We start from the raw sequence: 71,767 nt of genomic DNA, 5'->3' as shown, positions 1-71,767 counted from the left end.
CACTTCTAGAAAGGGGTCCAACCAAATCAGACAACCTCTGGGGGAGGTGCTGATAGTATGGTATCTCCCTCTAGTTATATAAATCCTAATGTAGGGATCTAGGGCCATCTAGTGGGTTGCCAGGGGTCCCCACATAAGATTTAGTACTACTGTTTCAATGACCTTGGAAAGAAACGGCAAAGAGGAAATTGGCGGGTAATTCCCAAGACTTGAGGAGTCTGCAGACGCTCTTCTCAACAAAGGGCGGACAGACATTTGCTTTAACATGGCCAGAAAGATGTTGTGACAGGAGGACATACTGATGTATTTGCAGGGGAGATGTTGTCACTGCCGCAGTCACAGAGAGATGCTGTCACCGGGAGACTCCATCTCTGTCATAGGAAGAGAATGGGGCAAACCACTTGCTACTGCACCCATGTGGTGGCTGCAGTCATAGGCTCCAGCATGCTCAAGGGCAGGCTACATCATAGATCTGTTTGGCATTTTGAGTTAGCAGTTATAGAAGAAGGAGCTAGTTTGTTTGAGTTGGGTTCAGGGATGATGCAAGGGTATTAGGCGCCCTGGGCAGCCTTCAGCCTTACACCCCCCCCTTCCTACACTTACCTACTGGGATAGCTCCTGCACTATCCAGCTGTTGGAGAGAAAGGATCCACTGGCATCCCTAGACCTCGTCCTATGGGCTCCACCAGTGGCCCTGGATCTGTTCCCTCAAATTTGCCAACCCTGTCCCCGCCAATGTGTGGCAACTCTAGGCAATTGCCTAGCTTTCCTAATGGAAAAACTGGCCCTCGTTTAGTTTTCCCCTGTTCTGGATGTGCTGGGCCTCATCGCTCAGGTTTTGCACCAAATCGGAAGGGGACAGTTATCTCGCTGGTACACAACCTGTCTAGGGAGGGTGTCTAAGGTTTTGAAATGGAGATTTTTGGCTTTCCTTTATGGAAGTTTTTCCTGGCAGGGGACATTGGGGAAATCCCTTGCCATGAGAGGCCCAGGAGTAGAGAAGACTCTGCTGACTCTATCTCCCAACCCATGGCTGGACAGCGGTGACTCGATTCAGGAGAACGCCAGTTTTCTATTTTGTGATGATTTAACCTTTTTTGGTTTGGGAGGAGGTTTTTGCCACCACTCAACTTGCCAAGTAGTGAAGAAGAAAGGAGTCTTCCTCACTGGAATGGAGGATGAATTTACCATCTGCAAAGGAGACCCCCACTGGAGTCTTCATCCTGGAAAAACAAAAGTTGGGAGATTTGGATTGTCATGAGAATTGTATTTCTAGGCGAGGGAATTCTGCCACACCTAGTAGACCCCTGACCACTTGGGATTCCCACTTTTCCATTCCCTGGAGGGTGAGAGATTCCTGGGTTCCCCACTACTGAGGGAGACGTCGGGTGAAGAACCCAAGAACACGTGTGTATAATGCCAAATATCTATTGCTGAAGATCTGCAGCAGTAAACATTTGTTGTGGAACACCCAGACTGTCCTGCCTATTTATTTGGTGCTCGCATCCACCATAAACACACAGGCATAGATCACCCAGAGAGAGAGCGAGAAAGGTACCACCTGCACCTTGGAGGTGTATCCTCCACCACCCCATTTCAGAAGAATTCAATCCCTGGGACTGTGGGACATTGAGTAGACAGTGCCCTGGGACCCTGTGTGACCCCTGCCTTCCTGGCTACTCTTATCACAAGCAAGTCTTCATCACTGTCACAGGGTGACGCTGCTGTCATTGTTGCAGGGAAGTGTGCAGTACACTGGACAGTGAGGGGTCTGCAGGAAAGATTTCTTACCTGTGGAATCTCAGGATCAGGAAAGTGAGCCCATTCCCAGGAATTTCCCTCCCTGTCTTTCAGGAATAACATAGTCATCCCCAATGCACCAGAACCTGGCACAACCAGACCAGCAAGTTCTGAACAGATTTCCGGGCTGTGTCCCAAATCTGAGATTTATTTCCTCATGTTTCTACTGCATCTATAATCTGTTTGTCCCAATTAATCAAGCAATCAAGGCCTAGTGACAACCTAAGAGTCCTTGGGTAACTCTCCTGTCCTCCGTCATCCTACGTGGGCAGTTGGTCCTCCTATCTGTCCCACTGGGCGTCTCAGAGAGAGAGAGGAGTCACTCTGCGGTCACACCAGATACACTGAGCTGAGAACTCCTGGCACTGACGGTTGTCGGAATGATGCACAGAATTCTCCTCTCCATCCTTGTGGTTGGGTTCTGCTCTGCCCTCGGTATGTTTTTACATTTCTCCTATTGCTTTCCTTTACTAAACAGCTCCACTTCTTTCTCTGTCCTCAGGTGAATTGTTTGATCTACCTGTGCCTCAGTTCTAATCCCCGGCTCTGTTACAGATTCTGTGTGTGACCTCAGGGTGAATCCCTTTATCCCTCAGTGACTCAGTTCTAAGCCCTGGCTCTGTCACTGACTCTGTGTGTGATTTCAGGGTGTGCCTCTTTATCTCTTTGTGTGACCTTGGATTGAGCCCTTTTATTTCTTGTGCCTGAGTTCTAAACCCCAGTTCTGTCACTGACTGTGGTCGACCTCAGGGTGAGTTCCTTTATCCCCCTCTTCCACACATCTAATCTTCTGCTTGGGTGAAGCGAGCACTGCAGGCCAAAGTCCTTTGCTTTCTCCCTGGACTGGGGCATGCAGAGGACAGGAAGTGGCAGGAAGCAGGATTAAGAAGTGACTGGCACAGTCTTCCTCCAGATAACCCCCTGAATCCTGACAACTCCCTGGACTGGGACACTGACAACTCAACTTGGGAGCTTTATAATGCGGCCTAGCCCACCCTGCTCCTTCTATAACCATTCCCTGGGAAGGGAACCTAGGAAACATTGCATCTCTCATCTTAAAACTGACCTTAATATTAGATTGTATTAGATATTCTATATGATAATAAGGCTATTTAGTATTCCTCTATCTTTTGGGGACTGGGATGGTGTCCTCGGTCTGGCTCCTCACCTTAACGTACATCCTGCCTTTTCACTGTCCTCTCAATTTTGATATTTTTTCTTCTTCTTCTTTTCTGGCCTTGTTTCTCTTAGTTGGCCCCTGGCTGCTTTGCTCTTGCCCCCTGCTATTAGTTTCTGATTTCTTGATGTCACTGCTCACAGAATCACCCGCTGTGTTCATTTCTTATGAAACATCCTAAAAAATGAAAGTACATGACATTGTACATGACATATTTTACTGCACTGCACTGAATTGGGGTTTGAATCACAATCCTCCAGTAAAGGCTCAGGTGGCTAGTGCTGTGCCCTGCTATTTCGAAGGTGACCGGTTCAGTCGCCGAGTCAGCTCCCTGGGCTGTTGGGGGCTGGGGATGCTGCAGAAGCAGCGTTCATAGCCCTCATGGGGGGGGGGGGGGGAGGAGAATGTCATGGTCATTGCTCAAAGGTGACACCTGTTGGCCATGTTCTGGGGGTCCATTACTGTGGAGGGAGTGCTGCTGCATGGCCTCCTGGCCCTGGACTGCCACTGCAATGACCAGACTAGGTAAGCAGGGGGTAGGAATGGGATATAGCATAGGGAAGAAGTCCTTGGGGAGTTGTGAATGGAAGCGGGTGGTGTCAGTTCACAGCTCTGGTTCCGAATGAGCAGGGATGGCCTTTGGGTAGGGTGAGCTGGGCAGTATGGATGCCATATGATGATGGGCGCCCCATTGCCCATTGGGCTGGTCAGTCAATGGGCTGGGCAGCTGTGGTAATCACAGTAACAGCCTCCCCAAAGCCTGGTGGATCGGGTATGCCTCCATGAGGCTGGCAGGAGGAGCAGCGTTTGATAGCAAATGCTGGACCAGTTATACAGTATGAGCTATGAAATTCTGGGATCTCATGGCTTAAACCATGAGACTGGCCCTGTGTGGCAGAGGAGGCTGATGTGGTATTGAGTGCCACTCCTGCTGGTTGTGAGGGGGGGGGGGGCCAAAAAAGAGCTGGGGATAGAGCTGTTGGGGGTGGGAGAGAGGGAGACTGTACTTGGGAAGGTGAGGACAAGGAGAGAGAGAAATTGTACCTGAGGTAATGGGGGCAGAGGGAGGGAGGGAGGGAGGCAAAGAGAGAGAGAAGATCGCAAATAGAGAGGACTGGACCTGGTGGAACAGAGAGGGAGAGAGGACCATATTTGAGTGGAGGGAAGACTGAGAGTGTACATGATGTCAGGGATGAGCATAGAAAGAGAGAGAAGACATGGAGAGTGGAGAGAGCTGGAGAGGAGATTAGGAATGAGATGATGAAGAGGGAGAGAAGACCCTAGAAGGCAGAAGAAAAGGACTGGATCTTTGGAGAAAATAAGTAGCAGAGAGGGAGTTTGAACTGGGAAGGGAAAGAGAGAAGCAGAAGAAAGTAGATGAGGGCTGGGGATGGGGTGAGTACACAGGGAAAAAATGGAGGACTAGGTAAAAGCAGAGAGGGAAACTGGAGACTGGGGAAGGAGTGAGAAAAGTGGAAATGAGGAGAAGAGACAGAGTGGGGAAGAAGAGCTAGGAAGAGGGTGAAATTGGGAGATGGAAAGCTGGTAGGTAGGCAAGGGAGATTGTGAGGACTTGAAAGGACAATGGGCATAAGAGACTACTGAGGAAATTAGAAAGTCAAGGGATGGGAGGCAATGTCCTGTTGCAGATTGAGAACTGGTTAAAAGACAGAAAACAGAGAGTGGGGATAAATGGTCAATTTTCTCAATGGAGAAAGGTGAAAAGCGAAGCGCCCCAGGGAGCTGTACTGGGACCATTGCTTTTTAACATATTTATAAATGACCTAGAGAGGGGAACGACAAGTGAGGTGATCAAATATGTTGAGGATACAAAATTTTTCAAAGTTGTTAAATCCCAAGAGGATTGTGAGAAATTGCAAGCGGACCTTGCGAGACTGGGCATGCAAATGGCAAATGACATTTAATGTGGGCAAATGCAAAGTGAGTCACTTTGGGAAGAGCTATCCAAATTATTGGTACACAATGCAAGGCTCCACCTTAGGCGTCACGATCCAGGAAAAGGATCTTCTGCTCAGTGTGCAGCAGCCAAGAAAGTAAATAGAATGCTAAGGATTATTAAAGTTTGACAGAGGGATTCTTATTTCTACTTTCTTAACAATATTTATTTTATTTTTAATGAGTAGATTTTAGTTATTTTGTTTTTATTTTATTTTTATTGAAATTTTATTGTATTTATTCTGTTTCTAACCGTTGTATAATGATTTCTATTATGGAAACTGTAAAGATAGAATCTTGTGTTCTGTGTAACGGTATATAAGAATTGCATAAATAAATAAAATAAATAAATAAATATTAGGAAAGGAATGGAGAATAAAACAAAGAATATCATAATGCCTCTGTATCACTCAATTGTGGGATCACACCTTGAGTACTGTGTGCAATTCTGGTCACCGCATCTCAAAAAAGATACAGCAGAATTAGAAAAGGAACAGAGGAGGGTAACCAAAATGATAAAGGGAATTGAATGATTCCCCTATGAGGAAAGGCTAAAGAAGTTAGGACTCTTCAGTTTGGAGAAGAGACGGCTGAGGGGAAATATGATAGAGGTCTATAAAATGAGTGGTGTGGAATGGGTTAATGCAACTTGGTTGTTTACTCTTTCAAAAAGTACAAAGTCTAGGGGACATTCAATGAAGTTACTAGGTGATATATTTAAGATAAATAGGAGAAAATATTTTTTACTCATGCATAATTAAACTCTGGAATTTATTGCCAGAGGATATGGTGAAAGCTGTTAGTGTAGCTGGGTTTAAAAAAGGTTTAGACAAGTTCCTGGAAGAAAAGTCCATAAACCATCATTACGATGGACTTGGGAAAATCCATTGCTTATCCCTGGGGTAAGCAACTTGGAATCCTGCCAGGTACTTGTGACTTGGTTTGGCCACTTCTGGAAACAGGATCCTGGGCTTGATGGACTTTTGGTCTGACCGAGTATGGCAATGTTCTTGTAAGAGATGGAGAGGTGAGGAAGGGTGCAAAATATTAAACAAGGTAAAGAGATGAGTGTAGGAGAGCTGAAAGGAGAATGGTTGGAGAGAGAGTCAGCTTGAGAATGGTGGGGACCTGTGATTGAACTGGAAGGTGGATACTGCCGGGTCAAACAAAAAACTTAGGGAAATTCTCTGGTAATAGAAGACTCTCCTCCAGAAAGATCATCTAAAACTTCCCACAGTACAAGGCTCCTCTCCCAACAGATTACTTCAGGTTTCTTTTTTAATTTTTTTGTCTTCTGGGGCACAGGATTTAAAGTTACACATTGTCAGAGAACTGATACATTCTTTCCTTCTCCCACCCGGTCCATGCAGGGATCTCGCTTTCGGGCCTAGCGCTGACGTGTCATGACTGCAGCTACACCTGTACAGCTATGAAGACCTCCATCAGGGAGCAGAAGTGCGAGGCAGGACATCTCTGCGGTGTGTCTACGGTCATGGAAGGTATGGCCAGGAGATGGACCCTGTGCAATTCACAGACACAGCATCGTGGGCATAGGTGAAGGCAGCAAGCTGGTGATTGAGAAAGCTGGCCAGGGAGATAAAGTCACTTCCCCTCAGGTTGCACAGCCTGGGGCACGGGGAGATAAAGAGAGTTACCCTGAGGCCATAAACATAGTCAGTTAGGGAGACAGAGATTAGAACTGACACAAAAAGATTTAGCAAGTCACACACCCTATAAGAGTCAGTGACAGAGCTGGGGATTAGAACACAGGCACAGATAAAGGGATTCTCCCTAAGATTTTACCCACAGAGTCAATGATAGCACTGGGAATTAGAACTGAGGCCAGGGAGAGAAAGGGACTCGTCGCAGGGCGACACACAGAGCCAGCAACAGAGCCAGGGATTAGGACTAAGGCACCACTCACACCCTCCTCGGCTTCCCTGCTCTTTTCAAAACTTTGCCCTCAACCCAAAGTTACACTGAGATTCGAGGGGGAAAAAAAACAATTTCTTTTTTCCCTTCTGCCCGGGGGCTGTGCCTGCCAGGGGGGCCGTCGTGGTCTGACACTGCTCTGCTTTGGCTTTCCAGGTGACATTCACATGCAGAGGCAGGGCTGTCTGCAAGCTGAGAAGTGCAACAGCACAACCGAGGACAGAATCATGAGCGTCAAGTACAACGTCAGCCATGAGTGCTGCACCACACACTTCTGCAACACGCTCTAAGCGCGCGACGGCCTGTGCTGCTGAGACACAATGTAGAAGCCTTCCGCGACGACCCCCTCTGCTCCATAAAGGATCTGGGAGGCAGCAGCCGGGGACTGTTATCACACCCTGCAGAGAAGAAAGACCATCCCTGGGTTACTCTATCCCTAGTATTATACCGTATCACATGATGCAGGGAAGAAAAACCATCCCTGGATGTTTCTATCCCTTCTAGCTCAGTGTATCACATGAGGCAGGGAATAAAGACCATTCCTATTGTTGTATCTGTTTATTTGTTATATGAATTGGATTACATGCCTTACAGAACAAATCCTCAAGGCAAGGAACAAACAAATTGTATAAAATAAACAATAAAAACAACATGTTGCTTATATACATCATAAAATAAAATAAAAGTACATATTACTGTTATAGGATGAGGCGGTTTCTGGCTTCAGGAAGGCAGGCCTGAGCACAGAAAAGCAGCTTTCAACAGAAAAGCATTTTTATTCTTCACACAAACAGACAGACAACAAACGCCTGCTTACCTCAGCAGCGCTGCATCAAAAGTCAAACATTTCAAAGTGCAGGGCTCTGGCAGAGTTCCTGGAGCTTCCTCCCACCCTTCGGGGCCTGTTTGCACCTTCCTGAATGTGGCAAGCTGTAGTACAGGTGGTTTTAGCTTGGTAAACAGTCTTTCTTAACATCAAAATGGTGTGCAGAAAAGCATAAAAATACAACCAATCAAATACAAGAAAACAAATATTCACCTTTCTAAAGAAAGATATATATATCACTTTCTCATAGGGGAATTACGGACCTCGACAAGGAACCGGACAGAGTTCTGCAGGACCAGGGGCTACCCCCCCCCCAATATAAGACAGGGCAAGGTACAGGAAACAAGGGGTCCATATTAAAACGCTCCTTGGTCAGATAAGTTGGATTTGTCCAGCTAAGTGTGGCTGCTAAGTAATTAGCTGGATATTCAATGTGCAGGCAATGGGCATAACAAGGCGATGCTACTTATTCGGCTAACTTAACTGGATTCGTAGTGATATTCAGACTTATCTGCTTAAGTTAACCGGTTAAGCTAGACGTGCCCCATAGCAGGTCTAAAGTTAGCTGGATAATCTTATCCAGCTAACTTTAATATTTATCCGGGTATATTCGGCCGCTGACTATCCCCTGAAAGTTAGCCGGATAAGTATTACGTAGCTGGCTCTATTTAAATAGTGGCCCCAAGGTGTCTAAGGGAAACGCAGGACCGGGGACAAGAAAGGCAAGTTGCTCTAGGTGAAACAAATGTAGCCAGCTTGGCAGGATAGACCCCAGAGCAGCGAGAAAGGTTATCGAAATGTCATTTCGCAGGGAGACCAGCAAACCCAGGGACTTATGGGACTCTGAGGGTGGGGGTGCCTGAGAGAAGAGGGAGGGGGTGAGGACTCTGATCTCACTGGAGATAATAGAGACGATACCGTTTGGTTAGAAATAGAGGAAAGGGAAGGAGCCGTTCCCCAAGCAGGAGAGACAAGCTGCAGCCATGGATAGGAGAAGACAAAATGGAAGTAGAATGACCCGAGGAGCCAGAGCTGAGAGGAATGGGCACCAATTAAGGGCAGTGTATTTTTGGAACTGTGTATTTTTTTTTTAATCAATTCCCTAAGCATTTGTTGGCAGTTAGAACATAAGAACAGTCGGCTCTAGTCCATATACCCCTAAAATCACCACTAGACCCCGGCCTGCCTGTTCCATCCATTCTGCTTCACTGCAAATTTACTCCCAGCCTCACTCATGAGGAAATTAGCCACAATTTGACCTGCTTTCTGTGTCAGACCCAACCTGTGACCTTTCAGAGAAGGAACCTCTCACAACCCCTGCTGGGAAGATCAGAAACCCCATGCAGGCCTCTACCAACCAACAAAAATTCAGGAAGATTGTCCTGCACACATTTAACAAACAAGAACTCTATTCTTGCCTCAACTGGCTGCCAATGTAGATCTAGCAAAATTGGGGTGATGTGATCAGATTTTCACACACCAGTAAATGCTGCCGACTTGCCCCTCACAGCCCCTAATACAGGGAACTGCAATAATCAATCCTTCTAGAGACACAGGTATGCACCGCTTCTTTGGTGAGCACAAATAATGCAATTGCTTAAATTCTAACAGGACGTCTGCTTCTTTTTAAGACTTGAGGGGATCCGGGGGTAGGCATAGACCACCAGGAAGTTTTCTTTTAGAAGGGGAGTCCAGGGAGAAGGGGGGATTTATGTGGGCAACGGGGGTCCTACTACCTTGGGCAGGGTCTTTGGTTGGGGCAAGGGGGAATTGTAAGGCAAAGGGGAGGGGTTTGTGAAGGGTGCGGGGCATCACCACGGGTTTTACATTCAAACTTTTTAACAATTGTGGGGGCCCACGCTTCCTCTACAGGTGACAGGGAGTTAGGCAGGAGTCTACCAAGACCGCCGGGGGGGGGGGGGGGAAATATTGTAGGAACAACCCCTGCAATATTTTGCCTCTTTCACATAAAAGATTGTAGCCTATTAAATGGCCTCCCCATAGATAGAACTCTATCCCGATGACTAATCCATAAAGTCGCAGTCTTTTCTGGATTAAGCATATGCCCCAGCCAGTTTGTTACTTGAGTCAGGCCAACCACTCAGCTTTCCTATCTCATCTACAACAGGTGCAAGAATCTGTACATTGTCTGTGAAAGTCATGAGAGTTCAATCAGGTATATAAGACTGAATAAGAGCAGAGACAATATTGACCCCTGAGGAACTCCACAGGCAGCTGGAAGTGCTCCTGAGGGTTTCCTTCTCCATTTCACTCGATAATATCCATCCTCTAAAAATAAGACAAACCATTTGCATACACTTCCTCCAGGGCCTATCCTCCAAAGTTGCTACAGGAACTACTAGTGATTCAGCACATTACCCACTGCCATTAAATCAAGAAGGAGCAACAACATGTCACCCCCGGCATCTACTTGCCTCCTGATCTTAGTTTCTAAATTTAGCAAAATAGTCCTAGTTCCCCTACCACACCAGAACTCTGACTACTCAGGGCTGGATTTAGGCATAGGTAACACAGGCAGTTGCCTAGGGTGCCAAATTCTGAAGAGGCTCACAACCTGCAGCTCTTTGATTTCCAGGGGCAAAATCCCCCTCCGCTGATCCTCTGCCTACAGGTGTCATACTCTGAAATCCGGCCCTGTGACGGCTTCACGTGAAAATCATTATGACCATCCAAAATCAGCAGTATTTGAGAATAGCAAAGCTTCTCAATTATCTTGCTTAAGAAGGAAAGATTGCACACCACATGATAATGCTCAGACTTTAAAGGGTCCAAACGTCCCTTCTTGAGTACCAACCTAGCTAGTGCCTCCTTCCTTGATGAAATAGAGAGTATGCAATCATAAGCAGATGGTCAAAGCCCTCTCTTCCTAACCACTTAATTATCCTCAAGGGAGCTGCATGTAACTCACAGGTGTTTTCTCTACGTCTATGTGACCTATCTAAACCAACCAAATTTAACCAATACTACTTTCTCCACTTCCCAGCTAACAATCATTTGAATTTCATTTCCAAATTCTTCCTTCCCTAACATCTCCAAATTTACTAAACTTGGAAGATCTCCAAGTTTCCAATCCATCCTCCTCATCAATCCTCAATCTATCCATTCCACCATATCACACAGTGCAGGAAATAAAGGCCGACCCCAGTGTTTCTATCCAATCTGTGTCACCATATTACATGGTGCAGGGAATAAATACCATTCCCAGATGTTATATGATATATGAAGGATCTCCCACTCAAAGAAATGAGACTGATAAAATCCAGAAAGAGTTCCATTGGATCTCAATGGAACCGGCATCAATCTATCAGACCTTCTGTAAATGCCTAAATACCATGATTCAACAGGATAACAGCCAACATCTATCTGCCCAAGTTTCCCACTATGAGGATAAGGGTTATAGTCAAGACCATAGAGTCAATCACCCAATATTAGAGTTGCCAACAGGCTCCAGGTTTTCAGGTTGATCCCATCCTGGTTTTACCTCACTGCCTGCAGGGACTTGTAGTTCCATATGAAAAGTAAAACTACAAGTCCCTGCAGGCAATGGGGTAAAACCAAGACTGGATCAGCCTGTCCTAAAGGTCTACAGCTAGTTGGCAACCTTATTCATAATCACACAACATATTGCTGAGAACATTTCTAGGCTCCACTATTCCTTCACTCTTTGCAAAAACTTGAAATGAAGATCTCTTGAGTACAACTTAAGCGTCCTGATTCTGTCCCCCTAGATGTTACTAAAATCACTAAACTTAATCTGCTAAGTGGTTTCCCGGTTCAGGCACATTGTTTGAACTTATTTGCTGACCACAACTTGACTGTATCCTGTTCCTTGATTGTACCATGTTGAAAGGTTGTGTAACGCCTCTTACTGCCAGACACTTCAAGCATGGCCTCCCGTGCTGCATCGTAAGTTCTGGTGAAGCCCGCCTGCACTTCCTATTTATATATTTATTTAAACTTCTAATCCTCTGATCCGCAAATCTCAAGGGAGTACAAAAAACATAAAAAAAAAAAAAATTGGACCAACAATAACTTAATATTAAGCTGCACCAGCAATTAAGGAGTAAAAGCTACCGGAAACCTGAAAGGTAGGAGGTGTATGGGAATCACATCAGCCAGGGAAGGCCAGGGTAAACAAACAAGACTTTAGCAGCTTTCTAAAACGAAGCAGGTCCTTTTCTGCTCTGATTTCCAGCGGGAGACTATTCCACAGGACTGGGCCCGCAATAGGAAAAATGCGCTTGCGAACCTCCGATAGCCATGCTTGTTTGACAGAGGGGATTTCTAGTAAATGCTGGGAGGTAGAGCGGAGACTACGGGCCAACTGGTATATATGAATAGAGGAAGGTGAGCAAGGAGAAGCTAACCCATGAAGGGCCTTAAAGATCCAGGTGAGAGTTTTGAATTGTGCGCCATATGATGGGCAACCAATGCGACTCAGTGAGAAATGGAGAAATATGGCTATGTAGAGAGGCGCCACGGATTAAACGAGCCGCAGAATTTTGGATTAGTTGAAGCCCTTTTATAGGCCAGGCAGCCAGCACTTTTATAGGCCAGGCCAGACCAGGCAGCCAGCCCTTTTATAGGCCAGGCAGCCAGCACTGTGGCTGCTGACTGATGATGTCATCTCTGCTCAGCATATTTGGGAACTCTCCGGATTTGACTTGGAGACTCCGGAATTCTAATGGAATTGTCGGGTCTCTGGGACAACACCTATAATCCTGGTGCTCTGCTACTGCTGCGCTAGTAAAGCAGCCAGACTAAAAGGTGTCTGATTTTCCTACACAGGCCAATTGGATACCTCCTTCCTTTTCCCTGTCCTGTGACCAATCAGAAGCCTCCTTTCTTCTTCCTGCCCCCACAGACCAATGGTATGCCTCCTCTTTTCTTGACTGCACTGTCAGGAATAAGGGAGGAGGCTTTCGATTGGAAGCCGATGGCAGAAGCAACAGCAGCAGAAGATGATGATGATGATGTTAATGATGATGATGATGAAGACGATGCTATTAGCTGGAAAAAGGAGTCCTCCTATCAACCTCAGATGACCTTAGGAGGAGGTTGCTGCCACTGGTTGGTTTGGGGTGGAGAGAGATAGCGAGTGACTGTGAGGGGGCATGTGTATGTGTGTGTGTGTGTGTGTGTGAGAATGAGAGGAATGTGAGTGAGCATGTGTCTGAAATAAGCATGTATGTGTGAGTGTGAACATGCGAGTATATTAGAGTGTGTGTGTGTGTGTATGAAAGAAGAGAAAGTTTGTCCAAATACCAACCTACCTACCTCCTTGTGCCCTCCTCTCTGCCTCTACTAATAGATGAAAATCTCAGGGTGACTGTAAATTAAAAGTTTCCAGGTATGTTGCTTGGCACAACCACTCAGCGCCTCAGTGTAATGTATATGGGTGGGGGGGTGAGCCCTTAGTGCTGTGGCGTAGTTGACGCAGCCGCACTTCGAAGCCAGCAGCACACCTAACACCAAAGAAACATCGGCCCTTGACGCCATCGATGCAGTTGACACATCACTCATCGGTGCATTAACTCCAGGCACTAGCCACACAGATCAGCTCCTGGTGCCGCTAATGCATCTGCACCTGGCACTGTTGATGCTTCAGCTCCGGGCACCATTGAGGCATGCAGCATTGATAACCTTGCGGCTTCACTCATCAGTGTTGTCAGCTCATCCAGCTAAGGAGCACATGATGCACTGAGCCCTGTGGCACAGGAATTATCGAGCCTCAATGCAACTGATGCTCCCTCCTTCAGTGCTGCAATTCTCAATGCACCGGGCTGCGTTAATTCCGATGCAACTATTTACAACCATGGTCAGTAATTACAGTTACGGTATTTTCCCAACACAACCAGCCATTCCCAACTGTGGTCCATGACAACAGTGACAGAATTGTCACAGTCATGCAAAGCCATGGTTAATGGCTACGGTCACAATAAGGTCACATCATTGTTAGCTATTCCCAGCCATGGTCATCTGTGTTGTTTTCCCAAGAGAACTCAGCTCTCTGTTACCAGGGATGAACACACCACCCTGGAGTTGCAAGGAACAGTGAGTCACGCTGTGTTTTTCTTGCTGAGTTTCCAGTTTCTGTGGCTTTGAGATTTCACATAATGGGGAGGAAGAAGGTAAGAAATTTGTGAAAGGTATCTCACAGCCGGAAGCAAACTGTGGTGGTGAAACAAAGCCAAGAACTAAAGGTCAAAAGAAGTGACCCTGTGTTATGGAGACCAGCCTAGAAAGATCAAAAACAGAATGAGTCTCTTAACCTGCCTATTTTGTTGCTGTATGAAATAGTATGGATGCTCAACTATTCTATTCTACAGCACAGCAACCGTTATAAATGTGTCGATTGGTGCCTGTATAGAACGTGAAAAGCTGGGTCACCCCAAGTCCATCTCCCTGACAGTGGCAGTCTGGGTCACAAGTAACTGTCAGATCCCAAATAGTTGATGTGTTTCTTATATCTCACGCCCAGGGATAAGTGCAGCTTTCCCAGGGCTATCTGGCTAATAACTGATAACAGACTTTTACTTCAGGAACTTGACCAATCCTCTTTTGAACCCTACTATGTTAGTTGCCTTGACCAAGACAGCAGGTTCCATAGCTTGATAGTGCAGTGCGTGAAAAAATATTTCCTGCGATTGGTTTTAAATCTGCTGGTTGCTAGTTTCATGGCGCATCCCCTAGTCACAGTGTTATTTGCAAGGGTAAATAACCCTTCTTTTATGTACCCATTCCAGCCTACTCAGAATTTTATCTCTCTCAATCATATCCCTTCTCAAGTCATCTCATGTCCAAGCTTAAGAGCCCTAATCTGTTTAGCCTTTCTCCATCAGGGAGCTTTTCCATCACTTTTATCATTTTCATTGTTCTTCTCTGTACCTTCTCTATGTTCACTATGTCTTTGAGATGGTGCAATCAGAAATGCACACAATACTCAAAGTATGGTCACCCCATGAATCTATACAAAGGCGTTATGATAGCCTCAGTTTTTTTCTCTCTTCCTTTCCAGATAATTCTTAGCATTTTATTTGCCATTCTGACTGCCACTGCACACTGAGCTGAAACTTTCAAGGTATTGTCCACAAGGACTCTGAGGTCCTTTTCCTGGGTGGTGACTTGTAACACAGAGTTGGGATTGTTTTTCCCTACGTGCATCACTTTGCACTTGCCCACATTAAATTGCATCTGCCATTCAGATGTCCAGTCTCACAATCTCACAAGGGCCTTCTGTAGTTGCTCACAATCTGCTGCTGTTCCAACGACTCAAAACAATTTTGTTCCATCTGCGAATTTGGTCCCCTTACTCGTTGTTCCTTTTTCCAGATCATTTATGAAGATGCTAATTAGCACAGGTCCCAGTACAGATCCCTGGGGCACTCACTAAGGACCTTTCTCCATTTGGAAAACTGATCATTTAGTCCTAACCTCTGTTTCCTGTCTTTTATCCAGTTACCAATCCATGCTAGGACACTGCCTCTGATCCCATGACTTCCCAATTTCCTGAGGAGTCTCTCCTGAGGGACTTTGTCCAATGTCTTCTGAAAATCCAAATACACTGTATCAACCAGCTCACCTTTATCCTCATATTTATTTACAACTTCAAAGAGCCCTAATAAACTGGTAAGGCAAGAATTCCCTTTGCAAAAACCATGTTGACTCTCCCCTATTAAACTATGTATAGCAATGTGGTCAATAATTTTGTTTTTAAGAATAGCTTCTACCATTTTGCCTGGCACCGACATCTGGCTCAGCGGGCTATAGTTTCCTGTAATATCCCAGGAACCCTTTTTAAAAACTGGCCACCCTCCAGTCTAAAGGTATTGCGGCTGCTTGAAATGATTGGTTGCAAATTGTCAGAAACAGGTTTTCAATTCCATGTTTGAGTGCCTTCAGAATTCTGGGGTGGATTCTCCAACTTCACCTTCATAATGGTTTATGGACTTTTCTTCCAGGAACTTGTTCAAACATTTTCTGAACCCAGCTACAGGAACAACTTTTATCACATCCTCGGGCAACAAATTCCAGAGTTTAATTATGCATTGAGTATAAAATATCTTCTCCTAGTTGTCTTAAACTATATCACCTAGTAACTTTGCTGAATGTCCCTAGATGTTCTACTTTTTGAAAGGGTAAACAACTGATTTGTGTTTACCCGTTCCAATCCACTCATTATTTTATAGGTCTCTATCATATCTCCCCTCAGCCGTCTCTTCTCCCAGCTGAAGAGTCCTAACCTCTTTAGTCTTTCCTCATAGGGGAGATGTTCCATCCTCTTTATCATTTTGGTCGCCCTCCTCTGTACCTTTTCTAATTCCACTATATCTTTTTTTGAGATGTGGCGACCAGAAAGGCACACAATACTCAAGATGAGGTCACACCATGGAGCGATACAGATGCATTATGATATTCTCTGTTTTATTCTCCATTCCTTTCCTAATGATCCCTAGCATTCTTTTTGCTTTCTTGGCCACGACTGCACACTAAGCAGAAGATTTCAACATATTATCCATGATGACACCTAGATCCTTTTCCTAGGTGGTAACTCCCAATGTGGAACTTTGCATGATATAGGTATAATTTGAGTTGCTTTTCACTACGTGTATCACTTTGCATCTGTCATTTGGATGTCCAGTAAGAACATATGAAATTGCCATACTGGGTCAGATTGAGGGTCCATCAAACCCAGCATCCTGTTTCCAACAGTGGCCAATCCAGGTTACAAGCACATGGCAAGTACCCAAACACTAAGTAGATCCCATGCTACTAATGACAGTAATAACAGTGGCTATTCCTTAAGTCAACTTGATTAATAGCAGTTAATGGACTTCTCCTCCAAGAAATTATCCAAACCTTTTTTAAACCAAGCTACACTAGCTGCCCTAATTACATCCTCTGGCAACAAATTCCAGAGCTTAATCATGTGTTGAGTGAAAAAGAATGTTCTCCAATTTGTTTTAAATGTGCTAATTGCTAACTTCATGGAGTGTCCCCTGATTCACATTTACTCCTTCAAGTCCTCTCATGATTTTGTAGACCTCTATCATATCTCCCCTCAGCCGTCTTTTCTCCAAGTTGAACAGCCCTAACCTCTTTAGCCTTTCCTCATAGGGGAGCCATGCCATCCCCTTTGTCATTTTGGTCACCCTTCTCTATACCATTTCTAGTGCAGCTATATCTTTTTTGAGATTCAGCAACCAGAATTGCATACAGTATTCAAGGTGATACAGAGGCATTATGACATTCTCTGTTTTATACGCATTCCCTTCCTAATAATTCCTAACATTCTGTTTGCTTTTTTGACTGCCGCAGCACACTGAGCTGAGGATTTCAATGTATTATTCACTATGACGTCTAGATCTCTTTCCTAAGATAGAACCTAACATTATGTAACTACAGCAAGGGTTATTTTTCCCTATATGCAACACCTCGCACTTGTCCACATTAAATTTCATCTGCCATTTGGATGCCCAATCTTCCAGTCTCGCAAGGTCCTCCTGCAATTTATCACAATCTGCTCGAGATTTAACTACTCTGCATAATTTTGTGACATTTGCAAATTTTATCACCTCTCTAGTCGTATCCCTTTCCAGATCATTTATAAATATATTGAAAAGCACCAGTCCAAGTACGGATCCCTGAGGCACTCCACCGTTTGCCTTTTTCCACTGAGAAAACTGACCATTTACTCCTGCTCTCTGTCTTTTAACCAGTTTGCAATCCACAAAAGGACATTGCCTCCTATCCCATGACTTTTTAGTTTTCTTAGAAGCCTCTCATGTGGGATTTTGTTGAACGCTTTCTGAAAATCCAAATACACTACATCTACCGGTTCACCTTTATCCACATGTTTATTAACCCCTTCAAAAACTGTAGGAGATTTGTGAGGCAAGACTTCCTTTGGATAAATCTATCCTGGCTGTGTCCCATCAAACCATGTCTATCTAAATGTTTTGTGATTTTATTCTTTATAACAGTTTCCACAATTTTTCCAGGCACTGAAGTCAGGCTCACTGGTCTATAGTTTCCCAGGACCGGTCTATAGTCTCCTAGTCTCACAAGGTCCTCCTGTAATTTCTCACTATCCTCTTGTAATTTAACAACTTTGAATAATTTTGTACCTCAGCAAATTTAATAACTTCACTCTTTATTCTCATCTCTGGATCATTTATGAAGATGTTAAAAAACAACAGATCCCTGGGGCACTCCCCTATTCCCCTTTCTCCATTGGGAAAATTGACCATTTAGCCCTACTCTACGTTGTCTATCTTCTAACCAATTCTCAATCCACAACAGCACATTGCCTCTATCCCATGACTTTTTAATTTCCTCAGGAGTCTCTCATGACGGACTTTGTCAAATGCCTTCTGAAAACACAAATACACTATATCACAGACCCACATACCCCAAGGCCAACTCGCCTTATGAATTATGTAATACATTTGGAAACTATTTTCACTCTAAAATTCAAACCACAGTCAACTCCTTTCCTACAACAACTTATATCAGTTAGGATTCAGACCACATCACAGTACCAAAACACTTGACTCTGGTACTTCATATATTTCAATTTTTCTAGACTTATCTGCCACCTTTGACACTATCAAGCATGAGATAGAAGCGAGAGCCCCTTGGGGCTCGCCCCCCCGCCTCACCGGGTAAGTGAAAAAACGATAAGAGTAGTGGTATTTCACCGGCGGCCCGAGGGGCCTCCCACTTATCCTACACCTCTCATGTCTCTTCACAGTGCCAGACTAGAGTCAAGCTCAACAGGGTCTTCTTTCCCCGCTGATTCCGCCAAGCCCGTTCCCTTGGCTGTGGTTTCGCTAGATAATAGGTAGGGACAGTGGGAATCTCGTTCATCCATTCATGCGCGTCACTAATTAGATGACGAGGCATTTGGCTACCTTAAGAGAGTCATAGTTACTCCCGCCGTTTACCCGTGCTTCATTGAATTTCTTGGCCTGTCTGGAACAGTCATCTCCTGGTTTAAATCTTACCTACTAAACCGGACTCAACAAATACCCATAAATTCTGCCAGTTCATCACGGTTTACATTGAATACTGGAGTCCCGCAAGGTTCAGCACTCTTTGCCGACAAAGGTAAGGGGGGGGGTTAGATAGGGCCGGGGGGGTGGGTTAGGTAGGGGAAGGGAGGGGAAGGTGGGGGGAGGGCGAAGAACAGTTCCCTCCGAGGCCGCTCCGAAATTGGAGCGGCCTCGGAGGGAACAGGCAGGCCGCGCTGGGCTCGGCGCGCGCAGGTTGCACAAATGTGCACCCCCTTGCGCGCGCCGACCCCGGATTTTACAAGATACGCGCGGCTACGCGCGTATCTTATAAAATCTGGGGTACTTTTGTTCGTGCCGGTGGTGCGAACAAAAGTACCGGCACGCGTATTGTTTTAAAATCCGCCCCTAATTGTGAGAAATTGAAGAAGGACCTTGTGAGAGAGGAGGAGCCTGGGCATCTGAATGGCAAATGACGTTTTATGCGGAGAAGTGCAAAATGAGGCACACAGGGGAAACTACTGGGGGTCAATGTGGACAGTGTGTGGCGGCGGACAATAAACAAAGAGAACGTTCGGGATGATTTGGAAAGGAGCGGAAAACAAAACTGAATATCCTAACGCCTGGTGCGGCTGCGTCTCAGAAATGAAAAGGTACAGTGAAGGACAACAAAAAGGAAGAAGAAGAGAAGACATACAGGGGATATTATAGAGTTGTCTAAAATTATGTGAGGTATGGAAGAGGTTAATAGGGGATTATTATTTACCCTACCAACTACTTTTAGGGCGTGTCCCCTAGTCCTCGTAATTAACAGGCAGCAGATTTAAAACCAATCAGAGAGAGTATTTTTTTCAATCAATGCACAATTAAATTGTGGTATTTATTGCAGAGGATGTGGTCAAAGCTAATAGCATAATTGGGTCTGAAAAATGGTTTGACCCAGTTTCTGGAGGCCAGGTCCATTAGCACTTATTAGATGGGCAGGCATGGAATCACCACTTCCTACATGTGGGAATCAACAACAGGAAGGTGATCTTCCGGCTACTTCCAATTGACCTAGATTGGCCACTGTCACTCAGTGGACCGTTGTTCCATCTCAGCAGGGTACTTCTTATGCTTTTCTGAGCGAGAAACATGCCGCTCGGTGTCTGTGATGAAGTAATCAGCTATTTTATTCTATGGCTCCGGGCAGAAATACACAGAGTCAGTGACAGAGCCCGAGATTAGAACTGAATCACAGGGAGACAAAACGATTGACCGGGGACAGGTAGTGTTTCCTGGATCACTCTTCTCTACATTTGTAACTACCTTACTGTCCCTTATGGCACCATCTTTGGAAAGGACCATCTGATGTAGATTATGAGATAGGAGACCTTCCAAGTGATTCAAAAAGGCTTGAGACTCAATTTTGCAGGGCAGATATGGTCTGGAGATAAGATATTGGGTGGGACGGGAACAAGGACAGTGGGTTTGGTGGTTTTTGTGATTGGTTTTGTTGCAATTTTATGAGTGTTTTATGGCAAACCGCTTTTATTGTTTTTACTGGTCATGTGGTACACAAATCCGACAAACAAACAAATATTTCCTCACTTTTTCCTGCATCCTGTTGCAACAGAGCACCACAAGGGCAGCCAACATCACTGACAGACAGACAGACAGACAGACCGATGTGCTCTTCCTCGATGATGAAACCATCCCTGCATTCAGCTTGCTGTCCGCTTCCTTGGGCGTTTCTGCAAACATGTCCAGTGACACCTAGCGCCATCCCCCCCCCTCAGCAGAGAACCTGGTATAAAGATCAGCTGCATGGGGACACAGGGTCAGTCCCAGCACTTTCCAGAGCCCTGGGTGGAAGCCTGCACTCCGCTGGGATTTGCCCGTCCGTTGGAAGAACGACAGACACTCAGGAAGATGCATACAATCCTCTGCGTGGCTCTCACTGGCTTGCTGTGTCTCAGCCTGGGTGGGTGAATATTCTGACTTGATTTTTAAATAACTAGGTAGTGTCCTCAGATCTGTCCCCTTCACGAGCCTAAAGAAATAGTTTGGCTATTAGATCTCCTTTTCAGCCTTCAGTCTTCTCAGCTGCTCCTGTATCTCGGGTTATTGCCCCTGCTTTTCTGCCCCCTCTCTTCCTCCCCTCAGCTCCTCCTGTATCTCGCTGTCAGATACCTAAAAGACTCCGTACCCAGGACCATAGGACTTGGGCCTAATTGGTCGCCTGCCTCAGATTTTGAAAATTAAATTCAACAATTACAATCATTTCACCCCCTTCCCGAAAGCGAGCCTGTAAAAAGCCAGGGCACTAGTGTTCCCCAGCTTCTGCTGGCCTTCTGGGGACAATTTAAGAACTGGGCACCAGTCACACTGGAAGAGCCAAGGGGATCCCCTGTCCTGGCTGATTCTGCCACTTTCTTCTCAAGGGGCCCTCACCAGCTCCGATCCACTCCATGAGGTAACTCCTTGATGTCTTCACAAAATTCTTTGGCCCTCCATTACCTCTCTTCATATAACCAAAAAATACTTTTTACATAGAACCTGCAGTAACTTAACATGGAGTGGGGTTTCTTTGGCATTAGCCTCGGTCTTTTTCCTGATTTTCTCATCTGTCTTCTAACTCCTTTTCTAGGCTTTCCTTTCCATTTTACTTTTTTCTCTCTCTCCCCCGTCTTCATTACTTCCTCCCTCCCAACATCTGTTTTTCCTTCCTTTCTCTCTTCTCTGCTCTAAATCTCTGCCATACATGAGCATTGCTTCACGCTCTCTATCCTCTGACACATGGATCTCATCCCTCCTTCCTCACTCTTATCATTCTCCTACTCCTTGTCCCAACACTCCTCCTTTCCACTGCTTTTCTCCCCCTCATTGGGTTGCTCCTGCTATCTGGCTCCCTCCTCTCCCAACAGCCACTCTCCATCATTCCCACACTGACTTTCTCCACCATTTCATTTCACTCACCTCCTCTCCCCCAGTCTGTCTCCCTCACCCCATCATCCCCGCTCTGACTTCTTTACCCCCCCCCCCCCGTTATCTCTTCTCATGCTTCCCCCATCATCCTCCCTCTGATTCATTCTCTTCCCCCTAGACATTCCCTTGCACCCTCTGTGGCTCTCACACACAAGCCCCCACCCCACCCCACCACCCTTTTTATGCTCTCTCTCTTAAACCCTTCCTCATCCCAATCGCGGGATCGGTCTCTCTCTCTCTCACTCCCTCCACCTCCATCACATCTCTGGCTCGCTCTTACATCCTCCTACCCCCAATACACCTCTAGCTCCCTCCCCCCATAACCATCCCTGCACTCTCTCACGCACACTTATTACCACCTCTCCTCCACCTTCAAACCCACTCCACCTCTGCCTCTCTTCAAACCCCATCACCAACTCTGGCTTTCTTTCACATAACTATATAGAAAAAAGGGCTTATATCCCTATATTATGTAGAGTAGAACATACAACTGTCAGGATATGACTTTTTTCCATGAGAAAAGAGTTTTGAATATTAAGGGCCTGATTTTAAAAAGCATTTACTCAAGCAAAACTGGTTTTTGCTCGAGTAAATACACTTTACTCAAGTAAGTGGGCTTTTCAAAATTGCTACAATATATGCCATTGAATTGTCCATAGGATTTACTCAAGTAAGTGCACTTTACTCGAGTAAATAGCTTTTGAAAATTGCTACGATAGTATGTCACATTTACATGCGTAACTCCTTTGAAAATTACCCCCTTAATGCTATGTTAAAAAGTAAATAAAAGTAAAAGTAAATAAAAATAAAGATTTTTTTTCCAAAACTGACACGAACAATTCACACTCCACCTTATGTTTATGACACCCCAATAAATTATAGCGAACACTATTTTCCCCCCACTAAAAGCCACTTCCTCGAGATGACATTCGCATTGATTTCTACCTGGGTCTTCCCTGGTTGAACATCAGTAGAACCTGTTTCCCTTTATTTCCATATTAATATCATAGAGAGTGCACAATTTTCACCTTTCATATTACCATGACCATTAATTCATCCTATTACCGCGGTTCAGCTTTTACGTAAGTCCTTTTCACCTTTGTAGTCATATTAATATCCACATCTTAGGAAATACATAATTCCTATACACTATCATCAGCTTATCCTATATAACTGTTCAGTTTCTCCCTGTGCCTTATATTTATCCTACAACCACATCACAAACATTTGATCATATTCCCACTCATAAGGCACATGACAATAGATCCTTCTGATAAGACCGGGCAGTTGGCCACACTCCATATATCCTATCATACACCTGCGCAGCCCTCCAGCATGGCTATGTTTCGCCTCATTGGGCTTCTTCGTGCAGGCTCATTGGCCCGCAGGTCTGGGTGCCACTGTCACCTTGCCGAGTTTGTCTTACTCTGCTGCTCGTCGTGCTCTCCGTGATGCTCCCGAGCTCTCAGACACAGCCTGCCTTGGGCTTTCAGTTACTGTAGCCACAATCCTCTCTGTCCCACGCCCGTGCTCGCCTCAGTAGCTTCTTCTTCCAACAACTGCTGCTCATGCTTGCTGTGACTTTCCCAGACATAACCGCAGGGCTCTCAAGCACTCACATCCCTCTGGCTTGGCATCTGCTGCCTCCAAACAGCTCTCGATCTGTTCTTCCAGCATAGGGAGCAAATGTGACATTGGGCTGTCATAAATGTGTTCAGAAACAAATTGTTTAATGCTGTGTTAAAAAGTAAATAAAACTGAAAATTCAAAACTCTTTTCTCATGAAAAAAGTAATTTCCCTAACAGTTAGTTGTATGTATTTGCCTTTCTTCTATATAATTTGCAACTTTGATTTGTGGGCATCATTATGGCAAAATATGGGTGGGAAAAATCCCTTCCGTTTCTCGCTCATAAACCTGGCTCTCTCTTCTACTCCTTTACCAGCAGCTCCTTTGTTCCCCCCACAAGATTTCATGCACCCCCATACCCTGCTTCTCTCATCACTTCAGGCAGGATGAGTTTGCGTTGCTGAATTCAGGGAGATGGGGGAGGATACTGCATTCACCTCCCCTTCTCATGCTGCCCCCAGCATTCAACCCCCTCCTCATCTCCTCTCATATTATCCCTTCTCATACCACCAGCATTCACCACCTCTTCACCTCACCCTCTTTCAGCATTTACCTCTTCTCCCTGCCCATCAATTGCTTACAGCTCCCTGTGCCGCCTGCCTCCTTCCTCATCCCCACTCCCTCGTTGCCCTGGAGTGTGATGGCTGAGTCCTGGGATCTCAGGCAGTGGCGGTGGCTGTGGCTGTGTCTGTATCTGGTCCAGCCCCTCCCCTCCTGCTGAAAAAAGGGTCAGGGTGGGAGGGAATGAGACTACAGCAGAAGAAAAAAACCAATTGCTCTGCTCCCTTGTCCAGCTCCTCTGCTCCTGTTTCTCCCCACAGGCTGCTTGCAGTGTCTGCTCAGTCTCACCCCCTTCCCTTCCTGTGGGGAGAGGAAGGGAAGGGGTTGGAGTATGGAGCAGACACTGCAGGGAAGAAAATAATTGCTCTGCTCCCTTTTCCAGTCTTTCCCTTCTTGTTCCCCTCCTGCCCTGCCCCCTCCTCTTAGCAGTTCCTTTATCTCTGTGATTTACCTACTTTCAGAGGGCAATTTTCAAAGCCAATTATATAGGGAAAAAGCTTTTTAGATGAATAAATCAATCTTCTGAAAATTGCCCACCCTCAGTGTGGGCTAGAAGCTCACGCATTGTATTAGCCACATTAAGAGGAGGCATTGCTGAGGGCAGGTTTAGGTCAGGGGAGGAAAAATATGTACATAAGGTTGCGTTTTCAAATCTGTGCACAAAACCTTCTGTGAAAAAGATACCCACAGAAAAAAGCAGGGGCCGTGACAAAGTTTCAAAGAGAAAGTACACGTATCATGAGACAGCAGGGACTGTGCTGGAGGACTGAGTATCCTTGAGACACATCCTATCATGAGACAGCAGGGACTGTGCTGGAGGACTGAGTATCCTTGAGACACATCCTATCATGACATAGCAGGGACTGTGCAGGAGGACTGAGTATCCTTGAGACACATCCTATCATGAGACAGCAGGGACTGTGCAGGGGGACTGAGTATCCCTGTGACACATCCTATCATGAGACAGCAGGGACTGTGCAGGGGGACTGAGTATCCCTGTGACACATCCTATCATGAGACAGCAGGGACTGTGCAGGAGGACTGGGTTGGGCTGAGCGTCCCTGTAACACACTCTTCAGTGAAACATCAGGAACTGTGTGGGAGAACTGTGTGTCCTGGTAACACTCTGCCATGGAGACAGCAGGGACGGTGCAGAAGGGCGGAGAATCCCTGTAACACAGTAGGTGTAGTACAGAAGGAATACTCCGTGAGGAAGTATTTCTTCACGGAGAGGGTGGTGGATGCCTGGAATGCCCTTCCGGAGGAAGTGGTGAAGACCAGAACTGTGAAAGACTTCAAAGGGGCATGGGATAAACACTGCGGATCCATAAAGTCAAGAGGCCACCAATGAAGAGTGGGTGACTCGCCAGAATGATGGCTATTGACACAATACCCTTACTAAATAAACATACACATGCTTACTGTGACTCCTACATCACTCTAAGCTTCAACAGCAAGAGGTAATGGAAAAAAGGATTTGCACTCATAAAGAGGGGAGTAGCTGGCTTGTTACGGCGGTTACTACCCCAAACCAAATATGCCTGATACTTCACTTTCAATGCATATACAGCATAGCTCTCTGCTTCAATGACAGGAGAGAAGAATAACTGATACTTCACACATCCAGCAGAGCTCTCTGCTACAACGGCAAAGGAGAAGAAAAAGGGTTCGCACTCAAAATGCGGGGAGTAGCTGGCTTGTTACGGCAGTTACTACCCCAAACCAAATGTGCCTGATACTTCACTTTCCATGCATATCCAGCATGGTTCTCTCCTGCATCGGCATGGGAGAAAGACTGATACATCACGCATTTCCAGCATAGCTCTCTGCTTCAAGGGCAGGGGGAAAAAAAAAAAAAAAAACAAAAAACTGATGCTTCACGCATATCCTGCATAGCTTCAACGACAGGGGTGAAGAAAAAAAAAGGATTCGCAATCACAAAGCGAGGAGTAGCTGGCTTGTTACGGCGGTTACTACCCCAACCAAATGTGCCTGATACTTCACTTTCAATGCATATCCAGCATGGCTCTCTGCTTCTACAGCAGGGGAGAAGAAAAAAAAAAAAAAAAAAAAAAAAAAAACCAACAAGAGCTGTACAACATAGTCTAGGTAAAACAAATAAGCATGGGTGTAGCTTGCTTATCGCGGCGGTTACTGCCCCTACTACCCCTAACTAATCAAGCTAGATATTTCACTTGCATGCAGCTCCATCACTGCTCTCTACATTAATGGTGGGGGTGGAAGGGGAATAGAACAAGGAGCTAAGAGTAACAGATAAGAATGAGAGAAAAAATGTGTGAGGCTTGCTGGGCAGACTGGATGGGCCATTCGGTCTTCTTCTGCCGTCATTTCTATGTTTCTATGTTTCTATGAATTTCTTTTGGTTGCTGGACATCGATCCTAATGAAATGCTGTCTCTTCTCCCTGTTTTCCATCCACAGCTAGTGCCCTGGAGTGCAATGTCTGCAGCCTGCAGCTGGAACCCATCCCTACCTGTTTCTTTCAAAGCAAGACCAGGAACTGCAGTGAGGGAGAAACCTGCGGCACCATGACCTACCTGATGGACTCCACTGAGCTGAGCTGTAAGTGACCCGCTGAGGAGCAGCCCAGGATGTGTCCTCTTTCCCCTGCCTTAGTTATTTAATGAAATGTCTTTTGTATCTGATATTTTATAGATGGCAATTTTGAAACCCTGTGTGTGTGTGTGTGGGGGGGGGGGGGGGGGAGGGGGAGGAAGAGAGCTAACTTTCAAAGGGAAACTGCCTGTGGAAATTCGGGGCTGCTGCTCGCAGCGCCGTTGAAAAGTACCTCGAAACAGGTGCAAAGTGCAACCTAGAGGTCCGCACGCGGATTTCAAAATGAACCCCCATTCCCCCCCCAAACTTCCGTGCGCTTTCAGGTGACCATCTCAAGCAGCTCCTCCCCCAGCGCCGCTCACTCTTGGCTCGGCGAAAACGTATGCGAGCGGTGCGCGGGAGGGGCAGGGTATTTACCCGCAGAAAAATGTTAAATTATTATCATTGTTGCTGTTTTCAGAGTGCTCTGAAAACTCCTCCTGTTCACATCATTAGGGATCTGTGTGACCTGGGAGTGCCGCTGCACTGATCATCATCAGAACCCCCACTCCCACACGCACCCATTGCAGGCATCACACCAATACACGTCAAGGAGGAATAAAGTTCCACTACAAGCCAGGGTGGCTAATATGAGGGCACCTGTTGTGGGGAAGCTTGTGTCCTCTTCTCTTCTACTCTTCTGGTGCTTCCAGGTTAGCACACCCAAGAGGTGGCTGCATGCCAGCATCTGCAGTATTACACTATAAAGCTCTTTTGGATGAAAGTCACTATAACAATCAAAATTATTGCTGTATTTTCTGACTGTATGTATATGACACCATGGGTTTGTTTTTTTTCTGCTCTCCCTCCCCAACCCCCATGAAGGGGTGATCAAGGGCATCCGAAGGCTTGACTGCGTGAGCAACTCGACCTGCAACCAAATCTTGAACGACACATTGCTGAACCAACAGTACAACACCACGTGCTGTGATGAGAACGCCTGCAACACCGGAGCCGGCGTACTAGCCAGGGCCTCGCTCATCGCTGGCATGGCACTTCTGAGTGTCTGGCTGCTCCAGCTGCTGTGAGTGCCAAGGGATCAGGCTGATCCAGCCCTAGTATTGCCCCATTGCCCTCATGGAGGTGTAGTTCTGACTTTTTTTCCCCATTGATTGCCTTAAGAATACTAGAACCACATGGGACAAATCAGGTCTGGATCAGCCTGTTCGGCTGACCTGGGGTGAGGTGCCACCACTAGTCTCTGCTGGGGATTAGTACGTGTGAGCTTCTGACCTAGATACAGCAGAATAGGCTCCTCCCCACCAAGCAGAGTGGGTGGAAAAATTCTCTGCTGTTGTTCTTACCTCTTGCCATTAGAGGGCGCATATCATCTGGTCCCTCTTTGGGCGCCAAATTAAGAAGAATTTATTCTGAACATCACCTTGAAATCTGATTACTTTGTACCTCTCCTCTTTGGTAGCTGTCACTGCTTTTGTTTTTTGTTGTTCATGGGAAACCCTCCTGCTGAGCCCAAAACAAACGTAAAACCTTGCATTTCTTGCTCATCCCTAATCTGAAAAATATCCTAAACGGCTTTTATTATTTATAAAAATTAATTTTTGCAAAGACTTTCCCCCCACCTCCCCCCAACGCGCTTTGTGCTTCCAAACCTTTAAGCTTCCGAGTCCGGAAGAGATCTGCCCACTCCCACCTCCCCATAGGAAACCAGCTCCACAACGCTGCCATCTCGCGGGCCCGCCTGGGCTAAGCGGAATCGGCGCGCACACGCGCACGTTTGAGGTCACCGTGACGCCACCCCAATCAGGGCAGCTCCAGGAGCTTCATGGAAGCAACTCAACAAACACATCGGCAGCCATATGCTTTCGATTATGTGGGACACAAATCACCAGGGCCTCTCTGCTTGATTCTGGTCATTTCACAATATCCAAGTGAAACCTTTTCACAAAGGGCCCTCGATGGCAGAAGGAAGCAGGGAGGGAAGGAGAAGAGCAAAAAATGGAGTAAGACCTGTGACAGCACAGGGGACGGTACACATGGGTGGGACTAGATGCACCAGCAGACCTTTTCTGCTGACATCGTCTGTGTTTCTATTAAATACTAATAGCCATTTTCCTGCTGGGACAGACAGATTTGTATTTATATATGCATGGTGTGTATTTTCTGAGCTGTGATTATAAGATGAATTGTAATAATATTTTTCTAAATAAAACTCACTGTTCTATTCACTGGGCATCTGTATGCTTTTTTTCTGCACTTTCCATAAAAATAAATAAGCCCCCTTCCTCCATCTGGGTTTGTTACCATAAGGACAGGTCTACGGACCAACCAGAGTTAGGCAGATGGGAGAGGCAGGGTGAGGGCCCCTGATCGCACCTGCCCAAATCCTCCCTTCTCAGGGTGGGCGCCTCCTTTCCCTAAGTCCTGCTGCTGGCCCCACAGTAGCAGCAGCAGCAACCGGAGAAATTCAGCATGGGACCTCCCGGAGCCACCTCTAGCACTTCTGGTTATCATGGAAACCCGTGTGAGGGGAAGGCCATTGAAGGGCCTGCCTATCTCCCCCTCTCTCTTCGGACCCATTCATGCATCTCCAAAAGATGACATGGGGCAGGAACCATCCCCAGTCACTCCTGCCCGTCAGGCCCCATTTTCAAAATGGCACCATCTGGCCCTAAGACCAGCACCATTTTGTTGTACCACCGAATGACATAGAGAAAGGTGCCAGCCTGAAAGCCTACTGGTGCCATTTTGAAAACAGGATTGCTCTTGCCCTATTTCAACTTCCTATGACCCATGGGTGGGGTAAGATGGGTCCAGGGAAGATGGGGGGGGGAGATTCATATTTTATTTTATTTTTTTGATTTTCAAAGGGTTATTTATTAAAGTTTTCAGGCAGAACAGATTAAACACATCAAGCCAACATGCCAACAAATAACATCTAATACAGTGGTGCATGGTGGACACATTTGCATGTATAAACTTCCCTTTTTCCCCCGTCTCTCCTGCCCCATTTCCCCCCCCCCCATCTCTCTCCCAGACCCCCGCCCCCTCCCTGTGATAATAGATATAAATCCTTCAAGATACAAGATTATGCAACTTATAAATACAAAAGAGCACAACAAAAGGATGCATAAATATTGTTCTCGTCCATTAGCAGTGATTGTTGTTGCTTTATGCGATGAAAGGGTCACCACTAGAAGATCGTCCTCTCTGACGTTAACTCTTAAATCTTTACTCCAGAGATCAGCCAATACCCTTAAGCCCGGATAAGGCACAGATGTTTGTAGCAGTTTATATAATGTCACTAAAGATTGCTTCCTTAATCTAAATGTAAGCAAGAGCCGTTGAAATGGTCCTTCTCTTTCATTGAGACTAAGTGTAGCAGCATATTTTGTCATATAGCTCGCTAATTGCAAGTAGCTCAGAAAATCTTGCGGTTTCTAGCCGACTTTCTCTTGACAGCATTTAAATGACTATATTTTCTTAGTTTGTGCGTCTATGAGATCTGCAAAATTCTCTATCCCCTGCTGAGTCAAATGCTGATAAAAGAATCCAGTTTGACCGGGAGAAAATCGTGGATTCCCGCACATAGGCAATATGAGAGAAGAATGCCATGGAAGCACCAGTCTGTTACGCATAGCGCGCCATCCATATCTGGCATGAGGAATTATAACATCGTTCTGCAAGCTTGTTGGGATTTCTTTAATATTGGCGCAAGGTATATACTTTACATCCATTTTCTGCACCATCCATCGATCTAACACTAGGTCAGAAAAACAGTTACTTCCACTTACCCAATCCCCTACTGAACGTAGGGCACATGCCATATTGTATAGTGATATATTAGGAAATCCCCATCCTCCCCTGGCTACAGGAATCATTAATTTCTTTAAGGCAATCTGCGCTTTGCGGGTACAGCAAAGAAAGGTGGTGCTTATACTATGTATTGTTCTAGTTTCTCCCAGTGTAAGTGCTATGGGTAGGGTTTGCAAAACATATAGAAGCTTTGGGAGGAGAACCATCTTAAACATGGCAATCCGACCCATTAAGGAAAGAGGCAGATTCATCCAGCCCAATGTCGCTTTTCTTATTTTCTCTATTATGGGAGGAATATTTAATGCATACCAGCTACCTGGGTCTCCCGCAATATGAACACCTAGATATTTTATAGAGTGATCCACCCACCGAAGAGGGATGTCAGGCCAAATAAGTTTTAGATGGCCCACAATATCCACTACTTCGGATTTGTCTAGGTTTAATTTTAACCCTAAGAAAGATCCATATTCCGCAAATGTCTTTAAAATTTTGGGGAGAAAAGTTCTCGCCTGTGGGACAAAAAGTAGTATATCATCTGCGAAAAGAAAAGTGTTGGGCAGTTGTTGTCCTTTCAAAACTGTGGCCTGTGCCAGACATTCTTCCAGGACGTGTATCAAAGGTTCCAATGAAAGTATAAACAACATTGGTGACATTGGACACCCCTGTCGAGTTCCTCTTGTTAAAGAGAATGGGGCAGATAGACATCCATTTACCATGACTCTGGCACCTGGATTGGAATAAAGAACCTGTATGGCCTGAAAATAAAATCCCATAAAGCCCATCTTACCTAGGGTGTATCTAAGAAATGCCCAGGATACCCGATCAAAAGCCTTTTCGGCATCGAATCCCACTAATACAGGATCGAGAAATTGTTTATTTTGGCATAAATGTAATAAGTGGGCTAACCTCCGAATGTTTATACTTGAGCACCTGCCTTTTAAAAAGCCGGCTTGGCCTGCCGATACTAAATTAGGTAGAATATCCCCCAGTCTATTTGCTAACACTTTAGCAGAGATTCTGATATCTACGTTTAATAATGATATTGATCTATATGCTGTCGGCGAATCTGGGGCTCGACCAGGTTTTGGGAGCACTATGATAGTGGCCATTTGAAGCGACTCAGGCATTGTTCCCTGTTGTACCATAATATTGAATAGGGCAGACATAGTGCCACAGATCAAGGTTGAGAGTCTTTTAGAAGAAAGGTGTAAGGCCATCGGGGCCTGGCGCCTTAAAGGGTTGTAAACTTTGAATTACTTTTTGAATTTCCCCTTCTCTGATAGGAATATTCAGTTGGGTCACTTGCTCATCAGTGAGCGTGGACAAGCGTATGTTTTGCATAAATCTTTCCCACTCTACCAAATCCTCACTGTCAGTGCTATAAAGCGCTTGATAGTACTTTTGAAATATATCAGTTATACTTTTCGCTGTGGTAGCCCAATTTCCATCTGCATCTTTAAGCTGTGCTACATGAGTGGCTTTCCGCTCTCCCTTGATAAGAGTCGCTAACATACGTCCTACTTTGTTCCCATATAGATAAAGGCAATGTCTCAAGGAGAACAACGAGGATGTCGTCCTTCTATGCAATGTCTCATTTAATTCGGTACAAATGATATTAAATGCTTGTCGGGTACCTGGAGTATCATGGTGGATGGTACTGTTTTTTAATTGGTTATATCTAGTCATAAGATCTATTATTTGTTTATCCAGTTCCTTCTTACGTTTAATGGAATATTCAATAATATGGCCTTGTATTACAACTTTGGCTGTTTCCCAAAACAAAATCGGATTATCCTGATGTTGATCATTAAAGGACACGTACTCCTTCCATTTAGAGGCTATAAATTCTCTAAAATTCTTATCTTGGGTTAGCCATACAGGCATTTTCCAAGTTGCTGGGTCTCTATAACCTCCTCTCTTGCCGATGGTACACAAGATTGGGCTGTGATCTGAAATTTCTAGTGGCTCAATATTCGCCTTGTGAAGTTTAGGAAACAAGGATGCAGAGATTAAAAGATAATCAATACGTGATCTAGCATCTGATACCCTTGCTTGATGCGTAAATTCTTTACTCCCTGGGTTCAGTATCCTCCACGAATCAATGAGCTGTAAGGAGTCGCATAAGAATGGAATGCCCTTGTTTTGTCCCAAGATCCTCCCTGGTGTGCTAGAGGAGCGATCTAATAATGGATCAGCCACGCAGTTGAAGTCCCCTCCCATCACTATAGGTGCCCGACTTAGAGACATTAACTTTGATGTCACAGCCACACACGGCAGACCACGTGACTGGAGCGATCGGCCCACCGGGGGATGCCCGATCCCCCGATAGGCCAAGCCGCCCCTGCTAGTACCTTGTCTAAAAGGAGCATATGTGCTCTATGTAGGGCATAATACCAATTTGCCTCTCGGTAGTGCTGTGTGTTTTTTGGAGTTGTAATCATCATTAGTGCTATCTGCTTAAATCTGGAAGTTGCATAACGCTGTGAGAAAGTCTCGTCCCACCCTTTCTGCTGTGAACCTTCCACAGCATCCCTCCCCCCTTCCCCCTTCCCCCTGCCCTCTCCCTTTCACTCTATTTCCCGTTCCCGAAATCCAGTGTACAAAGGGCCCATTACCCTTCATCAGAGATCCTTATGTGAGCGCTAGGGTGCCCCTCCCCCTATACATATATATTTATTTTTATTTATTTTATTTATTAAGGCTTTTATATACCGAATTTCTTGATACAAATCAAATCAATTCGGTTTACAATGAACTAACTAACTTCCTTGCCGCGCTAAAGATTGTCAACTGGAGCATAATTCATAACAGAATGATAACAATAGCAATGATTTGTACCTGGCAAAAAAAAAAAACAGCTCAATAATTTCTATCCCAACAGAACTTACAAACTGAACCAAACAGCCAAGCTTGCAGCTATAATAGATATTAGATCCAACTGAATGTGAAGATTGACATCTGTGTGCATTAATTGAGCGCCTGAGCAAAAAGATGGACTGATTTGTTGACGACTGCTATCCATATTGTGGAGTGCGCCGTCCCCTGACGCAAGTCACAGAAATCATGTGGGGTGCCAGCGAGATAGTTTGCCCACATTTTTCAGCCTCTGTGGGAGTATCAAAAAATTTGCTGCCTGACTCCAAACCAAACTTTCAATCTCGCCGGGTAGATGATAGCAAATCTGATGTTCCGATTGCTCAAAGCGGTGCCGACCGACGCAAAGGCCCTCCAACGCTGCGCTACATTGGCAGAGAAATCCTGAAATATTAACGTTTTTTTGCCTTCGTGAAAGAGCTCCTTCTTTTTCTGGTACGCCTGCAGGAGCCGGGCCTTATGTGCATAATTTAGGATTTAGCGACCACAACTCGTGGAGTATTGCGTTCGGCGTTTTTAATCCCAATCCTGTGTGCTCTTTCTCCTTTTAGGAGACCCACCAGCTCAGGAAGGTCTAATTCAGTAGGGAGCCATTTTTCAATTAGAGCCATGAGGTTGGTATCTGGAATACTTTCAGCGAACGTCACAAAAACGCAAATTTGCACGCCGCAACCTGTTTTCCAGGTCTTCAATTTTAGACTCTTGGGTTGATTTTTTTTTTTTTTCTAAAATTGCCATTTTTGCCTGGAGGCTGGTTTGTATCCTCTTCTACCACGTGGATTCTCCTCTCCATCACTTCCATGCGCGTATTGTAGTCGGTAAGTGGGTTACGCACCTCAGTGAGCTGAGAGGAGATTTCATCGAAGCGTGGGTTTAATGCTGCTGCTACCGCCGCTGTAATCGCCGCCGAATCAGTTATATGTTTTCCCCCTTCTGGGCTGGTTGGCACGGCTGCGGCCATTTTAGCTTCGGGTCTGCACGCTCTGTCTTTATCTTTCTGCGGCGGGCGGCAGGACATTCCGCTCCCCCTCGCAGTTTTCTGGGTTGTTTCGCCGCCAAAATCGCTGCGAAGGGGAGAGTCCCAGGGGAGAGGCACCCGGAGCGCGAGGAGTGTGCGTCCTCACCACTTCCCGCGTCACGTGATGTCCTCGAGATTCATATTTTTATTTCAGTGGCACTGTTGGGGGTTCTTTGGCGGTGAGGGGGAGGGGTTAACTCGGCCCCTTCATTTCCTCTTGCAGGGGTGGTTCCCCGCTTTGGTGTTTCAGTTGTTTCAAGTCAATGAAACAAGGTAAACCTCAAACAAAACAAGAAACACATTTAAAACCATCAACTGAAACGAGACAATGCATGCAGGTTGCTGGCGTGTAACTCCCAGTTTACACAGCTGCTTTCAAAATAAAAACACGTGTATATTTCTTGGCACATCCTGGTGCAGCAGAATAACAAAGCTCGGGCTGCACTCTCGCTGGACCACAGGGATAGGCACTGTCTAGAGGCTCTATGGGTACAGCCAGCATTAGTCACAGACAGAACACATCCTGAGCTCTGCATTCCACTGCCACTCTGCAGTACCTAGGTGCAGAAAAATAAAGTTCCGCGCCATGGAGACTCTGGAAGTAGCATCTCATCTCTCCCTCACCTCTCTACCCCTTTCAGCCGGAGAGTACTGGCTCTCAAACCCATTCCTTGGGGACCCACAGCTGTCTGGTTTTTTTTAATATCCATGAGAAATATTTTCATGCACTCATTGGTTGCAAATAAATATATATCTACAGTGTATATGAATATCTCATGCGTATTCGTCATGGACCTGCTGAAAATTAGAACGGATAGTGGGTCCTGGGGAGTGGGGTTTGAGAACCACTGAACTAGAGGAATGTACCACTTAGAAAAGGATGTCTACACCCCAGAGGCATCCAGATGCACATTAAAGCTTCTTAGCAGCTTACTGAAGAAGGTTCCAAGGGACGGCGTTCCCTTGTCCCACCATGCTGCTTTTGGTGTTTTCCATCACACCTAATGCTCTGAATAATCTGTTGATAGTAATCAAGTCTTTTCAGCTGCCTGTGCTTCCAGTCACTGCCTCTGACCAATGGAAGAGGCCTCCCAGCTGCCTGGGCTCCCTTCCACGGTCTCTAACCACTACAAGAGGCCTCCCAGCTGCCTGGGCTCCCTTCCACGGTCTCTAACCACTACAAGAGGCCTCCCAACTGCCTGGGCTCCTTTCCAAGGTCTCTAACCACTACAAGAGGCCTCCCAGCTGCCTGCGCTCCCTTCCAAGGTCTCTAACACTACAAGAGGCCTCCCATCTGCTTGGGCTCCCTTCCATGGTCTCTAACCACTACAAGAGGCCTCCCAGCTGCCTGGCCTCCCTTCCACGGTCTCTAACCACTACAAGAGACCTCCCAGCTGCCTGGCCTCCCTTCCACGATCTCTAACCACTACAAGAGGCCTCCCAGCTGCCTGGCCTCCCTTCCACGATCTCTAACCACTACAAGAGGCCTCCCAGCTGCCTGGCCTCCCTTCCATGGTCTCTAACCACTACAAGAGGCCTACCAGCTGCCTGGCCTCCCTTCCACGGTCTCTAACCACTACAAAAAGCCTCACAGCTGCCTGGGCTCCCTACCACAGCCCCTGACCCACAGACAACGTCTCCCTGCCAGTGCCTGATTTAGACTCCAGCTACCTAAGCCAGTGGTTCCTCAATGCCCAGCCAGCTGGGTTTTCAGGATATCCACAATGAATATGCACGAGGTATATTTGCACATTATGGAGACTCAGTATATGCAAATCTCTTTTATGCATACTCATTGCGGATATCCTGAAAACCCTGGGTGTGTCCCAAGAACCGGCTTGAGAACCACGGACCTAAGCTACAGTGTAAAGGCCTCAGACTATGAGGGGCCTCTAAATACAAAATACATCTTATTAAATTCCACCTTTTACACTTGTTTTTGGCAATGCTATGGGGACCCTTAACCTACCCTAGGGCAGTGATATTCATTTCCATCCTCGAGGGCCGTGAACGGCTCAGCTTTTCAGGATCCCCTTAACGGATACGCAAGGGAAGCTGTGTGCATGCAAATTTATTTCATGCATATTCATGAAGAGTATCCTGAAAAGCAAACATTTGCATCCCCGGAGGACTAGAATGGCAACTGTTAGTGAATCTCAATGTGGGATATCATCTTTAGGCAGACAATATCCAGTTTGTGGGGCCAATTTTATTGTCTCTGACTGAAGCATTTAAGAAGATTACAGATTGTTACATTTTAGTTAGGAACTGGATGTTAGAGAACAGATTCTTTTTGAAGGTTAAAAAAACCTGAAATTCTCCATTTAGCTAGATTCCCTTGGGATGATATTCCTAACTCGCTTACTCTTGAGGGGATGGAAATTTCAACTGTTAGGCAGGCTCGTAATTGGGGGGTGAGTTAATGAATTCTTCACACTTTAGCTCCTTGTTAAAGCTGCCGCTTCCTATCTACTGTAGATCTAGATCTAAAGACCATTATTCATTTGTTGGTGATGTCTACTTTAGCTTATTGCAATGCACTTTATATTGGGTCTCTAGCCAGACACACAGAGCTCCAGTTTTACAGGATTTGCATTGGCTACTGATCCGTAAGAGAGTACTATTCACGGTGCTACGTCTGGGGCTTTATATAATCTTGCCCCAAAGGGTTTTAATTCGGTGCTCAAGATTTATCAACCAGCACATCCTTTATGAGCAGCCTCCCAGTCGAGTTTATCGGACGTTCCTTCTACAAAGCAAATTAGACTTGCTGCGCTCTGGGAGTGTCCATTTTGTGTGGCCGGACCAGAGTTGTCCAACGCGTTTACCGGAAGGGATGAGATTCGGGAAACTTTTAAAAGCACATCTTGGGGTTTCAAGGCATGGGCAGGCTCCTTGCGGCTAGGTTGGCCTCTTGTCTAGAAGTCCTTTTTGAGCTATATTATGTATTGCTTATGGTTTTATTATGACTAGCACGCTGTAGACTGCCTGGTAATGTTGATAGAGCAGGTTATCACTTATTGAAATAAATAAGGGCTTCAGCATGTCTCATGCTGGCCCGGTTCCCCACCTCCTGTGCTCCATCCCACTGCCTCGGCTTCAGACAGCAGCATGTGCTTCTTGAGATTTCTCCAGGAAATTTGGGGAAATAAGAAAGCATCCCGGCTCTGATGGAGTAGAGAGCTGGCTGTGCTCCTGCTCTTACTATTACTGGTGAAACAGGTTTGCCTGCTCCTTTGCCAATATTATAATAATATTTATTTTGACTCGCAGTTAAAATGATGCTCTGGGGACTGGCCCAGTGTCTCACGTGCATTGCTATGTGGAAGGTCCCCAGTTTGATCCCCAGTTGGGTCTTCGGCTCCTGGATTGACTGGGGATGCTGTGGAAGAGAGCAGCATTTTTTCCCCATGTGTGCCTCATTCTGCCATGGAGGTTCCCAACCTTCATCGTGGGCCACTACTACCTTCATCATCATCACATTCTCTTTTCTTCTCTTCCCTTCCCTCTCCCCCCATCCCCGGCATCATCGTCTTCCCTTTCTCCCCACCCCATCACCAGCATCATCACCTTCCCTGTTCTCCAACCTCTTTCCCTTTACCCCCTGCTGTCATCACCTTCCTCTCCCTTCCCCCACCCCCAGGCATCATCATCACCTTCTCTTTCCAATATCCTGGCATCATTGCTTTCTCTTCCCTTCCCTCTCTCCCACCATCACCTTCCCTCTCCCTCCACTCCTCTTTCTGCATCTCTTGGCATCATAAACCTTCCCTACCACCACCCTTCCCTCCCTAATCCCCAAGCCTCATCATGACCTTCTCTTCCCTTCCATTTCCCCCTACATTCATCATCATCTTCTTCTTTCTTTTCCTCTCACCCCTCTACCCCCTGGAATCATCACCTTCCCTTTCCTCTCCCCCCACATCTCAGCACCATCACCTTCTCTTCTCTTCCTTCTCCCCCATCCCCTGGCATCATCATTACCTTCTCTCTTCCTCCACCCTTTCTCTGCATCCCTTAGCATAATCATCACCTTCTCCTCTCTTCCATTTCCCCCATCATCACCTTCTCTTCTCTTAACTATCCCCCACCTCCCAGCACCATTGAAATATAACTCTGACTAGGGTCACTAAGCAGTGCGGTAGAAGTTTCTGGAGAGCTCCAGCTGTCCAGGTTCATTGAGGAGTTTGCTCAGAGGGTTCCTGTTCTCTAGAAGGTTATCCAGAGGATAGAGAGTTCGAGTATTGCAGAGCTCATGCAGTTTACAGGGTGGTGCACTTTGTAATTGCCCTTCCTGTTAAGGAGACGAAAAGGGGGATTAAGAAGTGGTGTTTGCAGGGAATGAGGTACTGGTGGTGAGCTAAGGTAGAAGTAATAGGAGGTACATGCCCTCTAACGGGAGATGGGTATTTGATGGAAGGTTATTTAAGATGCTGTTCCAGGCATCTTAAGGGGAGAGAGTTGGAGTCTGATTTGGGAGTGTAAGGGCTCCTGATGTTGCGAGTATGGGTGGCACTTGGGAGCAGATGAGAGCAAGAGCCCTTGGGCCACGGCACAATCCTGGGACAAGGCTCCAAGGTATGCACTGTGGGTAGGCGAGCGCATCCGACACAGACTGAACAGAAGTTTGGAGACTTGGAACACTCAAACCTCCGCTGAACCTGCACGCACAGGAGTGAGACCTAGCAACGCAATGCTGGTATCTGGGGTAGCCCTCCAGCCACTCCGAAAGCTCTTTTGCACTTGCTGCTAGGGAACGGCTTGAGCATCTGGATGGAGGTCGAAGACAATAGATAACTCTGGTGATGAGGACATGACAAAGGCACTGAAGACTTGGAACTTAGACGAGGACTCAGGTTCAGGGTTCAGATTCAGGTTCAGGAGGAGTGCTGCGCCGCAGCGCACCCTACACAGCCCATGGGCTGGTTGCGGACCATGATGCTGGCACCCCTGAAAGAAGGCGAAGAAGAAGACCTGAAAGGTGGGACTTGGAGACGAAGACTGGAACATCAGGAATTTGTGAGGACTTGACATCAGGAACAGAAGACACAGGGACCATTGAGAGACCAGGAACATGGAACAAAGAAACAGAGGAGCTCCCACAAAGACCATGAAGACCAAGAACTCTGACAACTCCTGGAGCAAGAGCTGGACCAGGAACTCCAGGGGTGAAGCAATTCCTTGCAAAGGCAACCAGGAAGTGATTGGGGAGCCCTTTTATAGAGCTGCAAGCATGACGTGATCAGGAAGGGCCGCGGGGCTATTCCCACTGCGAGCCCTTTAAATGTTCAAGAGAGGCACGTATGTGCCTAGGAGATGCTGGGCAGGAGCGGCATGTCCCGCAGGCAGTATCGCAACACCTGAGAGATAATTCTTAGGGTTTGAAGAAGCTGAAAGGTTCCTAAGCCATCCAGGAGGAGGACTCTGAAGTGAAAGGGGCACCATCCTTGCAAGGGAAACTCCAGGAAAGAAGTTGACCCGTGCTGCCCCGGAGACCTTGAGGCTAAGTGGGATTTTTGTGGGATTGAAGATGAAGGATTATGCTAATCTTGTTTGAGTTTCTTTTTTGGACTGCATCCTGCATTTCACTGAAGATTTCTCCTGTGTAGAATTGTTTACCTTGAACTTTCAATAAATGTCTATATTTTGGACCAACCATTATTGTGGACACTGGACTCTGCTATAGTTTGGTAAGTCTTCCCTTGGGCCTCCCAGAGAATGAGCTGGTCCCCACCGGCGATCCCTGGAGGACCCTGATTGCTCCTGGAGCTAGAGCAGTGCAGCCTCCAAAGGTGACTCCAAGGAAAAGGAGGGGGGGGGGGGGTGTCACAGGAGAGATACAGAGAAGCAGTGACGGATTTAAGATTTTGCTGCCTCTAAGCACTGACGGTTCAGTTGTGCACCCCCCCCCCCCTCCCCTCCCCCAGGTGGACAAACAGGGAGTAGGTCGAAGGCACAATCCGAGAGTTTACTGCTGTGGCCCAGGGATAGCTTTTGTAGACTGTCCCCACTGCAAAATTGTCATAATCTAGTCCAGGAATATACCTAAAATCACATTCTTTAAGTTTTGTTACCGCTAAACATTTTGGGCCCAATACAGAAGCCTCAGGGCTGGCAGGTACATCCTGCATACAAGAGAATTAATTATGCATCAGAAAAAATTCAGCTTAACCCGCACAATCCAACTATTTCCAATAAGTAAGTTTAGTTTATTAACTTAATCGCCATTTCTTACATTACTAAAACAAAGCAATGGACAAGTAATGTCTAAAGCATCAATGTGACACAGTAACATCCTGTTAGTCCCCAACTGATACTTGGAGTGTCTTCCAAGCTGCTTATGTTTCCTCCAGTAAACATTGCGCGGTTAGATGAGATACAAGAAAGGACCTTTTCAATTGCTGGTCGTAAAACATGGAATAGTCTTCCAGAGAGTCTAAGACTAACTGGTTGTACTAAATCATTTCTAAAGATGCCTAAAACTCATCTTTTTAAATTAGCATTTCACCGCTTGGAGATTTAGTACACACAAATGTCATTTTATCTTCCATTTTATTATGTTCATTTTATTTCTGTTTTTATTTCTTTCTTTAATTATTTTAGAATATCAATCCATGCAATGTATTTGTTTTTTACATTCTGTACTGTTTCAACAGATTTTATGTATGTATTGTTGTAAACTGCTTTTAACCTTGCCTACGTGGTTTATAAATTTGTTAATTAATGAAGATGATTTGAGATAAGCAAGATGTAGCTCTCCATCTGCCCATTTTTTTTGGCAGGGACCAGAGCCTACATCGTCCTATATGGAAGAGTGGGTTGAGGTGGGCATACAATTCATTTTAAATAGCAGAATACACCAGTGGACAAAGGTCCCATACTATAAGGAATGTTCTGTTCTGTCCCAGATTTATCTACCATCTTGTCACCAACACAGATTTCAGTGTCGGAGTAAGATTTATCTATTATGCCATCAATTCAATTGACCCTCTTACAGGCTCAGATTCCAATTTTTAAGTTTCTTTAGTTTAGTTTATTGTCTTAATAGGCTGCCTTTCCATCCTAAATCAAAGCAATTAACAAATATAACATAAAAATCAAACTCACACAAAAATTTCACATAATAAAATATTAATACATGATATAATAAATCATCCACTTTGGCTGAAATTATTTTCCACACCACAGAAACTTGATTTTCCAAATCTTTTTATAGTTCTCTGTGGTCAAGTTGAATTCCTTCTGAACCAGAGGTCCCTGTCTTCAAAACATTTCGCCATTTGTTTTTGCAAAATATGAATGAATCATGTGACTAAACAGGAAGTGATTGCTTTGGATTCTCTTATACCAGCTGATAAAAGGTGGAGCAATAGTAGTTGTTCACTGGGGTGAATACATTAGGGACATACATCTCCAACTGTAGGACTCCACATATCAGAAATTGTTGGAAGATCACACTTCTAGGTTTCAAATCATGATAAGATCTATATTAGAGAATAGTGAAGCTCAGTGATTTATCATCAAAAGGCGAGCGAGCTCTTCTTAATGTGACGTATCCTAAGACTCCAGTAATTTACACCTTGCCTAAGATACTTCAGTCTCCCTGGTGGATTTTTTATCTGGCAACGAACCTATCCTGTAACCATTATCAGTTTTTGTAGACAAATAATTGAAACCCTTTGTCCTTAAATTACCATCGTACATTAGAGACTCTGTTGATTTAATTTCCACTATAGAAGGCATTAATCAAGGCTATTAATCAAGTTTTCTTAGGGAATAGCCACTGCTATTACCATAATTGCATCAGTAGCATGGGATCTTCTTGGTGTTTGGGTAATTGCCAGGTTCTTGTGGCCTGGTTTGGCCTCTGTTCAAAACAGGATGCTGGGCTTGGTCTGACCCAGCATGGCAATTTCTTATGTTCTTAAGGTACTTTATGCACAGGTAACATGGCTATATGCACCTGGAAATTATTTGTAATCAGGCCAGCAGCATCCAATACAATGGAAACGATTTCTGGATCTTTCTGCCACATTTTCTAAGGTTCTGATTGCATCATTTGATATTTGAGGATCTTCTCTCTTGCCATATGACCCACAGAATAGTCGCTTGGTTCTGATGCTGACAGCAATGCTTTCCTTGTGCTTTTCTCCTTGACCATAATATCTGGCTTTCTTGCTTCAAGCTATTTAGTTGTTTGAATGGGAAAGTCCCAGGGGATCATTCTGTACAATTCTTCCAGGGCTTTTCCAGTACATTAGGTCACAGTATGAGGCTGTAAGGGGACAGACTCAAGAGCAACATTGGAAAACATTTCTTCAAGGAAAGGGTGGTGGGTGCAGGGAACGGACTCCTGGGGAGCATTCAGGAAAGCCTGGGATAAGCACAAAGGATCCCAAGTGGAAAAGTAGTGAGGAGAAAGCCGGAAATCAACTGAGGTCGGTGGCCCTGCACCAAGGCAACTGGTCCTCATCTGCTGCAGATTCTGTGCTGCAGCAGACCCTTAACTTACTGATTTCGTTGTGTGTGAGGATGGGGGGAGCAGAGAAGGTAGAGATAGGATTACATCTTTCCCAAGTTATTCCATTAACCACAAGACCACACCTCTTCCCAATATAGAACGCGGAATGATGGCTGGTTCCTGGCCTTCCTCTAACACAAACACAAAAGCACAAAAGAGCCTCCTTTGATAAGGCTGCTTCTCCTTGGCAGGCCCGAACCCCCAAGCCCCAGCCCTGGCCCTCGTCCAGCGCCACGGTTCCACTTCGCTTCCTTCTCTTTTATTGTTGTTTCGCCGACCACACCTTGAAACTTTGGTCAGGGAGAGAAGGACCGCTGTTGAACTTGCAGGAGGGATATATATGTCCCCATCAGTTCCTGGGTTCCCAGAATCCGGTGACAGGGGAGGTGGCAGGAGCAGCAGCGTGCGTACCTGGGAAGAGCCGCACATCAGACTCCGACTCTGGTTCATCCGGAATTCCAGTCTCCCGGCACTGTGCACGGAGATAGACAGGGGTGGAAAGCTAAAGAGCAGAAGCAAATAACGGAAGGGAAAAATGAAGGCACTCCTAGTCCTCGTGCTTTCAGCTTGGCTGTGCTCTGATCTAGGTAAGAAGGGTTGGGGGAGTGTTTTAAACTGTGAATTAGTTATTACATTTTAAAATCTGCTGCACAGAACAGGTACAGCGCAGGCAGGCCACATTGCAAGCTTCACACACACATGCACACACACGGTACAGCACAATCAGCAGCAGTGCAAGCTTCCCTCGCTTTCACAACCACATTGCCTCACCACAGAACAGGTACAACACAGAGAGCAGCACCTTCCCTCACTTTGTCACACCCTAAAGAATAAGGCTGCTACCTCATCCAAGATGAAGTGAACAGGCTGCTGCATTCCTGGTTTTGCCCCATTGCATGCAGGGAGGTATAGTTTTGATTGTCCTGTTGATTTATGTAGGAAATAAGCCTGATACTTCACTTTCAATGCATATACAGCAAAGTTCTCTGATTCAACGGCAGGGGAGAAGAAAAGAGGGTTCGCACTCACAAAGCGGGGAGTAGCTGGCTTGTTACGGCGGTTACTACCCCAAACCAAATGTGCCTGATACTTCACTTTCGATGCACAGCCAGCATGGCTCTCTGCTTCAACGGCATGGGAGAAAGACTGATACATCACACATATCCAGCATAGCTCCCTGCTTCAACGGCAGGGGAGAAGAAAAACAACCAATAAGGGCTAATAACATAGTCTGGGTAAAACAAATAAGCATGGGTGCAGCTTGCTTATTGCGGCGGCTACTACCCCTAACGAATCAAGCTAGATAATTCACTTGGATGCAGCTCCATCACTGCTTTCTACATTAAAGGTGGGGGTGGAAGGGAAATAGAACCAAGTGCTAAGAGAAACAGATAAGTATGAGAGAAAAAAGTGTGTGAAGCTTGCTGGGCAGACTGGATGGGCCATTTGGTCTTCTTCTGCCGTCATTTCTATGTTTCTATGTTTTCTATGTTTCTATGAAATAATCAGAACTACAATACTATGTATAGTGCAGCCTTGATGCAAAATAGCCAGCAATACTCCTTAATTGTTTTATACTTGTTCAGTTTTTCTTCTTGTTAATATAGTGTTTTGATGCTGGATCTTGCAATTTATGCTATTAAGAATGTTGAGCTTTTGAATTGTACGTTTTAACTATGTTAAACCACCTTCAGCTGCCTGATTCTATGGCAGGGGTGGCCATCTCCAGTTTGCAAGCGTCACAAACAGGTCTGGTTTTCAGGATATCCACAATGAATATGCATAAAGTAGATTTGCATGCACTGCCTCCATTGTATGCAAATCTCTCTCATGCATATTCATTGTGAGTATCCTGAAAACCAGACCTGTTTGTGACTCTCGAGGACAAGAGCCGACCAACCCTGTTCTATGGACAGGCAGTTTATACATTAAAATAAATAAATTACTTGCAAACACCAGGCCCAGATGTAGGTAAAGGTCAACAGTCTTTGGGGCCAATGAAAAAAAAGTGCGCTGAAAGCGGGCGCTGAGTGTTCAGCGCCCGCTTTCCTAATGCGCCCCCAGGCACCTCTCCTGGGGGTGCCATGCAGTATTTAAATTAGGGGTCGCACCATCAAGGAGTCGCTAGGGTCGACTGTGCGCCCCTAGCAGCTCCTTGACAGCGGGCACCCGGGAGAGGTCAGCTCTCTGCCGGTTAAGAAAACGGATGCTGACTTTATCGGCGTCCATTTTCCTACTCGGCGCGCAGCCACAGGTTCGGAAAACGGACACTGGTTAGCTGAGCATCCGCTTCCCCAAACCTGACCACTGGCACTTTAAAAAAATATATTTTTTTAAATCTTTTGTTCCTCCGACTTAATATCACCACGATATTATGTCAGAGGATGTACAGAAAAGCAGTATTGGATGCACTTTTTTTTTTTTTTTTGCATTTGGGGTGAATAATTAATAGCCTCATTGACATGCATTTGCATGTGATGAGTGCTATCAGTTTCACGGCGCGTTGTGGGGGTGCTAATCCCCTTTCAGCATAAGGGGCTGTGGACGGGCCTCCACAACACACATCCAACTGCAGGTTAAACAATGCGCTCGGCTGAGTGCCCCTTTATTGGCTGCAGTCTGGTCAGAAGATACAGCAAACTTTCTATTACCAAAATACACCACTGAACTTTGTGCAGAAAAACACAGTGCAGAGGGGTCCCCAAATCCATTCCTTGAGGCGCTGCAAACCAGTTTCATTTTCAGGATTCACGCCATGAATATGCATGGGAGAGATCTGCATACAATGAGGGCAAGACATGCAAATCTCTCTTGCATATTCATTGGGGAAATCGTGACCAGTTTGTGGTCCTCAAGAAGTAGATTTGGGAACATCTAGAGGTCCATATTCAAAAGCATTTAGCCGGATATCTCAGAAGTTATCCATCTAAATGAAGATTTAGGAACTTATCCAGCTAGAATTTTGTCGTCTAAATTAGTGGAGTTCCAGGGGGCATAACTGGGAGGAAGTGAGTTAGCTGGCTAAGTTATCCGGTTATTGGTGCCACCAGTGCAGCATTCCCGGCAGGCTCCCTGGTCCAGCACAGAAGCAGGAATGTAGCAGGCAGGCTCCCTGGTCCAGCACAGAAGCAGGAGTGTAGCAGGCAGGCTCCCTGGTCCAGCACAGAAGCAGGAGTGTAGCACGACAGAGCGCAGGAGCCTCAGCAAGGAGAGAGGAGAAGCCTGGAGTCACCACTAGTAAGGAGGAAAGCCACTGCAATGTGGGGGGGGGGGGGGGGAGAGAAAGGGACATGTTAGGGGATGGGAGGAGAGCTGGGGGATGCTGCTGAGTGGGTGAGTGGGAAAATCTGCTTAATATTGTTTTATTGTCCTGGCTTCTCGCCACCAAATAAACTCCCATATCCAGCCAGAAAAACAATCAGTCACCTTTTTCCACTGATTTTCTCCTGTTTTTTTTTGTTCTTGTCATAAACCATGATAAATTTCTGGGAAAAATAAAAAACAGAAAACCCAAAAATGAAGGTCCCTGTGGATATGGTAACCTTAGGAAGCATGGAAAGGGGTGGCCATGCAGACAGCCGGAGGGGATGGAAGTCACAGCAGGAAGTAGTATTATTCAAGACTACTGTGGGATTTTCAGCAGCTGAAGCCGTGTGGGGAGCGTGTACTCTGGTCCAGAACGCATTGAGAAGAGGCACAAGGACTAGAATGTGTTACTATAGGAATTCCGGGAGCAGGAAGGTGCATAATCTAGAACAGGGAGGGCCTCAGCCCAGTCCTCAGGACATACCTAGCCAGTCAGGTTTTCAGGAGACAGATTTCTATGCACTGCCTCCATTGTAGGCAAATCTATCTCATGTGTATTCAGTTCATTGTGGATCTCTTGAAAACCTGACTGGCTAGGTGTGCCACAAAGACAGGGTTGAGAACCCCTGATCTAGAATTACACAGAGCAGAATGTGCTGGGATGGAAGATAAGCCAGAACTATTTAGTAGGCTTCAATAAAGTACAGGGAGGGACAATTTTCCATAGGAAAATAATCCAAGAAGAAGGGGTCGTGCTATGAAGGGCAGCTCAGAGGAAATGTAACGAAATACTCCTTTACTGAAAGGGTAGTGGATGCCTGGAACAACGGACCTGCGGAGGTGCTATAAACCAAATCGGAGACAGAATTCAAACATGCTTTATACAGATATAAGAAACAGTGGTAGGAGCGGCGTTGAGAGGGCAGGTAAAAGACCTGGGGGGGCAGGATAGGTTTAAGTATGGAAACCTGTATGATCTAGAATAGTACATGACCTTGGAGGGAGGATGACTAAACTACCTGAGATAAGGAAAGATATCCTGAAGGCGGTCAAGCTTGTATGGCTGACAACTGGGAGATATCATTAGCAGCATAGACCAGAATAACCAGATAGATTGGGTGAGTCAATAAGCCCTTACCTTCCTATGTTATGTTACTAAGTAACTATAGGTACCAGAATGCATTTGAGATGGAGATGAGGAACCAGACAGGACTATAGTCCAGAACTACCTATAGCCTGGAATGTATTAAGGTTGCAGAGGGAGAACCAGGAAGGTATGCAATCCAAGAGTGCACGAGCCAGAACACATTGTTGTGTAGTCTGGACAAACAGGACTGAGTTGTCATCTCCTGCCCATGGCCTGAAGCTACTGGAGCCAGAGCTGCCATGTGATCTGGTTTTCTAGAAGGGAAAGTCTTGGCCAGTCCGGGTTTATGACTTTACATCTCCAGGGCATTGTGCAATTCCTAGTCCCTGCTTTTTCAACGTGTAAAGCAGCATGGCAGGTGCCAGGCTGCAGTTGGAGGGGGATTTGAAGGAGAAACCAGGACTGGCCTACAGTCTTCCTTCAGAAATCAAAAGTTTAGATATCTCTGGTCAAATTGTATGAGTCAAATCAATCAGTCTCTTACTGAACAAAGTTACATTAATAGCGGAGCAACGCACAGTGGCTACCAACCCATGTAGCAGCCATGAAGGAGGGAGGTAGAAATAATTGAAAGCTGTCCAAAAAATGTAAACAGTTCAAAATGAAAAAGCTTAATAAGGATCATCTAAAAAAAGTTTCATCAAGAGGCTAATCACTTTACATTGATCAGAGGTGTTCTAGCAGTAGATGCAGCCAACACCTAACAAGAGCCGTGTTTGGCAGTGAGAGCTGTCTCAAGTGAGAAAGAAGGAATATCTGCAAAGTCAAAGGGAGGACATCATTCAAAACATATTGGCAAAATACAAATAATCTGAGGACAGTTAAAAACAGCCAGGCCAAAGGAAGCACAGATACATCAGCCTCCAGATACTAGCACACTGAAGACCAAGGGTTAAATAGTTAATGTTGAAAGAAAAAGGTGTCAAATAGTAACAGCCAACGAGAAGACGCAGAGAGAGCCATTCCCGGAAAATCTGTCAAACCATTGTACATTCCACACGGAAAAGTGAATTAAACCCAAGACATTCTGTCAATCCCCTGGTTTAGACAAGAGGGAGTAAAAGGGTTAAGATGGACTATCCAATGTTGTTCCCAATGAATCAAAAATAGCGGAGAGTTGCCATCTAGGGTCCGTGGATGAGCAACCCTCAATAACACGAAAACTGAGGTCAGAAACCAAGCGTTGCTTCTCCAGCCAGTGTGAGACTAAAGGAGGGGGCAGGTCTTAGTTATTTATTTTCAATATTTCTGTGCTGCTCACAGAAACAACATAGCTCATTGGTTAAAACAATTGCAACATTGATTGACAACCATTAATGCTATAACCTTAGGCAGCATCAAATAAAGTCTCAGCCTTTTCCTGAACTGGAAATAGTCTGTACATTGACGAATATCTTCAGGAAGCTCATTCCATTTCACTGGCCCAATGACCAAAAACGCATGTGAGCGGGTTGTTTGCAGCCAAGCATTTTTCAACGAGGGTACCTTAGGTCATTTTTTACCCGATCAATGCAACTTTTCCAGAGGGGAACAGAAACAAATAAGCTGGATTGCCTTGTATAAAGGCCGTAAATACCAGGCCTAAAACTGAATTCTATATCTGACAGATATAGAATACAGTTCTATGACAGATATGTGATGCCAATGTAGTATTCTCAACATGGGGGGGGGGATTTAACATGATCCTGAATAGAACCCCCTGTAACCAGCCGAGCTGCTGCATTCTGTAATAGCTGGAGTACGCCGGCTGGCAGCTTAACAAACCCATATATAAGGAGTTACAATAATCAACTGAAGACAAAACGAAGGCTTGAATTACTGTCTGAAAATGTCCCCAAGTTGAAAAATAACTGGTTGGCTACTAACCAAGAAGAAATTACATCTAATGATCAAGAAATACATGAGAAAACTTCCCACTCCCTCCCACGCATCGGAAAACAAAGCTAAATGTCATCAGCATGAAATCTAAAATCTAACCCTAGTTCTTCCATAATTATACATAATGGCTGCTGATATATAAAGAGGCGACCCGGGCGTGTCCCGAGGTCGCCGAAAGTAACACAGGGTCGGGTGGGAGGCAAGGCAGCCAGAAGCGGGGGGGGGGGGGGGGGTGAGTAGGAGAGAAGGGAACGAGAGACCAATGGCAGCTGGCGATTTAAAAAACCGCGCTGCCATTGGACGGAGGGGGTTAAGAAAAGAATAGGGCTAGCGGGTAGCGGTTAGTGGGGCATTCGGCAGCGAGTAAGGTGGAAGCGAAGTTTGCTTCCCTTTGCTTACTAGCGCAGAATCCTCGGTTAAGGTCCGGAGGTACCATAGCTGTTTGAGGCTTGGTCCTCTCGGGAATGCGGCGCGCGAAGTCCAAGCTGCCGAGCAGGCCTCCGGCGGGATCGCGATCCAACCCGCCGGCGAGGTCGCGTTCGGCTCGAGGCGCGGTAGTCGCAGGGATTGCTGGCTCCACAAGTGTGAGTACGGCGGCGGCTCCGGGTCCTTCGTGTCCCTCCCTCCCGGTCCCGCCCCCCCCCATCGTCTCCCTCATCCCCTACCTGTCTGACTCCGGCGAAAGTGGGCCGGAAGCTGAGGCTGAGCCTTGCCCTGGCTCTCTTCCTCGCGTTCCGCTGTGCTCTACGCTGCCCCCTCCTTCGGGCCTGGCCGGGACGGTGCACACTTTCACCTTTTTGGGCCGCCCCCTGCACGACGCGATCGGCCGGGGCCCCGAGCCCGCCCCTTTCCCGCCAGTCCTGGATGCTCCGGTTCATGCCCCCCTGGCATCGGATGCTACGGCGCGCCCTTTTCGCCCACGAGCCCCTGCCCCCTCCCGCGACCCGCGGCCTCCCAGTCCCCAGGGCCCTGCCGTTTCGCGTGGTCGCGGACCAACCCGCCTCCCTGTGTCCAGTGGCGGCCTCCTCACTAGCCCCCCCTCGAGATCCTCGCGGCGCCGTGCGGCGCCAAATGTCGGCGTTCCCGCCGGCAGAAGGCGAGGTTCTTCAGGGTCTGCCAGAGCCAGGCCCAGCCGGTCCCGCGAGGGCCCAGACCACGTTCAGCCTTCCCTTCACGGATACCCCTGCCCGCGAGTGGCCCCATGTGCCCCTTTGCTGCCTGCTGCTTTTAGTACAGCGCAGGAGGCTGATGTTGTGTCCGCTTTCCTTGAGAGGATGGCCAGGGCCGGTTACGGGTTCGTCCCGGTTGCTGGGGCCCCCCAACCTGACAGCCGGGCTTTCGGAACATGGCACACCGGTCCCGCCCCCCCGCCCTCGAGCGGGCTAATTTTTCCTCTCGACGCGGCAGCGAGTGAATCAGAGCTCCTGCGGCCTGGTACACGTCGAGCGGACTGCGGGTTTCCAGCCCCCCCGGATGAGGAGCGCCCGGGTCCGTCCCACCTTGAGGCCTGGCGCACCCCCGCGGCGGCGGCTTCCCTGGTACCCGATGGAGGCGCCCTCGGCGGAGATCCATGGCCTGGTCCAAGCGGAGCACCCCCTGGAGAGTGGCGTGGCGATGCGGCCCGGGACGTGGTGCCTGCCGGTAAGTCTGTTAAAATATTGGGGGTTTCCGGAGGCGGGGTTACGGGTAAGAGGCCTCGGCATACCTCGCGTTCCTCATCTTCATCCTCGGCCTCCAGCTCCAGCGGGAGTATGACGCGCCCGAGGTTACCCGTCACCGAGGGGCCGCAATGTGATGTTGGCCACCCGGCCTTAGCATCCTTGACCGAATTATGGGAGGAAGTGCCTCGGCGGCTAGTTAAACGCATCCGAAAGCGGAAATTTGTTAATATTTTTAAATTGCTCGAGGGCCGCCGGGGGGGGAAGAAAGGATCCAAGAAAAACAAGAAACGTACTAGACGGCGCAGCGCCGGACCCCGGATCGCCAAAAACATTGTCAACTGGGTGCGTGGTTTCTTGCGGCTAGCCAGCGTGGTTAGTCATTTTGACGCTTCCCAGTATGGCTCCCTACTATCTTACGCGGATAGTATACTTGGTGCCTTCAGGGACTATGATGGTTGGGCATGGCTCAACTACGATGAGAAGTTTCGCGACAAAATGGCGGGGAATCGGTTCATGTCTTGGGGGTCCCAGGACATTCACTTATGGCTCACGCAAATGACCAACAAAGGGGTGCAGGCCCACAGGAGTGGCCTCCGAGCGGGTGGAGTTGGTGCTCCGGCGCTTACCGACCCCGCTGGTACCGCTGCAGCGCAGTCCTTTCGGACCGGGGCCGGTCGTAAAAGCGATCCCGGCGTTAAAAGTTCGGGAGGTGGAACCGACGTCTGCTGGAGGTTCAATAAGCTTACATGCCTCTTCCCAGAATGTAAATTTCGGCATGCGTGTGCCACATGTGGTGGATCGCATTCCGCCCTGCGATGCACCCAGGGCCAGAGTGCTGGGGCCGCTAAAGGAGCCAAGTGATTGGTCCGTTCTTAGGAAAGCCGAGTCTCCCATTATTCTGGCGGAGCTGTTTACCTCCTTACATCAATACCCGGATCGAAAGGCGGCTCGGCTACTCTTAGATGGTTTTCGTTTCGGATTTCTCATTCCTTATGTTGGTCCGGGTTCTGGGGGGAGGGCGAGGAATTCCCGTTCGGCTACCCAGTTGGCTTCTGTGGTGCGTGCCAAGTTGGCGGATGAACTCGCCTTGGGACGAATAGCTGGCCCATTTTTGCGTCAGCCTTTCGAGACGATGCATCTGTCGCCACTGGCAGTTATACCCAAGAAGGCCCCGGGTAAATTTCGTCTCATTCTTAACCTGTCGGCCCCGGACGGTTCTTCCGTGAATGATTTTATCCCTCCGGAGGCCTGCGCCGTCACCTATGCCTCCTTTGATGATGCGGTCGCCTTGATTCGCGAGGCGGGTCCGGGGGCTCTTTTGGCGAAGGCGGACATTGAATCCGCTTTTCGCTTGCTCCCCATTCACCCACGCAGTTTTCCGCTGCTCGGCTTTTACTTTGATGGTCACTACTTTGTGGATCGATGCCTGCCCATGGGTTGTGCAGTTTCCTGTGCCTTTTTTGAGGCCTTCAGCACGTTTGTTCATTGGGCTACGAATACGCATAATCAGTGCGCGGCTTCGGTCCACTATTTAGATGACTTTCTTTTTGTTGGCCCGGGGAATGACAACACGTGTCGTCGCCAATTGGATGGTTTCCTTTGTACAGCCGAGCGTTTGGGGATTCCAATAGCACATGACAAAACGGAAGGTCCGGTAACCAGGTTGACATTCCTCGGTATTGAGTTGGATTCCATGGCCATGGCCTGCCGGTTACCGGTTGATAAATTAGTCCAGCTTCAGGGGTTGATTGCGGTGGTTAAAGGGGCGACTAAGGTCACGTTAAAGCAGTTACAAGCCTTAATCGGCTCTCTTAATTTTGCCTGCAGGGTCATACCTATCGGTCGTGCGTTTATTCGCCGCCTCTCCGCTCGGACGGCGGGGGTCCGGGCTGGTCATCATTTTATACGCGTTACCAAGGCGGTCCGGGATGAGTTGATGATTTGGGATGAGTTCCTTGCATCCTTCAATGGGGTCTGCATTATGCAGGCTCCGGAGGTGTCTAATGAGGACCTGGCCCTGTTTTCGGACGCGGCGGGGGCGTCTGGTCTGGGTCTTTATTTCCAAGGTAAATGGTGCGCAGAACGTTGGCCTGAGAGCTGGGTGACTGCCGGCACGGTCAAGAATGTTACCTTTTTGGAACTCTTCCCAATCCTGGTAGCCCTGACGTTGTGGGGTGAGGATTTAGCTAACAAACGCGTGGTGTGGTGGTGCGACAATTTAGGGGTCGTTCACGTGGTCAATAAGCTGGCGGCCAAGTGCCCGCGGGTTTCGGCCTTAGTGCGGGAACTAGTGATGTTATGCCTCCGCTGGAATGTTGCAGTGAAAGCGCGCCACGTGCCTGGCACCCTGAATATCATTGCTGACGCTCTCTCTCGTTTTAAGTGGGACGTCTTTCGAGCGGCGGCTCCACACGCTTGCCGCACTGGGGACCGGGTGCCGGCCTGCCTTTGGAACCTTGGCACTCCATGACGTCGGACCTTCTCCAGCGCTCTGTGGCTCCAGCTACGTGGAAGGCCTACCTCTCCGGCGACCGACATGTGACTCGTTTTTTGTTTTCTTCCGGGTGGACAGGGGGGGAAGTGCGTGCGGCTCAGATCGTTCGTTTCATCCTGTGGGCCAAACGGGCGGGGTTTTCTGTAGCCTCTGTCCGGAGCCAGCTGGCAGGATTTGCCTTTTTCCACAAGCTGGCGGGGTTCGGTAGCCCGTTGCGTAGTTTTTTGGTGCGCAAGCTATTGGCCGGTTGGGGTAGGGGGGCGGGTCGCCCGAGGGATCGGCGTAGGCCCATCCGCTTTCCCGACCTGCTTCAAATTGCTGCAGCTTTGCCCGGGATCTGTCATTCGGAGTTTGAATTCGTTCTGTTCCGGTCGGCTTTCGCGTTGGCTTTCTTTGGGGCGTTTCGGCTGGGGGAGCTCGTCGCCCCGTCCAAAAGGGACGGGGGTACGGCGGGTCTTTTAGTGGCTGACGTCTGTTTGTACGAGCAGAGCGTCACGCTTCGTCTTCGGCGCTCCAAGACAGATCAGCGGGGCACCGGAGCGTGGGTTTCGTTACCGCGAGCCTCCCATGACCTCGTCTGTCCGGTTAGAACAGCGCTACGGTACGTGGCTTTGCGGCCTGCGATCGGACGGCATTTTTTCGTACACGCGGATGGGACGCCGCTCACGCGCTTTCAGTTCGCGGCTGTACTTTGGAAAGTCGTGACCTTTTTAGGGTGGGACGCGAGACGTTATACATCGCATTCTTTTCGTATCGGTGCTGCCACGGAGGCGGCTGAAACGGGGTGGGCGCCGGCCCGCATTCAAGCTTTGGGTAGGTGGAAATCGAATGTGTTCCGGGGTTACGTCCGGAGGGGCAGAGGGGGGGAGGCGGTGGGCGGGAGGCTGGGGGCAGGAGTCGGCGGCCCGGAGGGCTAATACTTGTCTTTCTCTTTCAGACCCGCTCGGGCTCGAGACCGCGGCGTCACGAAGAGACTGTGCTTGGATCGTGGGCCACTCTTTTATATCTCGGGCTCACCGTCGCGCCCGGAGGCGACCCTACGGGGAGCATCTGAACGTGGATGCACGGCAGGAGGGCGTGGTGCGCTGGCTGGGAAAAGGGGGCATGAAATGGGATGGCTTATGCGGCTTCCTGCAAGGCAATGTAGAGGTATTTGGTTTCCCAAGATTCCTGGTTATTCATTTGGGCGGGAATGACATTGGCCACCTCACTTGTCGTGAGTTTATCAAAATTATCCGTAAAGATCTGGCGTTTCTCCTGAACCGCTTGCCCAACACGAAATTGGGGTGGTCTGACATCATCATTCGCCTACGCCACCGGGAGGAGCCCATGTGGCGCTCTGGTGTCAAAAAACTGAACCGCCAAATCGGCAAATGGTTGGTGCGGGAAGGCGGGTTTTGGATACGTCATGATTGGTCGTGGGAGGTCTTGGAGGGGTATTTCCTAGGCGATGGAGTTCACCTTTCTGACGTTGGCCTAGACCTCTTCAACAATGCCTTGGAAGAAGCCCTTCATTTGCAGCTCCTAGTTTAGCCGCAGTGGGGGAACAAGGGCATTTAATTTGCCTTGTTGGTGGCGGTAACCCGAGCCCTATGTGATTGTGTATTAATTGTAATTGGGAAGGGAACGTTGGAGGGGAGCGCAATGCTCGTGCAGTTTGGGGCCGCTGCACGAGAAGGCCTAAAGAGCAAGAAGGGGCCGATGCTCAGGCCGCAACTTACCCTCGCCGATGACGTGGCGGGGTAAGTGAAAGGAGGGGGGGCTCCAAGATGCTTACCATTGGGCCGCGATGGTAGGTGAAGATTGGCATGCGGCAGAGGAGGTGGAGGTGTGGGAGTTTAATTTTGGACCAATGTTAAGTGTGGCTCGGGTTAGGTTTTAATAAACTGCGGCCTTATTTGTTATTCCAATCAGTTGTTGAGTTCAATTTGTTGGTAATTGTGTGAGATGTTGAGGGCGTGCCTGAACGACTGGTCCCGAGTACTTGTGTTAAAAGAGGCGACCCGGGCGTGTCCCGAGGTCGCCGAAAGTAACACAGGGTCGGGTGGGAGGCAAGGCAGCCAGAAGCGGGGGGGGGGGGGGGGGTGAGTAGGAGAGAAGGGAACGAGAGACCAATGGCAGCTGGCGATTTAAAAAACCGCGCTGCCATTGGACGGAGGGGGTTAAGAAAAGAATAGGGCTAGCGGGTAGCGGTTAGTGGGGCATTCGGCAGCGAGTAAGGTGGAAGCGAAGTTTGCTTCCCTCCCTCCCGCCCTTCAGTCGTTCGGTGCTCTTTTGCTTTGTTGCTGGACTGTCGCAGTAGGCGGTAACCCGAGCCCTATGTGATTGTGTATTAATTGTAATTGGGAAGGGAACGTTGGAGGGGAGCGCAATGCTCGTGCAGTTTGGGGCCGCTGCACGAGAAGGCCTAAAGAGCAAGAAGGGGCCGATGCTCAGGCCGCAACTTACCCTCGCCGATGACGTGGCGGGGTAAGTGAAAGGAGGGGGGGCTCCAAGATGCTTACCATTGGGCCGCGATGGTAGGTGAAGATTGGCATGCGGCAGAGGAGGTGGAGGTGTGGGAGTTTAATTTTGGACCAATGTTAAGTGTGGCTCGGGTTAGGTTTTAATAAACTGCGGCCTTATTTGTTATTCCAATCAGTTGTTGAGTTCAATTTGTTGGTAATTGTGTGAGATGTTGAGGGCGTGCCTGAACGACTGGTCCCGAGTACTTGTGTTAGTTAAATAGTGTGGGGGACAAGAGAGAGCCTTGAGGCACTCCCTCCTGGAAGTCACTCCACTCTGGTTGGCCATTGGATGAAAGAAAAGAATGAAACCATTCCCAAGCAAACTATCATGATTTACCGCGTCAGTTGTAGAGGTGAGATCTAATAGAATTACAAGCATCCCCCACCTCCGTCCAATTCCCTTCAAAGATATCATTCAATGGCAGGAGTAGTGTTAAAACCACACTGAAATTCATGGAAAACCTTATACTCTCTTTGGGACTATGTGGTCATTTTTATGTGGCTCTTGATTGACAGATTGTCTCTTACTGCTCTATTTACTACCTTTTCTTCCTGGTATATGTACTGTTTCATACTGCAAATTCCTCCCTCTGAGGGGTCAGTTCCCAAGCCTTTAACAAAAAGACTACAATTCTCCCAGTTCTTAAAAAGGGGAGTTTGCCAGTTGACAACCCTGCTAGTTATAGGCCTGTCTCTAACTTGGGTTGAATTTCAAAGGTTTTGGAGCAGGCAGTGTTGACTCGGCTGGATAAACTTTCTTCATTTTTTAAAAAAACTTTTATGTAACAAATGGCACACAACACACACCAGGAATGTAAGTGATAGTGTACAGATGTTTCCCCACTGTGTCACCAAATACTTCCTTCAGAATCCAGAAAGGACATTCATTCAATGATGAGTAAGAAGACCTTAGTTTCGACATAGTATATGTAATCTCAGCCGTGGAAACATAATCCAAAGTGTCCCAGACATTTTCCTGAGAAATTACCTGAGAACCAACCTTGACTTGAATCCCCCTAATCCCCTCGTAGCAATCAAATTTGCACCTTATCTTTACAATGCTGCATACAATTCTGACAGTCCAAAGGGTCTGGAGTGGGTAGGAAAATTGGTGATTATTTTGTCATAGAATACACATCACTCATTTATAAGCATAGAAGTTTTACTTATAAGCCTGAGAATAAGCAATAAAAGCTATTATGGTTTTGAAGTGTTGAAGTGGATTCTTGGGCACTGCGGTGATGGCCACTCCTATGGGGAGGAGCCCCGTGAGGAACCGCAGTACTGGGCTACGCTCTATACATGCAGACACAGAGAATTTGTATTTAGTATCCAGCTTGATGGTGCTGCCTGGGTTGGACAGCAGTGAAGGTAACTCAGTAGAAGCAGTCCAGGGGTCCTCGGTAGAGGAGACCAGTCCCACACTTAGGTAGCTGAAAGGCAGCGTGGGGTAGTAGAGGCAGAACCCGGATGTAGACTCCAAGCGCTGAAGCTAATAAGCTATTCTCAACCCATATTTGACCTAATGTAGTTAAACCCAGTTTTCTCCAACTCCCCACCACATCTGAGAGGTTACCTGGCGGGAAATCATTATGTAGAAGAAATGAAGTCCTAGACCAGGAATTCTTATCCCCAACTAGCCACTTCCTGAATTTAGACCAGACAGCCATGGTTACTCTGGTGTAAGGAGATAATTGACCCCACCTCTCCTGGGGACATCTGGGAACCCACAAATGACCAGCTAAAGAAGGGAACCCCGGAATAACGGTTTCAATGTCTATCCGACTTTTCTGTTTATGCTCATAATGCCATTCCAACACTGCCCGCAATTGAGCGGCAGCATAATAACCCAGCTTTGGGACACTCAGCCCTCCCTGGGCCTTGGATTGGAAAAGAATGGTCTTAGGCAGCTAGGTGGTCTTTTCCTTCAGATGAAGCCAAGAAGTCTCTTCTCCCAACTCCATAATATTATATCTGGCACTTGTATGGGCAAGGTCTGAACAGAACCTGGGAAGCACATTCATCTTTTTAGTGTGCATTATGCCTAGCCATGATAAACCCAGTCTTTCCCACTTAGCCAGGTCACTAAATATTTCTAATGCTAGGGTCTTATAATTTATGTCAAAGAGATGAGCTTCATTCGGACCAAGGCATACCCCGAGATACTTTACACCCTCTTTAGCACAACGAAAAGGTAAATAGGCCCGCAGGTTTTGAGCCCCTTCCAGGCTGAGATTGATATTCAAGTCCTCGGATTTATCGTCATTGACCTTAAGTCCTGAGACACTTTCAAACCCCCTTAATTCTCCTAGGGTACTCATTAAAGAGATATGAGGGTCAGACAATGTGAATACTAAGTCATCTGCAAACATCGTCAGTTTATAGCTATGCGACCCAATTGAAACTCCCCTAAGACAGGTTCAACCCAATTTTAATAGCCAGTGGCTTCAAAGAGAGTGCAAATAAGAGAGGGGACAGTGGGCAGCCCTGCTTCGTACCTCTTTCTACTGAGAATAACTCAGAGTATCCTCCATTAATCTGGATGCTAGCTTGTGGACAATGATATAAAGCTTGAACCCAATTCGTAAAATACTCTCCCAGACCCTTTCTTTGTAACACCTTAAACAAAAACAGCCAATATACTCTATAAATGCCTTTTCGGCATCTATTGCTAACAGTACGAAAGGGATATTCTGCTGTGTAGCCCACCACATTCAATTTACAACCGGACATTGTCAGCAGCTAACCTGCCAGGTACAAAGCCAGATTGATCTCCATGGATTAATAAGGGGGCTACTTTTGCCAGAATCTTAAGATCTAAATTGATTAAGGAGATGGGCCTATATGACCCACAAAGGGTGGGATCATGTCTGTCCTTTGCTAAAACTGTGATACCTGCCACATTTGCTCCCCGAGCCAACTCCCCCCTTTCCTTTAAGAAATGAAACATTTCAACTAAAGGATCCAGGATAACTGATCGAAAATTTGGAAGGTGGCCCATCGAGCCCAAGTGCTTTGCCAGATTTGAGGTCACAGATCACCATAAACACCTCTGGCCTCGATTTTTCTGTTCAATAAATCCCTGGCTGACTCTGCAAGCCCTGGGAGAGGGCTATCCTTAAGAAAAGCATCAGTATCAATGTCCTTGATATTCTGATCTGCTGCATAAAGGTCTGCATAGAATTGAACAAAGCATTGGGATATCCAGTTGCTATCATATATATATATATCCCTTCCTTGGGTTTTATTTTCAAAATTTGATTTTGCATAGCCCAGGTCTTTAATCTCCTCACCAAAAGGTTCCCTGCCTTAACCCCAAATTCAAAATATTTGTGTTTGACTCTATTCATACGCATTGCTATCTCGGCTAGGTCTAACTTTCATAACTCTTGCTTTGCTGTCTCCAGTAGGGGCCAAAACAGACTTCTCTTGCTGCCTCTTATGTCGGAGTTCTAGCTTGGATATTTTTTTGCAATAACCCTAACCTCAGTCGTTCCCTTTCTTTTTTCAGGTATGATGCCCGAGAAATAAATTTACCTCTCAACCCAGATTTCAAACATTCCCAGACAATTGCAGGTGTGACCTCACCATTTCTATTAATGTCAAGATATTCCGGAATATATCAGACATTAACTCGGTAATGAAAGAGTTTTCTGATAACAAGTCCACGTTCAGTCTCCAGTACTTGGTCCCAACCCTATCTCTGCCCACCTTCAACTCCACCCAAACTGGTGCATGGTCGGTCCAAGTTATGGAGCCTATACCTGTGCCAAGTGTTCGTCCCACCAGAAACTTATCCAGCAAGAAAAAATCTCTTCTAGAGTCCGTGGAATCTGCTTTAGAATAGAAGGAAAAATCTTTCTCTGTGGGATTCTGCAGTTGCCAAATGTCTATCAAACTCCAATCTGATATCAGGGCTTTCAGCTTACTTCTCTGGGATTTACATGTCCCACTTACCCCTCCAGAATGATCCAGAAATGGATAACTAGTTAAATTGATGTCCCCACCGATTAGAAGGTGAACTTCTGCCCACCCTGAAAGAGTATTAGACAAGGAAGAGAAGAAGTCCCCTTGAAAAAACATTCAGGGCATATATATTAACAAAGGTAAAAAGTTCTCCCAGAATATTAGCTTTTAAAATCAAAAACCTCCCATTGGTGTCTCTAGTCACTGCCTTCCTATCCACTGCCAGTTTGGAAAACAGAATCCCCATGCCACCATATTTATTATCCATCATAGCAGATGCAAAATATTGAATAGGAATGTTTTGCTTGAACAATTTTAAATCTATTGGTCCACATACACGTTCTTGATCAACAATATGAAAAAAAAAGTATTCCTTGAGACCGGCAAACATAGCTTAAAAGACATCCATATCTCAAAAAGGATAAAGACAGGACAGAGGCGATCCAGAAAAGGGCGACCAAAATGGTGTGGGGGTTCCATCAGAAGACATACGAGGGGAGGATGAAGGATCTGACTACGTATGCCCTGGCGGAGAGGAGGTGCAGGGGAGATAGGATACAGACCTACAGATACCTGAAAGGTTTTAATGATGCACGGACTTTGAACCTTTTCCATTGGAAAGGAAACAGTAGAACTAGGGATCATGAAATGAAACTCCAGGGGGGCTGACTCAGAACCAACGTCAGGAAATATTTCTTCATGGAGAGGATGGTGGAGGCCTGGAATGCCCTTCCGGAAGAGGGGGTGAGAATGAAAACAGTAAACAAATGTAAAAGGGCATGGGATAAACACTGTGGATCCTTAAAGACTAGAGGTTGGAAATGAAGGAAAGGGTACATGGAGATAACCTGCACAGAGTGGTGGTTACTACCATAAGAAACTTGCTGGGCAGATTGGAATAACCTTTTGGTCTTTTTCTGATGTCATTACTATGTTTCTATATTACTAAGATGACTCCTGAATGTACCCCAATTCACCCTCATTTCATGACTCTTCGTTCAAGAGCCTCCTGTGCATGGAAACCTTTGGGATATCTGAATCTCTCTATCATATCTCCCCTATCTCCCCTCGGGTGTACAGGTTTAGATCTATAAGTCTATCCCCATGTGCTTTAGAAGGAAGACCACTGACCATTTTAGTAGCCCCCTCTGCACCGACTCCATCCTGTTCCTATCCTTCTGAAGGTGCGATCTCAGGATTGTACTCTATATTCCAAGTGAGGTCTCACCACGGACCTGTACAGGGACAATATCACCTCCCTTTTCTGCTGACCATTCCTCTTCCTATGCAGCCAAGCAGCTTTCTGACTTTTACCATCGCTTTATCCACCTGTTTGGCCACCTTAAGATCATCAGATACAATTACCCCCAAATCCCACTCTTCTTTCGTGCTTAGAAGAATTTCACCTCCAATACTGTGCCTCTCTTGGGTTTTTGCATCCTATATGCATTAATCTGCATTTTTTAGCATTAAATCTTAGCTGCTAGGCTCTAGACCATTCCTCGAGCTTTGCTAGATCCCTCTGTGTTTTCCATACCTTCCAGGCTGTCCACCCCTGTTTCAGTATTTGTTCATCTGTGAAATTGTTGTCTTCACCTAATTAGTCAATCAACTTTTTGGGCCTTATTAAATTAAAAAAAAAAAAGTAATTATGAATAAACTTGAAGGGTGGTCAAACTTTTGCACATGCTATATCCACTGTTGTACTTTTTCAGTCTGTTAAACTCAAATAGAAATTTTGCATTAAAAACTTCAGAAAGATGTTGTGGTTAACTTTGTACCACACAGAGGATGTGTCAGCAGCTTCTGTTCACTTAGAGATTCATTGAAACATACAGTTTGACCAGTTGTACCTCAACTCTTGCATACAACTGTATACTGGAGCTGTCCTAGGCACTCCAAGCACTCCCAAGTCATCTGGCACAGGTTGAACTAGGCCTGGTTTTATCCTCACTGCATCTATGGGCTTGGTAATTCCTGTTTTTCTTAGGGAAATCAGAGCTGCAAGTCCCAGGATGCACTGAGGGTAAAACCAGAAGTGGCTCGACCTGTGCCTGGAATCTTCTTCCAGTAACAAACATCCAGTAACCAACATGGGAGGCACAAAGCCAGAACAATAATTAAAGATGTTTTCAGGCCTCTGGGTTTCTGTTTGAGGTCAACGCCCTGATAATTAAGCTGTTTATTTTCTCACTGGCAGTGTCCTGGGTAAGTATCTCATGTTAGTCCCAGCAAAAATACAGAAACACACTCCCACCCACACACGCGAAAACACCAGCAGCCAGGGCTAGGCCGAGCCCTGGAGAATTCATTTCCAGAATGGTGGAGGGACCAAATGGCTCTAGGTTGGCACGGACAGGACGAATCAGGGAGAGTCTAGGTGCCAAGCCAGTAGGGGGAGGAGAGGCACCATAACACCCCCCTCTCACAACCGCAATGGGGGCTCAACAGTTCCAACATAAAACCTACTCCCCTACATACACACTCGAATGGGCAATGATGGGGGCTCGGTGGCCCTAACATTCGCCCTCTCTCATCCTACTTTCCCTCGCCCTCTTTCCCTCCCCCCATCCCTCGGCCCTCTGTCTCTCACCTCCCTCCTCCCAGAAGGCAGGCTGAATCCCCTCTTTTCCCCAGGGGCCCAAGCAGCAGTCCACTTCCCCACCCTGGTGGCAGTCCCTCTACATCGCTCGTAAGATTATTGCTCCCTTCCAGGACAGGGTTTGTTATCTTCTTTTCATTTTACCATCGAGGGCAGATAAACATACAAAGATTCCTCACTTAGTTGAGACCCAGCACCCACCCCTTCCCATGGCTAACCACAACACTTTGTAATCACCTAAATATAAACTACTCCAGGCTCGCTACATCTTTCTCTTTCCCAGCTCCATCTTAGAAAGAGCAAACTAAACAACAAATGCCCCAGAATTTATACCTCCCCAGGGCCCATCTTCACCAGTCACCTAAACCCACACTCTTAAAGGGGTCAACACACTGCCCCCTGCATCTCAATATGAAAATATCATACAGCCCTTCCCCACCACAAACGCCATCCTGTGGTCATTCAGGGGTATTACATATGCAAACAGTAGAAACTTCCTCTGCAGACTCTAAGTCTGCCGGAGAGTCACAGTTGAAAGTTAATTGTTTAGTTTCTGGGCTCAATGGCGGCCACTTTGGACATTTTCCCCAGTGAGTAGGTGCACTTGCGGCCTCTTTGTCGCACATTGCTCTCGCGGTGTTTCTCTTGTCCCTGAGGGTGAGAGTCCAATTGCAATGGTGACTTCAAGTGGATTATCTCAGGGAGAGATTTCCCTGGAGGCACGGGGCTGCTTGGTTCTCATATCTGATGCAAACTGTCTGAGTTATAGGACTCACTGTCAGGAGTCCATTTGGCATGTTTGTGCTTCTGAGTGGCTGGAAGCTCTTCTGGTCACGGTACTGTCGGATAATGTATAGACAGTGGTCTACATCAGTCATCTAGGTGACACAGAAACCTTTCAACTCCTATTAGCGAGTCAGAGTCATCTGATATTGCTAAAGTACTGCGATTCTTCAGTTGGCAGTCCGAGAATACAAATAATGGTGCTCTCGTCAGGTGTGGCCGCAAAGTAGGATATTATAAACCTTTCCGCCAGGAACATAGGCAGATTGCTAGCCAGACCAAAGCTGGTCACTAAGATTGGCCCTGCATGCTGTGTTTGCTGATCTGCAGAGGCTGCTAGTGGGCAGTTCTATCAGTTGCTTTAGGGACTTGCGCTAATTCAGGTTCTGGGTTGATTTTGTTTTATAGTTTGGCCCTTGAGAGAGTTTGGTTGCTGAAGTGTGGTATTCTTCTGCAGTGATTTCCACTTTGCTCCAGGCCACAAAGTATTTTATCTCTCTGCCTTCTTTTAGAGTTGGATATTTTCCAGGCCTGGTGTGAGGAGTGAGGTCCTCAACCTCTCACAAAAAAATTCCTTACTCTAGGAATTTTTGCTGGAAGATTTGCTTACAGGCTTGGTCTTTACACCCTGAAGGTGCAAGTAGCAATTTGCTTGTTCTAGCAGGCGTGTATTAGGTGGTCCATTACCTTCTTATCCAGAGGTGTCCTGGTTCTTGACAGGAGTGAAGAATTTTCAGCCTCCCATGCCACACGGGAGCCTTGACTGTTTTTGGTGAGTTCCACCTTTCATCCACTGTGTGGACGTTACTTGCAGCTACTTGCCTTGAAGTAATTTTGTCTCGTGTCAATCTGTTCAGCATGTCTGTTTTCTGCTATGAGCCATCTTTGTGCCTGCCTCGGGGGCGGTACAGCTTGAGGCTATGCCTTCCTTCTTGCCACAAGTTCTTTCGGAACTTTCACTTGACTCTCTACTCCCCTGTCCATGCTGGAGGGATTCGTGAGGCGAGTGGGTCTTGTTTTTTGCATGCATTGGATGTCAAGTGGCATTGGATGAGATACTTGATGATTTCTGAATCTTTCAGGTAGTTGGATCGGTTGTTTTTGCTTCATGGTGGAGGCAAACAAGGGCATACGCCAACATGGGCAGCTATAGCCCGGATGCTGAGATTTCCTTTTCTAGGTAAGTTAGAGTGCATTCGGCGGTATCGTGTGCGGAGAGTTGGTTATTCTCTCCTGACAAGATTTCCCAAGCAATGACGAGATCTTCCTTGCAGCACATTCCCAAGCATTACTGCTTGAATGTTTGGGCTCCAAAGGGCGCAGACTTTGTGCATGCAGTGTTGGTTGGAGCGTGGGCAGCCTCCCGCTCTGTTCGGGAGTAGCTTTGGTACATCCCCCTGGTGTGGATTAGCCTGCCTGAATACAGAGGAAGGAGAAATTACTACGTACCTGATAATTTCCTTTCCTCTAAGGAGGGCAGACTAATCCACAACCCCCTTCAGCTGCCATCTTGCTTTCAGCTCGTCCCTTCTTGCAGGCGATGCAGGCCGTTATTCTGTTCATTCTTTGAAGGACTGGTAAGTGACATGACCTGCCCCTGAGATTACTACATGTTAATGCTTTTGTCTGAACTCTGTGTTCCTGATTAGGTGAAAACATGACTGGTTCATTGTTAATAATCATGTTCTTGTTTAACCAGTTTGTCCACAGTTTGGTCTTTCCAGAAAATACTGGTGGGCTGATGTCGGGGCAGGACTATATGTCCATAACATCAGCATTTGCTCCATCTCCATCTGCTGGTAGAGGTGCATAATCCACTGGTGTGGTTTACCCTGCCCTCCTTAGGAAATTATCAGGCAAGTAGTATTTTCTCCATGTTAGATAAAACTTTAAACGATGAGAATCCCAAGGTCTCCCCCACCCAAAATATCTTGTCTGACTAGAGGTGAAAAAAATACATAAAGTTTGGAGGTCTAAGCACATACATATATATAGTGAAGCACATTAACTATGATAGAATATTCATTATTATTTAACAGTTCTGTATCTTTGACAATAGGGTGGGTTGGAAAAACTGCACCAAGGCTATGAGATACCCTTGACTGGAGAATACATGCAACCCCATCCCAGTCATCCTGTTACCCCCTGGGTCCTTGTGAGTCTTTAGGATCAAGAAGGGGCCCCATGGATGATGGGGAGGGGGATAAGTCCGGAAGCATATTGCCACGGTAAGTCAGGGATCCTAAAACTGCCTCCGCGATCCTTTTACTCCACTTTTTTCAATTTTAATAATCTATATTCCATGAGTCAGCTATATGCATTGTGGATTCCAATTCATATACACATCAAATTAAGATGACCTTACATTAAAATAAACACTTAGCTTTCATTCCCCATCTGCTTGCACAAATGAAAATGTTTTAATCCTTTTCTGGAATTGTAATTAATCTTGTTTGAGCATGGAACTTTAAACATGTGTTTTCTCCTATCACTTCACTTTTTACAAATAGTAAAGATCCTCTGGGTTTATCCAATGCCCTCTTGAGAAAATCAGAACCCCTTAATAGGACCACAAGTCCCAGCATTTAACAGGGCAAAAGCAGGCCCTACACCATCTGATAATCCAAGGTTCCTGTTTTTGTTTAGCGTAGCCAGCTCATTCCAGGACAGCCAAGCAGGTTAATCCAGTCCTGCTTTTGCCCTGCTACATGCATGGAGTGTAATTTATTTGTTTATTCACTGATAACTTGTATACATTAACAGCTCAGAATAAAATACAAGCTAATAGGAACCTGTAATATGCATGAGGATTACTACTCTTATGCCCAGACTTTTATGGTCTGGGTACTGATATGCAGACATAAGCAAAGCACGTCAAGCAGCATTGTCTGAATATTTCAAGAAGGCTCCTCACCCAGTAAAAATGTTGCTTTGTTAATATATAAAGCTTGGGGGTAACCTGCAGGGAGCGGCAGTTACTACCCTTAACAGAAATATGGGGTAACCTGCACGGAGCGGCAGTTCCTGCCCTTAACAGAAATATGGGGTAACCTGCACGGAGCGGCAGTTTCTACCATAAAAAGCTTGTTTGGTCTTTTTCTGCTATCAGTACTGTGTTACTATATTACTAATGTGTTACAATTTATTTATTTATTTATTTATTTATTTATTTTGAACTTTTATATACCGACATTCATGTGGCAAGATACATATCATATCGGTTTACAGTGGAACACAATATTGCAACAAGCATTACATAGAACCGGGGATACATAGAACTGGGAGAAACAATGAATAAAACTGGGGGTAGAATTAGCGGCTGTTAACCAAAGAGACACTTAGAGAACGAAGCATCAGTTAAGCAAGAAACTATACATCAACAGCAGAGAAATTTAAAATAAATATACGTAGGGATAAAATAAATAAAGGTGCAATAAAAGCCTGTGAAGGGAGTCATAGTAAAAACAATCAGTTATGGTATCTGAGGATTGGAGGGTGGTCAGCATAACACCCATTTTTAAAAGGGCTCCAGGGGTGATCTGGGAAACTAGGCCAGTGAGCAGGACGTCGGTACAGGGCTAAAAGGTAGAAGCTATTTTGAAGAACAAAATTACCAACCATGTGGATAGACTCAGACTTAACAAAGAGAAGTCTTGCCTTGCAAATCTGTTAGATTGTTTTTGAAGGGGTTAACAAAGGGCACGTTGGTTGATATAGTCTATCTGGATTTTCGGAAGACCTTCACGAGAGACTCCTCAGGGAATTTGAAAAGTCATGCAATGGACAGCAACGTCCTGTTGTGGCTTGGTAACTGGCTAAAGGGCAGGAAGTAGAATACGGCTGAATGGTCATTTCCCTCAGTGGAGCACGGGAAATATTGTTGTTTTTTATATATATTTATAAATGATCTGAAAGAGGGAGTGATGAGTGCGTTGATCAAATTCTCAGATGACATAAAATTATTCAAAGCTGATAGATTATGAGCTGACTAAGGAATTGCCAGAGGACCTTGCGAGCCTGGGGGATTGGGTGTCTAATCAGCAGATGAAATTTAATGAGGACAAATGCAAAGCGAAGAATAATCTTAACTATGGAGTACATGATACTGGGCTGTGTATTAAGCATCAGCACAAAGGAAAAGGATCTTGGAATCATCGTGGGCAATATTTTGAAGTCTTTGGCCCAATGTGCATCGGCGATCAAAAAAGCAAACAGACTATTAGGCATTACTAGGAAATGAATGGAAAACAAAACAGAGAGTACACTAATCTATGGTGCAAGTATTGTGTGCAGTTCTGGTCATCCCCACCTCAAACAAAGTACAGTGAAACTAGAAAATTAACAGAGAAGGGCGACCAAAATGATAAAGGGGATGGAACAGCTCCCCTATGAGGAAAGGCTGAAGAGGTTAGGGCTCGTCAGCCTGAAGAAGAGAGGGCTGAGGGGGGATATGATAGAGGTTTACAAATTCCTGAGTGGGGTAGAACAGGGAAACAAGGAATGGCTATTTTTCCTTTCAAATAGTACTAGAACTAGGGGACACTCCATGAAGACGATAGGTAGCACATTTAACACAAACTGTTCACTCAGTGCACAATTAAAGTGTGGAATTTGTTGCTAGAGGATGTGGGAAAGCAGTTGGATTCAAAAAGGATTTGGACAAGTTCCTGGAGGAAAAGTCCATAAACTAATATTAGCCATCTAGATTTGGGAAAGTGACTGCTTATCTTGATTTATGACTAAGAAGGAATGTCTTTGGGATCCTCCAATTCTCATTCTGTGCCCACTTTTAGAACCATTAAGTTGTGTGTGTAATTGTTTCTACTCAGTTTCTTGGTGAAATAACTGCCCTGCAGTCTCAGATACTGTCAAGTGGCAATGGATTGTAAAGTTCAACCTGTGTTCTGGTGAGCTCAGCGTAAGGGGTGGAGGAAGGCTGAAACTTTTCATGTTGTTTCTGTCTCGTCTTTTTGCTAATGGATTTGGGTGTATCGTGGCATGTTTTGTTTTTCTTCGCAGGTGAAGGGCAGACAGACACGATTGATTGCTACCGGTGTCTATTCAAAATTGACTCCTACTGCATGTTCACAAGCAGCTCCATGGCCTCCTGCATCAAGGCGGACAATTACTGCGGCACAATCAAAATTCTAATAGGTTTGTACATAAGAGGCTGGTACAGTATGGGGAGCCATGCAGAGCAGTCTTCTTATTGGTCGCCTTAACTCGGGGGGGGGGGGGGGGGGAGCCATTGGTTGCCCAATCAAGGAAGAAGACAATGGCTATGCTGTTGAGTCTCAGGGCTGTGGAGGCACTGCAAGCTCAGGAGGGAGGACGTTGCCAGAACGTTGTGACCTCATTGGAAGCAGGGCCTCGGCTTAGCCATGCAGCTCCTTTCAGTGGGCCTGGGAGAGGAGCTGCCTTCCTCTGTGGCAGGCTTGCTGGAAAAAAAATACTTCCCCAAAATATCTCTTCACCAAATATCCTTTCACATACTCTACTAAAACTACAATAAAGCCAAAAGTAATCTTTTCCATACAGTTCCCAACAAAGGGTTCTCTGTTTTTCCTGATAAAGGCTTCTTCAGGGGGATACTAAATAATCAAAAAAAGTGGCACTTCTCTCAATGGTGAGACCGCACCTTGAATACTGTGTGCAATTCTGGTCGCCGCATCTCCAAAGAGATATGGCTGCATTGGAGAACGTGCAGAGAAGGGCAACCAAAATGATAAAGGGGATGGAACAGCTCCCCTATGAGGAAAGGCTGAAGAGGTTAGGGCTGTTCAGCTTGGAGAAGAAACGGCTGAGGGGGGATATGATACAGGTCTTTAAGATCATGAGAGGTCTTGAACGAGTAGATGTGAATCGGTTATTTACACTTTCAATAATAGAAGGACTAGGGGGCACTCCATGAAGTTAGCAAGTAGCACATTTAAAACAAACTGGAGAAAATTCTTTTTCACTCAACGCACAATTAAGCTCTGGAATTCATTGCCAGAGGATGTGGTGTGACCAGATGCTACATTCCTTTAATCTACTCTACATTGCTACACTCCTTAGTATGGATCCCAGTGGGACCCTGCACCCTAAATACAGAATCCCCGAGGTTCTTCCTTCTATGCTCCTTCCTACTATGTCATATTTCAGATGTTATCTGAAGTAATTTTAAAACCATTTTCACTATTAAAATGAAGGCTACACACCATCAGGAAGTATAGGAGTTCAGCAATCGGGGCCTCCCCAGAGGAAAGGTGGAATCCAGGGGCTGGAGAAGAGGCAGGGGAGAAGCAGAAACACTGGAACTGGACAGTAAGATAGGGAGGTTTATCAAGCAAAAACACAATCACCAGGCAAGAAGTCAGGAACATGGGTTACAGAGGAAATCAGGCATCACATAGCCAGCACTTCCACAAAACAAATGCCAACACATTATTGGACCTGCAAAGGTGTGGCAGGCCTTGCTCTTTATATACAGCCCTGTTTGGGACACACCTAGTGCTGGTCCAATAGGGAGCCTGGGGGGGCCGTGTCTGACACTCCAGACTGAAAATGCCTGCTTAGCCAGGTGCCCCCATGGTGCTGTGGCAGGTCTGTGGGCTGGAATCCCTAGGGTTCTGGGTTTGAGCCCCGATGAACATTATCCTGGGTCAACAAAAAGCCATTCCTTAGGCTGGGGAAATCATTTACATGCATATTTTCAACCGCATGGGCGTCAATGTTCACGTGAACAGTGCAAAATGTTGCGTGCATGCGGCAGTCCTTCAAATATTCAAAGTGGACTCCAGCATGCATTAAGGCCCGGATTTTCAAAAGCCTACGGATTTATGCACATAGGTGGGCTTACGTGCGCCGGGCCCATTTTAAAAAGGCCCGGCCATGCACGTGGGTAAGTCCTGGGGCTTCGGGAAAGGGGCAGGGAGGGGGCGGTCCGGGGGCCGGAGCGGGGTCAGAGGCTGCCGGTGCACGCAAAAGATAAGACAAAGGTCGGGGGGGGGGGGGGTGGAGTCTAGGTTAGGGCTAGGGGGCAGGTAGGTTAGGGGAAGGGAGGTTAGTTTAGGGGGTTGGGAACGGGGGAAAGCCGCGGGCATCAGCGTGCGCAAGTTGCACTAATGTGCACCCCCTTGTGCGCGCCGACTCCCGATGTCATAACATGCCCGCACCGGCGCGGCACGTTATAAAATCGGGTGTCCATGTGCGCGCACCGGCGCGGCACTTTATAAAATCGGGTGTCCATGTGCGCGCACCGGCGCGGCACGTTATAAAATCGGGTGTCCATGTGCCCGCGCCGGCGCGGCACGTTATAAAATTGGGTGTCCATGTGCCCGCGCCGGCGCGGCACGTTATAAAATCGGGTGTCCATGTGTGCGCGCCGGGTAGCGCATGCACATGGACGAGCTCACTTAGGTTTTAAAATCTACCCCTAAGCCTGCTTTAAAAATTCAGGCTGAAGTCCGCGGGCACAGCCCTAAGCGCTGTGTTATCAAATGGGGCTCTCCAAGTACAGATGTTACCCCTGCTTGCTTAAAATACTGGATTCTTTTCTTCCTGGGCCGTTACCAGGTGTACTTCATACTCAAATGTCACCCCAAGATCTATATTGTGAACGTATGTACTTCTGTTGCTGACCCTCAGCGCTCCGATGTTCACATTAACCTGCTGTAGCACAGCATGACCTCTGCACATTGGAAAAGTGTGCAACAGATATGCAAGGCATGTGCCTGGCTCTCCCGTCTGATGAATCTATCACAGAATCGATATTCATTTGATTGCTTTTTATTTCATCACATTATACGCTGCCCTTCCAAACCTGAGCTCAAGGCAATGTATGGTGGACAAGGCTTTTCATAAGGCTGGCTCCTAAGCTCTCGGAGGAAGGGACACCATGGCCATGGGGAGTTATCTCAGCCATGCCAGAGGAAAGCACAAAACCTGATGTCCTAACTGTTTCCTCTCTCTCTTTTGCTCTTCTCCCTCTCAGGCAACTACACAGCTTTTACCATTAACAACTGCATCCCGCAAGGGGAGTGCAACCGTGTCACCACCGGCCCGTCTCAGATGAAATTCCTCACCTATAACACGACCTGCTGCACCACGAACCTGTGCAACTCTGGACTAGGGCTGAAGCTCTCCCTGCTGACCGGACTGGGGGTGCTGAGCCTCTGGCCGCTGGCATAACGAGATGAGGAAATCGGGAAGAGCCAGGGGAGTGGAGAGAGGGCTACGGGGATGGTCTCCAGTATTTAATTTGTACTAAAGGGATTCGGGGGGGGGGGGGGGGGGGGTCAGGGTATCACAGAACTCAGTCTGGGAATATTTTATGGCTTTTTAGAATTTGCCTTCAAGCACTGCCAAAAGTCTCTACTGCAAAGCTTGCGTAACCCTTTTTGAAACTGGCATGTTCTAGTCACCCTGGGGGTCGATATTCAGAGGCTCAGCATCTGGCTACAGGATATATCTACTAAGCCGCGATAAGTATTTGTCATGCACTAAACACTTAGCATGGCAATATCATGTGATATTTTCCCCTAAATAGCACACGTATGTTAATGATCTGCTTTGCATGCAAAGCAGATCATTCATACCTAATTTTATGTAAATAAAATTGCAGGGCTTGCCTCAAAACGCAGGCCGCATTATTTTCTGAAAAGTTAAGCTACAACTCAGGAGTTGTAGCTCACGTTTCTCGGAGGCATCAGGATGCTAACGCGCATCCAGCAGCCTCTGGGATACTTCTTAAAGGGCCA

At 46.7% G+C, this 71,767-nt stretch overlaps 2 protein-coding genes across 2 annotated transcripts; both read left to right on the top strand.

The window, feature by feature from the left end:
• Nucleotides 1–20,604: 20,604 nt before the first annotated feature.
• LOC115081233 (lymphocyte antigen 6 complex locus protein G6c-like) lies at nt 20,605–28,664 on the top strand. Its single transcript, XM_029585775.1, has 3 exons — nt 20,605–20,687; nt 26,322–26,462; nt 27,321–28,664. The coding sequence occupies exons 1-3, from the start codon at nt 20,636–20,638 to the stop codon at nt 27,521–27,523; spliced, it is 396 nt and encodes a 131-aa protein (XP_029441635.1). The 5' UTR covers nt 20,605–20,635; the 3' UTR covers nt 27,524–28,664.
• A 14,314-nt stretch (nt 28,665–42,978) lies between these two features.
• Nucleotides 42,979–71,284, top strand: LOC115081176 (lymphocyte antigen 6B-like). Its single transcript, XM_029585693.1, has 3 exons — nt 42,979–43,269; nt 68,046–68,180; nt 71,002–71,284. The coding sequence occupies exons 1-3, from the start codon at nt 43,218–43,220 to the stop codon at nt 71,196–71,198; spliced, it is 384 nt and encodes a 127-aa protein (XP_029441553.1). The 5' UTR covers nt 42,979–43,217; the 3' UTR covers nt 71,199–71,284.
• Nucleotides 71,285–71,767: the final 483 nt, after the last annotated feature.

This window comes from Rhinatrema bivittatum, chromosome 19, assembly GCF_901001135.1.
Source record: "Rhinatrema bivittatum chromosome 19, aRhiBiv1.1, whole genome shotgun sequence".
NCBI lineage: Eukaryota > Metazoa > Chordata > Amphibia > Gymnophiona > Rhinatrematidae > Rhinatrema > Rhinatrema bivittatum.
This window is presented reverse-complemented; position numbering and strand designations above follow the sequence as displayed.

Coding starts and splice junctions, on each gene's coding strand:
- LOC115081233 (XM_029585775.1), top strand. CDS start 20,636: ATGCATACAATCCTCTGCGTGGCTCTCACTGGCTTGCTGTGTCTCAGC. Junction 20,688..26,321: donor CTTGCTGTGTCTCAGCCTGG/GTGGGTGAATAT, acceptor TTCCATCCACAG/CTAGTGCCCTGGAGTGCAAT. Junction 26,463..27,320: donor GGACTCCACTGAGCTGAGCT/GTAAGTGACCCG, acceptor ACCCCCATGAAG/GGGTGATCAAGGGCATCCGA.
- LOC115081176 (XM_029585693.1), top strand. CDS start 43,218: ATGAAGGCACTCCTAGTCCTCGTGCTTTCAGCTTGGCTGTGCTCTGAT. Junction 43,270..68,045: donor TTGGCTGTGCTCTGATCTAG/GTAAGAAGGGTT, acceptor TTTTCTTCGCAG/GTGAAGGGCAGACAGACACG. Junction 68,181..71,001: donor CACAATCAAAATTCTAATAG/GTTTGTACATAA, acceptor TCTCCCTCTCAG/GCAACTACACAGCTTTTACC.